General features: G+C 41.6%; 1 protein-coding gene and 1 long non-coding RNA gene across 4 annotated transcripts; one reads left to right on the top strand and one right to left on the bottom strand.

Moving 5' to 3' along the window:
• Positions 1 to 22,495: 22,495 nt before the first annotated feature.
• Positions 22,496 to 50,086, bottom strand: GNL3L (G protein nucleolar 3 like). 2 transcript variants are annotated; one of them, XM_055563108.1, is made up of 16 exons: positions 49,909 to 50,086; positions 47,547 to 47,614; positions 40,471 to 40,511; positions 39,449 to 39,556; positions 38,205 to 38,321; positions 37,394 to 37,477; positions 37,096 to 37,231; positions 36,080 to 36,183; positions 34,212 to 34,356; positions 31,682 to 31,769; positions 31,018 to 31,192; positions 30,794 to 30,936; positions 30,014 to 30,150; positions 27,758 to 27,885; positions 24,381 to 24,600; positions 22,496 to 22,805 (listed from the first exon to the last, which is right to left on the bottom strand). In XM_055563108.1, exons 2-16 carry the CDS (start codon positions 47,563 to 47,565, stop codon positions 22,723 to 22,725), a joined length of 1,728 nt encoding a protein of 575 aa, XP_055419083.1. In that variant the 5' UTR covers positions 47,566 to 47,614; positions 49,909 to 50,086; the 3' UTR covers positions 22,496 to 22,722. The 2 variants fall into 2 exon arrangements, with proteins under 2 accessions (XP_055419083.1, XP_055419084.1); XM_055563109.1 differs by having other exon boundaries at positions 49,799 to 49,951.
• LOC129638578 (uncharacterized) lies at positions 49,910 to 69,047 on the top strand. Of its 2 annotated transcripts, none has more exons than XR_008707920.1 (5): positions 49,910 to 50,121; positions 51,083 to 51,179; positions 62,987 to 63,122; positions 67,849 to 67,894; positions 68,407 to 69,047. It is a non-coding gene; the product is annotated as an uncharacterized LOC129638578 (long non-coding RNA). The 2 variants fall into 2 exon arrangements; XR_008707919.1 differs by lacking the exon at positions 49,910 to 50,121 and adding an exon at positions 50,130 to 50,200.
• The last annotated feature ends 3,042 nt before the right edge of the window (positions 69,048 to 72,089 follow it).

Genomic DNA, 72,089 nt, shown 5'->3' with positions numbered 1-72,089 from the left:
ATACTCAAATCAATCAATGTGATACACCATATTAACAAATTGAAAAATGAAAATCATATGATAATCTCAATGGATGTAGAAAAAGCTTAGACGAAATTCAGCACACAGTTATGATTAAAAAAAAAAAAACTCTTCAAAAAATGAACATAAGAGGAACCTACCTCAACATAATAAAGGCCATATATGATAAACCCACAACAAACATCATTCACAATGGTGAAAACCTGAAAGCATTTCCTCTAAGACAAAGAACAAGACAAGGGTGCCCACTCTTGCCATTATCATTCAACATAGTTTTGGGAGACCAAACTGTGGCAATCAGAGAAGAAAAAGAAATAAAAGGAATCCAGATTGAAAAAGAAGAAATACAGCTATCACTGTTTGGAGTGAAAGTGAAAGTCACTCAGTCATGTCTGACTCTTTGTGACCCCATGGATTTTTCCAGGCCAGAATACTGAAGTGGGTAGCCACTCCTTCTTTGCCGCTGAGTCACCAGGGAAGTCAAAACACTGGAGTACATATATCTTTTCCAATTATAATTTTCACAGTGTATATGTCCAGTAGTGGGATTGTTTGGTCATATGATAGAGAGCTAAGCAGTGAATTCAGTAAAGACCTAAGCAGACATTTCTCCAAAGAAGACATATAGATGGCTAATAAACACATGAAAAGATGCTCAACATTGCTCGTTATTAGAGAAATGCCACTCAAAACTACAATGAGATATCTCTTCACACAGGTCAGAATGGCCATCATCAAAAAATCTACAAACAATTAATGCTTGAGAGGGTGTGGAGGAAAGGGAACCCTCTTGCACTGTTGGAGGGAATGTAAATTGATACAGCCACTATGAAAGACAGTATGGAGGTTACTTATGAAACTAGGAATAAAACTATTATATGACCAAACAATCCCAATACTGGACATATACCATGAGAAAACTATAATTGAAAAAGAAATATGGAGGAGAACAAGATGGTGGAGCAATAGGTGGACCTGGAGTACATCTCTCTGCATGGATACATCAGGAATACACCTTGAGACACAGAAGTGCATGCAGAACACCAGCTGAGAGGAGACAGGAGTACCTGACCACCAGAAAAGAATATATAGAACCAAGCAAAATTCGGTAGGATGAAGGAACTAGGGGGAAAAACAAGAGTGTTAGTAGGACTGAACCTGCCCTCAGCAGATGGGGGAACTGAATCAGGGGTCTGATCCCCACAGCGGGGCAATTGAGTCACAGGAGAAACACTTAAGGCTGAGAGTGAAACAGCTGATCTGTGGCAGCCTAAATGGAATGAGAATCAGACAGTCCTTGCCAAAACCATACATACCCTGGACAAGAACACTGGTCTCCTGGAAGGTGCAGAGGCTGGGAGCTGGAGTTTAGGGATTTTGGAGCAATCCCAGGGTGACGGCTGCTGTTGACTGCGGAGAGTCGAATTGAGAGGATGTGAAGGAAGAGATCTTGGTGGGAAATGCCTGGGGAGGAAAGCCGGGGAGCCATGGAAGCAAGGTGATACTGCTGAGTCACGCTTAGGGGGTGAAGCCATCATCATAGCCTCTCTCTTCCCAGGTGCCAGCATCAGCAGCTGAACAATAGACAGGCTGACCCATCAAACACCTGACGCACTGAACTACAGAGTAGAACCCCACTCAGGGTGCTCCTTTAAGTATCTGACGTGCAGATCTACAGAGTAGGACCCCAGCCAGGGGGGTCCCTCTATGTGCGTGAGGCACCAAACAACAGAGAAGGACTCCAGGCAAGGGAGTCCTCTAAGTGCCTGAACAGGTGGAGCTTTGGAGAAAGACTGGCCAAAGAGGCCTTCTAATCGCCAGCTACAAGAGGCTCAAAAAAAGACTCTGATAGGGCCATAACTCATGCAGCTGAAGCAGTCCGTGTCCCTGCACACTTGGCGCCACCAGGGTTCCCGCAAACCAAGCAGCTGTGCCACCTTCACACTCAACCCTCACTGGGGCAGAGCTGCGACAGGCAAAAGAAAAAGCCTTGTGTCTATGCATGCAGGGTCGCTTCAGTTGTGTACAACTCTTTGCGACCCTGTAGACTGTGGCCTGCCAGGCTTCTCTGTCAGAGACGGGGTTCTCCAGGCAAGAATACTGGAGCCTATTGGCCAATACTGGTTGCCATGCCCTTCTAGAGCACTATATTTCCTGCTGCCCTAGCTGCCAACCTCCCTGAGTACCTGGTGCCTCCAGAACCCCTGCGACCCAAGCATCTGTACCACCTCTACATCTGGCCCTCACAGGGGCAAACCCAAGCCCTCCAGGACAGTCTCAGGAACTAAACCCCAGTGGATGACCCACATGTGGAGGTGGAAATAAAACTACAATTGAAACCCAGTGGCAGTGTGGCTAAGGAAGAAGATCCAAAACCTTCCCACCAGTTGTACAAGCTGCAGATTAAATCCACATGATCAACTAAGCAGACTCTGTGATGATGGAATATATAAAAGGCCATTGAGAGCTCCCACAAAAGAAATCACACTAGCTCTGATAGCTGTGGACATTGAAGGCAAGAACACAGAGTGGGACCAGATTAGAATCTGAGCTGCCCCCACAGCAGGTCCAGAGATGAGCACAGTGTTGGAGGGCATCCTAGGGAAGTAAGGTGGACCGTGACTCCCAGTGAGGGAAAGGACTCTGAGAGCAGTGACTCAATAAAAATACTTATTATTCTTATTTTTTGACTTGCTCTGTAGGTTCTTTCGGAGAAGGCGATGGTGCCCCACTCCAGTACTCTTGCCTGGCAAATCCCATGGATGGAGGAGCCAGGTAGGCCACAGTCCATGGGGTCGCTAAGAGTCAGACACGACTGAGCAACTTCACTTTCACTTTTCACTTTCATGCACTGGAGAAGGAAATGGCAACCCACTCCAGTGTTCTTGCCTGGAGAATCCCAGGGACGGGGGAGCCTGGTGGGCTGCCGTCTATGGGGTCACAGAGTCAGACATGACTGAAGTGACTTAGCAGCAGCAGCAGCAGTAGGTTCTTTCGGATTTTTTCCCCTTTTTTATCCTCCCCCCTCCCCGACCCCGATTGTAGTTGTCGATTTTATTGGCAGTAAGAAATCCAATTAAGCTTTTGAGCTTTTTTTTCCCTCAGTCACATTTTTTATTGTTGCCATAAACCTCTGCCACTCCATTGGGCTTTTGCAGTTCTGTGGAGTTTTCCCCTTTTTTATGCTTTTCTCTTTTTTTAATTTTAATTTTTTAAACCTGTTATTATTTTTTATACATTTATTCCTTTTTTTGCTTTTCCTACTGTTCTTTTCCCCTTTCAGTTAATCTTTAATGTATATAAATCTTCTTTATCTATGTCTATTTAACTTTGCATATCTATTCTTCCTTTCTTTTCTTTCTCTCCTTTCCTCTCAACATATTTGTTAGTTTTATTTTCATTGCTTTATTCCCCAATTGGCACCTTGCTTTAGTTTTGTTTTCCAGTTTGTGCTTTAATTACTTTTGTTCCAGTAGATATAAATTTTGATATCCTTTGTTCTCCAGGTCAATCTATTGTACCTTATATTTGTCGAACTGTTTTGATTTTGATTATGCGTGGATATGTATATATGTATATTCAGTCACACTTTCTATTGTTGTTATAAACCTCTGCCTCTACACTAGGCTTTTGCAGTTCTGTGGAGTTTTTCTTTTTTCCCCTTTTTTCTTTCTTCTTCCTTTTTTTTTCCTTTTCTTTTTTATATTTTTAATTTTTTTAACCTATTATATTTTTTTTACATTTATTCTTCTGTTTGCTTTTCCTACTGATCTTTTCCTCTTGCAGTAAATCTTTAATGTATATAAATCTTCTTCATCTACCTCTATTTAACCTTGCATATCTATTCTTTCTTTCCTATCCTCTCAACATGTTTGTTAGTTTTCTTTTAATTGCTATATTCCCCACTTGGGACCTTGCTTTAGTTTTGTTTTCCAGTTTGTGCTTAAGTTATTTTTGTTTGTAACTAGTAAATATAATTTTTGATTTCCTTTGTTCACTGGGTCAGTCGACTGTACTTTGTTTTTGTTGGATTGTTTTCACTTTATTCACGGGTGTATATGTATATGTGTATATTCCATTATTTTAATTATTATTTGCCTGATTTTGTAACTGATTTGTCTGGGGTTCATCTTTGGTTTCTTGTTTTTGGATATTTGTTTAATCTCACTTAATGCTATAACAAACCACTTGTGGAATCTTCATTCCCGACCAGAGATCAAGCTGTGAGTTTTTGGAGGAGCACTGACTCCAAGACCCTAGACTACCAGAGAACTAACCCTAGGGAGTATCAAATATTGAAAACTCACACAAAGGAAACCACTTGAATACAAGACCCTGCATCACCCAACCACCCTGTGCACCCTGTGCAGGATGCTTCATCTAAATAACAAACAAAACAAAAATACAAACCCAAGTATCAGCAGACAGGATTACCACCTCACTCAGCCTTGCCCATCAGAGGAAAAACAAACAAACAAACAAAAAACTCAGCACACTGGGAAAACTGGTAAACCACTTGTAAAAGAATGAAACTGAACACTTTCTATCACCATACACAAAAATAAACTCAAAATGGATTAAAGATCTAAACATAAGACCAGAAACTGTAAAATTCCTAGAGGAAAACATAGGCAAAACACACTCTGAGATAAATGACAGCAGGATCCTCTATGACTCACCTCCCAGAGTAATGGAAATAAAAGCAAAAATAAACAAATAGGACCTAATTAATCTTAAAAGCTTTAGCACAACGAAGGAAACTATAAGCAAGTTGAAAAGACAGCCTTCAGAATGGGAGAAAATAATAGCAAACGAAGCAACTGACAAAGAATTAATCTCAAAAATATACAAGCAGCTCCTGCAGCTCAATTCCAGAAAAACAAACGACCCAATCAAAAAATGGGCCAAAGAACTAAACAGACATTTCTCCAAAGAAGACATACAGATGGCTAACAAACACTTGAAAAGATGCTCAACATCAATCATTATCTGAGAAATGCAAATCAAAACCACAATGAGGTACCATCTCACGCCGGTCAGAATGGCTGCTATCAAAAAGCCTACAAACAATACATGCTGGAGAGGGTGTGGAGAAAAGGGAACCCTCTTACACTGTTGGTGGGAATGCAAACTAGTACAGCCACTATGGAGAACAGTGTTGAGATTCCTTTAAAAACTGGAAATAGAACTGCCATATGACCCAGCAATCCCACTGCTGGGCATACACACTGAGGAAACCAGAATTGAAAGAGACACATGTACCCCAATGTTCATCACAGCACTGTTTATAATAGCCAAGACATGGAAGCAACCTTGATGTCCTTCAGCAGACGAATGGATAAGAAAGCTGTGGTACATATACACAATGGAATATTACTCAGCCGTTAAAAAGAATGCATTTGAATCAGTTCTAATGAGGTGGATGAAACTGATCATACAGAGCAAAGTAAGTCAGAAAGAAAAACACCAATACAGTATATTAACACATATATATGGAATTTAGAAAGATGGTAATGATGACCCTATATGCGAGGCATCAAAAGAGACACAGATGTATAGAACAGTCTTTTGGACTCTGTGGGAGAAGGCGAGGGTGGGATGATTTGAGAGAATAACATTGAAACATGTATATTTTCATATGTGAAACAGATCGCCAGCCCAGATTCGATGCATGAAACAGGGTGCTCAGGGCTGGTGCACTGGGATGATCCTGACACAATAACTTAAAAAATGAAAAGGCAGAGAAATACTGCATAAATAAAGGAACAAACTAGAAACACAGAAGTATAAATAAATGAAGAGGAAATAGGCAAAGTCCCTGAAAAAGAATTCAGAATAATGATAGTAAGGATGATCAAAAACCTTGAAAACAGAATGGAAAAAATGCAAGAATCAATTAACAAAGACCTAGAAGAGTTAAAGAATAAACATACAGAGACAAAGAACACAAAGGCTGAAATTAAAAACACTCTAGAAGGAATCAATATAGAATATCTGCAGAGAAAGAACAAATCAGTGAGCTGGAAGATTAAATGGTGGAAATAACTTCTCAAGAGCACAATAAAGTAGAAAGACTGAGAAGAGCTGAGGACAGTCTCAGAGACCTCTAGGACCATATAAAATGCACCAACATTCGAATTATAGGGGTCCCAGAAGAAGAAGATAAAAACAAAGGGTATGAGAAAATTTTTGAAGAGATTATAGTTGAAAATTTCCCCAACATAGAAAAGGGAATAGTTAATGAAGTCCAAGAGGTGCAAAGAGTCCCATACAGGATAAACCCAAGGTGAAACATGCAAAGACACTACTGATTAAACTAACAAAGACTAAACACAAAGAAAGCATATTAAAAGCAGCAAGTAATACACAAAAGAAACCCCATATGCTTAACAGCTGACCTTTCAGCAGAAACTCTGCAGGCCAGAAGGGAGTGGTAGGATATATTTAAAATACTGAAAGGGAAAATTCTAAAACCAAGATTACTGTACCCAGCAAGAATCTCATTCAAAATTGATCGAGAAATAAAAAGCTTTTCAGACAAGCAAAAGTTAAGAGAATTCATTACCACCAAACCAGCTTTACAACAAATGTTAAAGGGACTTATATAGTCAAGAAATACAAGAGATGGAAAAGATCTACAAGATCAACCCCAAACAATCAAGAAAATACAATAGGAACATATATATCAATAATTACTTTAAATGTAAATGGATTAAATGCTGCAACCAAAACACACAGACTGGCTGAATGGATACAAAAATAAGACCCATATATATGCTACCTACAAGAAACCCACTTCAGACCTAAAGACACATGTAGACTGAAAGTGAGAGGAAGGAAAAATATATTACATGCAAGTGGGAAGCAAAACAGATCTGTAATAGCAATCCTCATATCAGACAAAATAGACCTTAAAATAAAGATTACAAGAGATAAGGAAGGATACTAGATAATGATCAAGGGATCAATCCAAGAGGAAGACATAACAAGTGTAAATATCCAACATAGGAGCACCTCAATACATAAGACAAACACTAACAGACATAAAAGGAGAAATTGACAATAACACAATAATAATAGGAGAATGTAAAACCCCACTCACACCAATGGACAGATCATCAAAATAGAAAATAAATAAGAAAACACACATCTTAAATGATTGTTAGATGAGATGGATCTCATTAATATCTTCAGGACATTGCATCCAAATGCAGAAGAATACACCTTCTCAAGTGTACATGGAACATTCTCCAGGATAGACCACATCTTGGGTCACAAATCAAATCTCAGTAAATTTAAGAAAATTGAAACTGTATCAAGCATCTTCTCCAACCACAATGCTATGAGAATAAATATCAATTACAACGAAAAAAGTGTAAGAAACACAAGCACATGGAGATTAAACAACATGCTTCTAAATAACCAACAGGTTCCTGAAGAAATCAAAAGGGAAATAAAAAAATTTCTAGACACAAATGACAATGAAAACACAACAACTCAAAACCTATGGGATGCAGCAAAAGCAGTTCTAAGAGGGAAGTTTATAGCAATACAATCATACTTTAAGAAACAAGAAAAACATCGAATATACAAACTATCTTTACATCTAAAACAACTGAAAAAAGAAGAACAAAAACACTCCAAAATTAGAAGAAGGAAAGAAATCATAAAATTCGAGCAGAAATAAATGAAAAAATAATAGTAACGATTAATACAAATAAAAGCTGGTTCTTTGAGAAGATAAACAAAATTGACAAACCTTTACCCAGACTCATCAAGAAAAAAAGAGAAGAATCAAGTCAACAAAATTAGAAATGAAAAAGGGAGGTTACACCAGACAATGCAGAAAAACAAAGGATTATAAGAGACTATTATGAACAACTATATGGCAATAAAATGGATAACCTGGAAGAAATGGACAGATTCTTAGAAAAATTAAATCTTTCAAAACTGAACCAGGAAGAAATAGAAATTATGATCAACCCAATTACAAGCACTGACACTAAAGCTGAGATCAAAAATCCCCCAAAAAAAACAAAAGCCCAGGACCAGATGGCTTCACAGGAGAATTCTATCAAACATTTAAGGAAGAGCTAATGCCTATTCTTCTAAAACTCTTTCTAAAAATTCCAGAGGAAGGAACAGTTCCAAACTCATTCTACAAGGCCACCATCACCTGATACCAAAACCAGACAGAGACAACACAAAAAAGAAAACTACAGGCCAATATTACTGATGAACATAGATGCAAAAATCCTCAACAAAATTTTAGCAAACAGAATTCAGCAACACATCAAAAACATGATCAAGTTTGGTTTATTCCAGGGATGCAAAGATTCCTCAATATATGAAAATCAATCAATGTGACACAGCATATTAACAAATTGAAAGATAAAAACCATATAATAATCTCAATAGATGCAGGAAAATCCTTTGACAAAATTCAGCACCCATTTATGGTTAAAACTCTTATTAAATGGGCATAGAAGGAACCTACCTCAACATAGTAAAGGCAGTATATGATAAGACTACAGCAAACATTATTCTCAGTGGTGAAAACTGAAAGCATTCCCCCTAAGATCAGGAACAAGACAAGGGTGTCCACTTTCACCACTATCATTCAACATAGTTCTGGAAGTCCTAGCTACAGCAATTAGAGAAGAAAAAGAAATAAAAGGAAGCCAGATTGGAAAAGAAGAAATAAAGCTGCCACCGCTTGCGGATGACATGATACTGTACATAGAAAACCCTAAAGATAGTATCAGAAAATAACTAGAGCTAATCAGTGAATTTAGCAAAGCTGCAGGATACAAAATCAAGACACAGAAATCACTTGCATTTCTACATACTAACAAGGAAAAATCAGAAAGAGAAATTAAGGAATCAATCCCATGCACCATTGTAACAAAAAGAATTAAATATTTAGGAACAAACTTACCTAAAAAAAGAATTAAATATTTAGGAACAAACTTACCTAAGGAGACAAAAGTATTGTACACAGAAAAGTATAAGACACTAATGAAAGAAATAAAGGATGACATATTCCATGTTCCTGGGTAGGAAGAATCAATATTGTGAAAATGATTATAGTACCAAATGCAATCTACAGATTCATTGCGATCCCTATCGAATTACCAATGGCATTTTTCATAGAACTAGAACAAAAAATTTCACAGTTCATAAGGAAACACAAAAGACCCTGAATAGCCAAAGGAGTCTTGAGAAAGAAGAATGCAGCTGGAAGAATCAACCTTCCTGACTTCAGATTATACTACAAAGCTACAGTCATCAAGACAGTATGGTACTGGCACAAAAGCAGAAATATAGACCCATGGAACAAGATAGAGAGCCCAGAAATAAACCCAGGCACCTATAGGTACCTTATTTTTGACAAAGGAGGGAAGAATATACAATGGGGCAAAAAACAGCCTCTTCAATAAATGATGCTGAGAAAATTGGATAGCTACATGTAAAAGAATGTAATTAGAACACTTCCTAACACCATACACAAAGAGAAACTCAAAATGGATTAAAGACCTAAATGTAAGACCAGAAAATATAAAACTCTTAGAGGAAGACATAGGCAGAACACTCAATGACATAAGTCAAAGCAAGATACTCTGACTCACCTCCTAGAGTAATGGAAATAAAAACAAAAGTATATAAGTGAGACTTGATTAAACTTAAATCTTTTGCACAGCAAAGGAAACCATAAGCAAGGTGAAAAGACAAACCTCAAAATGGGAGAAAATAATAGCAAATGATTAATTTGCTACAAAGTAGAAAATAACAAAGGATTAAATTCCAATGTATACAAGCAGCTCATACAACTCAATACCAGAAAAACAAACAAGCCAATCAAAAGGTGGGAGAAAGACCTCAGCAGACATTTCTCCAAAGAAGACATATAGTTGGCTAACACATGAAAAGATGCTCAGCATTGCTCATTATTAGAGAAATGCAAATCAAAACTATAATGAGATATCACCTCACACTGGTCAGAACGACCCTCATCAAAAAGTCTACAAACAATAAATGCTGGAGAGGGTGTGAAGAAAAGGAAACACTCTTGCACTGTTGGTGGGAATGGAAATTGACACAGCTACTATGGAAGACAGTATGTAGATTCTTTTAAAAAACTAGGGAAAAAACCACCATATGGCCCAACAATCCCACTCCTAGGCATATACCCTGAGGAAACCAAAATCGAAAGAGACATATGCATCCCATTGTTCATTGCAGCACTATTTACAATAGCTAGAACATGGAAGCAACCTAGATTTCCATCGACAGATGAATGGATAAAGAAATCATGGTATTACTGAACGGAATATTACTCAGCCATAAAAAGGAACACATTTGAGTCAGTTCTAATGAGGTAGGTAGAACCTAGAACCTATTATACAGAGCGAAGTGAGTCAGAAAGGGAAAGATAAATACCATATTCAGAATCTAGAAAAATGGTACTGAAGAATTTATTTACATGGCAACAATGGAGAAAAAGATATAGAGAATAGACATATGGACATGGGGAGAGAGGAGGAAAAGGTGCGATGTATGGAAAGAGTAACATGGAAACTTAAACTACCATATATAAAATAGATAGCCAAGAGGAATTTGCTGTATGGCTCAGGAAACTCAAACAGGGGCTCTGTATCAACCTAGAGGAGTGGAATGGGGAGGGAGATGGGAGGGAGGTTCAAAAGGGAAGGGATATATGTATACCTGTGGTTGATTCATGTTGAGGTTTGACAGAAAACAGCAAAATTCTGTAAAGGAATTATCTTTCAATAAAAAATAAATTAATTATTTTTTAAAAATAGAAAAAGATATATGTACCCCAGTGTTCAGGCTTCCCTGGTGACTTAGTGGTAAAGAATCCACCTGCAATGCAGAAGCTGCAGAACACCTGGGTTTGATCCCTAGGTCGGGAAGATCCCCTAGTGCATGGCAACCCACTCCAGTATTCTTGCCTGGAGAATCCCATGGACAGCGGAACATGGTGGGCCACACTCTTTGGGTCGCAAAGTGTTAGACATGACTGAAGTGACCTAGCATGCACACATCCACCCCAATGTTCAATTCAGCACTATTTACAATAGCTAGGACATGGAAGCAACCTAGATGTCCATCAACAGATGAATGGATAAAGAAGCTATAGTGTATATATACAATGGACTATTACTCAGCCATTAAAAGGAACCCTTTTGAGTCATTGCTAATATAGTGAATGAACCTAAAGCCTATTATACAGAGTAAAATAAGTCAGAAAGAGAGAAATAAATATTGTATATTAACACGTTATAATGCATTAATTAATACATTATTGCATATACGGGGCTTCCCCAGTGGCTCAGCTGGTAAAGAACCCACCAGTCAACTCAGAAGATTGAAGAGATGCAGGTTGAATCCCTGGGTTGGAAAGAGGCCCTGAATAAGGAAATGGCAACCCACTCCAGTATTCTTACTGGAGAAATCCCATGGACAGTGGAGCCTGGCAGGCTACAGTCCATAGGATCGCAAAGATTTGGACACAAGTGAGCAACTGAACAACAATCAAAAGTGGGTAGAAGACCTAAACAGACATTTCTCCAAAGAAGACATGCAAATGGCTAATAAACACATGAAAATATGCTCAACATTGCTCATTATTCAGTTCAGTTCAGTTCAGTTCAGTCGCTCAGTCGTGTCTGACTCTTCCCGACCCCATGAATCGCACCACGCTAGGCCTCCCTGTCCATCACCAACTCCCAGAGCTCACTCAGACTCACGTCCATCGAGTCAGTGATGCCATCCAGCCATCTCATCCTCTGTCGTCCCCTTCTCCTCCTGTCCCCAATCCCTCCCAGCATCAGAGTCTTTTCCAATGAGTCAACTCTTCTCATGAGGTGGTCAAAGTACTGGAGTTTCAGCTTTAGCATCATTCCCTCCAAAGAAATCCCAGGGCTGATCTCCTTCAGAATGGACTGGTTGGATCTCCTTGCAGTCCAAGGGACTCTCAAGAGTCTTCTCCAACACCACAGTTCAAAAGCATCAATTCCTCGGCGCTCAGCCTTCTTCACAGTCCAACTCTGACATCCATACATGACCACAGGAAAAACCATAGCCTTGACTAGACAGATCTTTGTTGGCCAAGTAATGTCTCTGCTTTTGAAGTATGGAGATTCCTTTAAAAACTAGGAATAAAACCACCATATATGACCCAGCAATCCCACTCCTAGGCATACACCCCAAGGAAACCAAAATTGAGAATGGCCAATGTACCCCAATGCTCATTGCAGCACTATTTGCAATAGCTATATCATGGAAGCACCCTAGATGTCCACTGACAGATGAAGGGAAAAAGAAGTTGTGGTACATATATACAATGGAATACTGCTGCTCCTGCTGTTGCTGCTGCTGCTGCTGCTAAGCCACTTCAGTCGTGTCTGACTCTGTGCGACCCCATAGACGGCAGCCCACCAGGCTCCCCCATCCCTGGGATTCTCCAGGCAAGAATACTGGAGTGGGTTGCCATGTCCTTCTCCAATGCATGAAAGTGAAAAGTGAAAGTGAAGTTGCTTAGTCGTGTCCGACCCTCAGCGACCCCATGGACTGCAGCCTACCAGGCTCCTCCGTCCATGGGATTTTCCAGGCAAGAGTACTGGAGTGGGGTGCCATCGCCTTCTCTGACAATGGAATACTACTCAGCATAAAAAGGAATGCATTTCATTCCTTTTTATGTTCTAATGAGTTCTAATGAGGTGGATGAATGAACCTAGAGCATATTATACAGAGTGAAGTAATTCAGAAAGAGAAAAACAAGTACTGTGTATTAATGTATACATATATGGAATCTAGAAAGATGGTAGTGATGAACCTATTTTCTGGGAACCAATGGAAAGGCAGACATAGAGAAAAAACTTGTGGACACAAGTTGGGGAAGGAGAGTGGGGGACAAATGGAGAGAGTGGTATGGAACTATATACACTATCATATAGATAGCAGAATAGATAGCCAGTGGGAATTTGCTATATGATTCAGGGAACTCAAACCAGGCCTCTCTGACAACCTAGAAGGGTGGCATGGGGTGGGAGGTGGGCTGCTGCTGCTAAATCGCTTCAGTCATGTCCGACTCTGTGCGACCCCATAGATGGCAGCCCATCAGGCTCCCCCGTCCCTGGGATTCTCCAGGCAAGAACACTGGAGTGGGTTGCCATTGCCTTCTCCAATGCATGAAAGTGAAAAGTGAAAGTGAAGTCGCTCAGTCGTATCCGACTCCCAGTGACCCCATGGACTGCAGCCCACCAGGCTCCTCCGTCCATGGGATTTTCCAGGCAAGAGTATTGGAGTGGGGTGCCATTGCCTTCTCCGGGGAGGTGGGAGCAAGGTTCAAAAGGGAGGGGATATATGTGTACCTTTGGCTGATTCATGTTGGTGTATGACAGAAACCAGCATAATATTGTGAAGCAATCCTTCAATTAAAAGTAAATTAATTTTAAAAATCAGTTGCCTTTGTATACACTAATAATATATTATTTGAAAGTTCAGTTCAGTTCAGTCACTCAGTCATGTCCGAACCTTTGCAACCACATGGACTGCAGCACACCAGGCCTCCCTGTCCATCACCAACTCCCAGAGTTTACTAAAACTCATGTCTATTGAGTCGGTGATGCCATCCAACCATCTCATCCTCTGTTGTCCCCTTCTCCTTCTGCCTTAAATCTTTGCCAGCATCAGGGTCTTTTCCCGTGAGTCAGTTCTTCGCATCAGGGGGCCAAAGTATTGGAGTTTCAGCTTCAGCATCAGTCCTTCCAATGAATATTCAGGACTGATTTCCTTTAGGATTGACTAGTTGGATCTCCTGGCTGTGCAAGGGACTCTCAAGGGTCTTCTTCAACACCACAGTTCAAAAGCATCAATTCTTTGGCACTCAGCTTTCTTTATAGTCCAACTCTCATATCCATATATGACTGCTGGAAAAACCATAGCTTTGACTAAACAGACCTTTGTTGGCAAAGTAATGTCTCTGCTTTTTAATATGCTGTCTAGGTTGGTCATAACTTTTCTTCCAAGGAGTAAGTGTCTTTTAATTTCATCGCTGCAGTCACCATCTGCAGTGATTTTTGGAGCCCCCAAAAATAAAGTCTGTCACTGTTTCCATTGTTTCCCCATCTATTTGCCATGAAGTGATGGAACCAGATGCCATGATCTTAGTTTTCTGAATGTTGAGTTTTAAGCCAACTTTTTCCACTCTCCTCTTTCACTCTCATCAATAGGCTCTTTGGTTTTTCTTCACTTTCTGCCATAAGGGTGGTGCCATCTGCATATCTGAGGTTATTGATAGTTCTGCCGGCAATCTTGATTCCAGTTTGTGTTTCATCCAGCCCAGTATTTCTCATGATGTACTCTGCACAAAAGTTAAATAAGCAAGGTGACAATATACAGACTTGACATACTCCTTTCCCAATTTGGATCCAATCTGTTGTTCCATGTCCAGTTCTAACTGTTGCTTCCTGACCTGCATTCAGATTTCTTAGGAGGCAGGTCAGGTGGTCTGGAATTCCCATCTCTTTAAGAATTTTCCAGTTTGTTGTGATCCACACAGTCAAAGGCTTTGGCATAGTCAATAAAGCAGAAATAGATGTTTTTCTGGAAATTAAAAAAACTATTCTATTTACAAGTTGCATCAAACAGAATTAAATTACCTGGGAATGAACCTAATCAAAAGGTAAAAGAGTCATACTTGGAAAATGAATAAATTGATGAAAGAAATTGAAGATGACAGATGGAAAGATATACATGTTCATGGATTGGAATAATTAATATTGTGAAAATGACCATATTACCAAGATGATCTAAAGATCTGATGCAATCCTTATTGAAGTACCAATAGCATATTTCACTAAACTGGAACAAAGAATCCTAAATTTTCTATGGCATCACAGAAACACATACAAGCTTGAGTACTTAAAACAGTCTGAGAAAGAAGCTGCAAGTAGCACACACCCTGATATCATACTATACTGAAAAGCTACACTAATCAAAACAGTATGTTACTGGCACAAAAACATCACTAATCATCAGGGAAATGCAAATCAAAACCACAATGAAATATCACCTTAAATCTGTCAGAATGATTATTATCAAAAAGACTACAAAACACAAATGTTGGTGAGGATGTGGAGAGAAGTGAACACTCCAGCATTGTTGGTGGGGATGCAAATTGGTGCAGCCAATATGGAAAACAGTATGGAAGTTCCCACAAATTTAAAAATATAATTGTCATAAGATTCAGCAACTCCACTTCAGAGTATTTATCCAATGAAAATGAAGACACTAATTCGAAAAGATATGTGCACTTCAATGTTTACTGCCGCATTATTTGCAATACCCAAGATAGTAAAGCAACCTAAGGGTCCATCAACAGATGAATGAATAAAGAAGATATGGTACTGTATCTCAATAATTAAAAAAAAATTTAATACATTGAATTGGATTCAATTGGATGGAAATGAAAATAAATCATATGAAAATTTGAGGGACAAAGCTAAAGCAGTGTTAACATGAATGGTTCCACATTTGTAATCAACCAATGTAATTCATCACATCAACAGACTGAAAAAGAAATAACATATAATTATATCAACTGATACAGAAAAGCATTTGACAAAATTTCAACATCCATTGATGATATATATAAAATAATAATAATAATAATGCTCAGGTTTCCTTGGTGGCTCAGAGTTAAAGAATCCGCCTGTCAATGCAAGAACCACAGGTTCAATCCCTCATCTGGGAAGATGCCAGGGAGTAACTAAACCTGTATACCAAAACTATTGAGCCTGTGCTCTAGAGCCCAGGAATTTTAACTATTTAGCCCATGTGCCACAACTACTAAAGCCCACACATCCTAGAGCCTGTGCTCTGTAACAAGAGAGGCTTCTGCAATGAGAAGCCCTAGACCTCAACTAGAGAGTAGCCACCACTCACCACAACTAGAGAAAAGCCCACACTGCAATGAAGATCCAGCATGGGCCAAATTAAAAAAATAAATTTAAAAAAATACCCAGGATAATAATGATAGAAATGTTCTTGATTTGACCAACAGCATCTAAAAAAGAAACTACAACTAATATGACACAAAATGGTGAAAGACAATGTTTTCTCCTGAGATATGGAACACAGCAAGAATTCCACTTTCATCACTTCAATTAAACACTATACTGGAAATTCTCACCAGTACAGTGGGAAAACAAAATAAAAATCATATATATTGAAAATGTAGAAATTAAACTGTTAAAATTTGCAGAAGGCAAAGTAATCTACATAGAACAGTCCAAGATATTCGCATCTGAATTCAGAGTTTCAAAGAATAACAAGGAGAGAGAGATAAGAAAGCCTTTCTAAGTGAATAAGGCAAAGAAATAGATCAAAATAATAGAATGGGAAAGACTAGAGATCTCTTCAAGAAAACTAGAGATACCAAGGGAACATTTAATGCAAAGATGGGCACAATAAAGGACAGAAACAGTAAGAACCTAACATAAGCAGAAGATATTAAGAAGAGATGGTAAGAATACACAGAAGAACTATAGAAAAAAGGTCTTAATGACCTAGATAACCATGATGATGTGATCACTCACCTAGAGCCAGACATCCTGGAGTGCGAAGTCAAGTGGGCCTTAGGAAGCACCACTACAAACAAAACTACTGGAGGTTATGGGATTCCAGCTGAGCTATTTCAAATCCTAAAAGATGATGCTGTTAAAGTGCTGCACTTAATATGCCAGCAAATTTGGAAAAATCAGCAGTAGCCACAGGACTGGCAAAGGTCAATTTTCATTCCAAACCCAAATAAAGACAATGCCAAAGGTTGCTCCAGTTACTGCACAATCACACTCATTTCACATGCTAGCAAGGCAATGCTCAAAATCTTTCAAGCTGGGCTTCAATATTATGTGAACCAAGATCTTCCAGATGTACAAGCTGGATTTAGAAAAGGCAGAGGAACCAGAGATCAAATTGCCAACATTTGTCAGATCCTGGAAAAAGCAAGGGAATTCCAAAAAACATCTACTTCTGCTTCATTGACTATGCTAAAGCCTTTGACTGTGTGGATCACAACAAACTGTGGAAAATTCTTAAAGAGATAGGGATACCAGACCCCCTTACATGCCTCCTGAAAAATGTGTATGCAGGTCAAGAAGCAACAGTTAGAACTGGACATGGAACAACTGACTGGATCAAAATTGGGAAAGGAGTATGACCAAGCTGTATATTGTCACCTTGTTTATTTAACTTATATGCAGAGTACATCACATAAAAGCCTGGGTTGGATGAAGCACAAGCTTGAATCAAGATTGCTGGGAGAGGGGACTTCCCTGGTGGTCCAGTGGCTGAGACTCCAAGCTCCCAATGCAGGGGGCCTGGGTTTGATCCCTGGTCAGGGAACTAGATCTCACATGCCACAATTAAGAGTTCACATGCCCCAACTAAGATCCGGTACAGCCAAAAAGTCGGTAAATAAATAAATAAATAAGCAGGCATTACTTTGCTGACAAAGGTCCATAAAGTCAAAGCTATGGTTCTTCCAGTAGTCATATATGGATGTGAGAGTTGGACCATAAGGAAGGCTGAGGGCCAATGAGTTGATGCTTTCAATCTGTGATGCTGAAGAAGACTCTTGAGAGTTCCTTTGACAGCAAGGAGATCAAACCAATCAATCCTAAAGGAAAGGAATTCTGAATATTCATTGGAAGAACTGATGCTGAAGCTGAAGCTCCAATACTTTGTCCACCTGATGCAGAGCTGACTCATTAGAAAACACCCTGATGTTGGGAAAGGTTGAAGGCAGAGGAGAAGGGAACGGCAGAGGACGAGATGGTTGGATGGCATCATCAACTCAGCGGACATGAGTTTGAGCAAACTCTAGGAGATGGTGAAGGACAGGGAGGTCTGGCGTGCTGCAGTCCATTGGGTCACAAAGAGTTGGACATGACTGAGCGACTGAAAAACACTGATGAGAAAGACATCTTTTTTTGGTGTTAGTTCTAGTAGAGGTCTGCATAGAACCGTTCGGTTTCTTCAGCATTAATGGTTGGGGCATAGACTTGGACTGCTGTGATTTTGAATAGTTTGCCTTGGTAACGAATCGAAGTAATTCTGTTGTTTTTGAGATTGCATCTAAGTACTGCAGCTCAGACTCTTGTTGGCTATGAGGGTTACTCCATTTCTTCTAAAGAATTCTTGCCCACAGTAGTAGATATATGGTCATCTGAATTAAATTCACCCATTCCAGTCCATTTTAGTTCACTGATTCCTAAAATGCCATCTCCCGTTTGACCACTTCCAATTTACCTTGATTAATGGACCTAACATTCCAGGTTCCTATGCAGTATTGTTCTTTATAGCATCAGACTTTACTTTCACCACCAGACACATTCACAACTGGACATCGTTCCTGATTGGCTCAGCCTCTTCCTTCCTTCTGGAGCTATTTCTCTGCTCTTCTCCCGTAGCATATTGGACACCTACCAACCTGGAGGGGATTCATCTTTCAGTGTCATATCTTTTTGCCTTTTCATCCTGTTCATAGGGTTCTCAAGGCAAGAATACTAAAGTGGTTTGCCATTCCCTTCTTCAATAGACAATGTCTTGTCAGAACTTTCCACCATGACCCATGTGTCTTGGGTGGCCCTACATAGCATTTGCTCATAATTTATTAAGTTAAACAAAGCTGTTATCCATATGATCATTTTTGTTAGTTTTCTGTGATTGTGGTTTTCATTCTGTCTGCCCTCTGATAGATTAGGATAAGAGGCTTGTGCAAGCTTCCTGATGGGAGAGACTGGCTGTGGAGAAAACTGGGTCTTGCTTTGGTGGGCAAGGCCATGTTCATTAAATCTTTAATCCAACTTTCTGCTGATGGGTGGGACTGTGTTCCCTCCCTGTAGTTTGGCCTTGATGGCAAACCAATGTAGGGGTAATGGTAACCTCCTCCAAAGGGACTTATGCTAGCACTCTGTGCCTCCCAGGACTGCTGCTGTCAGTGCTCCTGACCAGCAGCAGGCCACTGTTGACCCATGCCTCTGCTGGAGACTCCCAAACACTCACAGACAAGTCTTACTCAGTCTCTTGTAGCATCACTGCTCCTTTCCCCTGGGTCCTGGTGTGTGCAAAGGTTTGTTTGTGCCCTCCAAGAATCTCTGTTTCCCTAGTCCTGTGGAAGTTCTGTAATCAAATCCTGCTGACCTTCAAAGTTAGATTCCTTGGGAATTCTCAGTCCCTTTGCTGGGATCCCTAGGTTGGAAAGTCTGTTTTGGGGCCTAGAACTTTCACAACATTGTAAGAACTTCTTTGGTATAATTGTTCTCCAGTTTTTTGTTGTTGTTGTTTTTGTAATCGATCAAACCTGGGATCAACCCAATGTCCCTTCAACTGGGAAATGGATAAGCTAATGATGGTACATTCATGCAATGGAGTATAACTCAGGTAAGGGACTATTAAACCCAACAAGGTAGATGAATCTCGAATGTATTATATTTAGTGAAAGAATCCTGTCTCCAAAGGATCCATATTATACAATTTCATTTATATGACATTCTCCAAAAGATAAAACTATAAGGAGAAAGAACAAATCAGGGTTGCCATGAGTCAGAAGTAGGGAAGTTTTTACTATAAAGTAGCCAGTATGAATTTGACAGGGGAGGGCAAAGGGTAATGGAACAGTTCTGTACCTTAACTGTGTTAGTTACACAACTCTATGCATTTGTCAACACTTATTGAACTGTACACCAGACATTAGTTATTTTATGTAAAATTTTTAACAAAAAATTTTAAAACATAAAGCATAAAAGAGCTTCCCAGGTGACTTAAAGGTAAAGACTCTGCCTACCAATGCAGGAGATGCAGAAAACATGGGTTCAATCCCTGGGTCGGGAATATCCCCTGGAGAAGGAAATGGCCACCCACTCCAGTATTCTTGCCTGGATAATCCCATGAAGAGAGGAGTCTGGCAAGCTACAGTCCATAGAGTCAAAAACAATTGAACACGACTGAGAACACACACACTGTGGCAATGGCATAAAATAAGCCTGCATGCTGTATGATTCTTTTTACATGACATTCATATTAAGGCGAAACCATAGGAGCAGAAAAAAAAAGATCAGTGGATCTGAGGGTGGGGGTAGGGGTTGACTACAAAGGTTTCTGAGAGTTTGGAGGTGATGCAAACTATCACATATCTTGATAGTGATGGTAGTTCACTACTGTATATATTTGTGCAAACTCACAGAACTTACACTATAAAGGGTAAACTTTATTGTATATAAATTATACTATTAAGGCAAGAGGGAAAAGACTCGAGAAACATTTTTAAAAACCTGTGGGGATCTCCCTGGTAGTACAGTGGCTAGAAATCTGCCTAGCAATTCAGGGAACATGGGTTTGATCCCTGGTTAAGATTCCACATGTCACAAGAGCAACTAAGCCTGTGTACCACAACCACTGAGACTGTGTTCTGCAACTACTGAAGCCCACATGCCTAGAGCCTGAGAACCCGGCTTCAGTAGTTGCAGAACAGTCTCAGTGGTTGTGGTACACAGGCTTAGTTGCTCTTGTGACATGTGGAATCTTAACCAGGGATCATTGGCTGCAGTGGGTCTTCATTGCTTTGCTCATGCTTTCTCTAGTTGTGGCCAGTGAGGTGTATTCTTCATTGCAGTGGGTTCTCAGGCTCTAGGCATGTGGGCTTCAGTAGTTGCAGAACAGTCTCAGTGGTTGTGGTACACAGGCTTAGTTGCTCTTGTGACATGTGGAATCTTAACCAGGGATCAATTGTGATATGCTGTAGAAAATCTGGAATCCCAAATTCTTATCCTGACATGAGTACCTTAGTTCTTCTGTTTGACTTGGACCAAATTTTGTTCCCTTGCTGTTTCTTCCTTATCAAGATACCTATTCCTAGTACTTTCTCTCTCAGGAGCACTAGAAAAGATTTATGAAGTTAAATTATGAATTGTCATATGGTTATTAAATGGCCTTAGCTGTCCTAGTACCCAATTTTTCACTGTAGCACTATTATCTTTCAGGAGTTTGCTAAGGTAGTGTGAAGTAAGTTGGCCCCCATTAAAGGATATGTGGAGCAGAATTTTAGCAAGACTCTATTTTTAAAGCCAAAAAAGAGAATGCATTTAAAATTTTGATTAACAGAGGCTAGCACACCATAGGTACTTAATCAATGTTAAGGAGGCAGTACAGTGCAGAGTAAAGGGCCTGGCATAGTTTTGATAGCACCTAGGTTCCAATATACATGTATGTTGTCTTGCCTACTTCCTGACAACTTGGAGCCTACTATCTTTCATGTGGAGAGACTAACCTCTTACTGGAAGAATTGCATTGAATGTTAAGGGAGGTATCAGGGTATAGTGCTCAAGCGGTATGTAATTCTCTCCTCTGGCTGTTCCAGAATGCAGGAGTGGTCTGCACTTCCCTGCCAATCATCCTGCAGCCAAGGGCTCATCAGTCCATTACATGGTTCTAGTCTTAGGATTTGAATAGGTAAATTAGAGGGTGACAGCAAGAGGCAAGGCTAAGCTGTGAATGTGGTTCCAAAGATGAGGATGTGGGAGTTTGGGGCAGACTGCAGTCTAAGACCCATTCCCTTCAAATGTGTCGTCTCTGGTAGACTGCTGGGAACTGAGGTCCTAAGCATGACTCAAACAAGCTCTGGTAAAATAAGATTTGTGTTTCTGTTGCCATAATTTACCCAAGTTCCTTACTGAGGAATGTTGACACTGCCTGGGCCTTTGTCTGATAGGGTAGGCTCCTCCAGAAGAGGTAGCTAACAGGGGTATAATTTTAGAAAACACTGGGAAAGGAGTTGGTAGTTCTTGAGGATGCAGCCTATGAATAAATGACACCAAAACTCTTTTGAATCAAATGCTGGTACTGGGTGAGACATGGTGACACAAGGATGGGGCCCAGCCAGAGTACATCAATCAGTTCCAGGGATTCCAACTCAGTCTGCCCAGAAATGCCCCATAACAAGCACCTACCAATAGGTGCCTTATTTTCCCTGTGTGAACAAACAGTGCTTACCACACCTCAAACCAGCCAGGCTTGTGTGTTGTCTTCTTTCCTCTATCGTATCCCTAGATCCTTCCAGAGTCTCAGAAGGCTCATTACTGTTCCCTTTACTCCCATTGCCACAGCAAGGATCTGGGGACTTGGGTGGGAGGAAGATGTGTGGCCTGCAGCCCATTGCAGGGATGTCTTACTGCTAAGCTCTGTTGTGGACTGGTAGAGAAATCATCACACACACACACAAGGAATCCCCAGATACACAGCAGCCTAGCCTCTAGTTGCAGTCTCCAGGAGGGTTTTGTGAGTGGTGTTTTGATAGCACCTAGGTTCCAATATACATGTATGTTGTCTTGGCAGGCCCTCCAACCAGTCCAGCCTATAAGGTGGGGGATAAATTGTTGGCATAAGGGATCTTCCAATTATTTTTTTTTATTTCTCTTGTAAACAGAGTAGGGATTAAATAAAGGTATTAGGTTTGTCAGCTTGAGACACTTGGGACCTTTTTTTTTTTCCTGGAGAATGAAGGGAAGTAGGTGAGGGGTTTTTTTAATATGCAGGTGCTTCAGGGAGAAGCAAACCATTTCATCTGTTATTTCCATTGGAACTGGAGTTGGAGAGGGAGGTGAGATCAGTGGATCAGTCACCAGCACTGTCATCAGCATTGCCAGAGAGGTCAAGAGCGGACATCATGGAATCAGACAGCTTGCTGGCAAGTTTGTCTGCAGATGGAGAAAAACAGGAAGTCATTTGGTGGTTGGCTTGCCAACAGGAGGTTTGCAGGAGCTAGGCCACATTTATCTTTGTCCACACCAAATTCCCAAACTGGATCTCTAACCGCCCACCGTCAACACTAAACAAAACAACTGGTGGGCTACTGGCAGACCACTACTAAATCTCACACAAAGACCCATTTGTCTACCTGTGAAATGATCACCCCAAAATAGCTTATATCTCAGAGTCACACTACTGAGCTTCAAGTATATTTATCTCTTCCTAGTATCAAAACAGCTCTTTTCTTTTACTGTGTTGAACTTAGCATTCTGCCATCAGCAGTGCTTTGTAAGACCCCCAAAGCTCTTACAGCAAACCGGCAGGATAGCAGTAAGGGCTTTGAACCTGAATGCTCACCTCCAGCCTTCAGCCACACCCTATTATTCCTAGGGATTTTCCTCAAACATAACCTCCTTCAGGAAGCCTTCTCCAATCACCTCTATCCCACCACAACCTTCAGGCTGGGTTAAGTTCCCTCATTTTGTTTTCTATGTCTTCATAGTGATCACTTTGTGTTCCCAATGTCTGTTTTCTTATTTCCTCCTCACTCCAATAAGACCAGCAGTTAAAGAGCAATTAATCTCTGTATTCCCAGGACTCAGTGTAGAATCAGGCCAAGAGCAAATGGTTATGAACATAGTCTAGTTCAAAGAACAGGGCTTATGGGATCAATCAATCCTAGGTTCACGTTTTGGCCCAAATACCTGGAGTATCTGGGACCCAGTTTCCTCACTTACCGAATGAGAATAAGACTTTTGCAATGAGTTAGTGAAAATTAGTATAGCATGAAGACCTAAGTGGACCGGCCACACAATGGACCACCATTAAAATAAAGGGACTTCTTTGGTGAATTGATGGGGAAATATCTATAATATATGTTGAGTGGAAAAATGATGTGGCAAATTGTATGTTCAGGAGACTAACATTTGTCTAAAAAAGAGAACAAGGAATATATAGATATTTGCCTGTATACCTACCCCAGGAATGAGATACAAGAAATTAACTGGTTGCCTCTGGGGGGAAGCCTGGAACTAGGGGACTGGAGGAGACTTTAATGTATATCCTTTTGTATGCTTTGGATTTTGAGTGTTTTATCTATAGATAAAGTAAACATATGTATGTAGCCTGAAAGCTTCTTAACACATAGAAAGAAATGATAAATAAATGGTGGCATTTGATACATAAGACTAGGCCAGTGGTTCTCCAAGTGTGGCCCCCAGAGGAGCAACATCAGCACTGACTAGGAACCAGTTAGAAACACAAATTCTCAGCCCCTGCCAATGGCCAATCTACTCAACTAGAAACTCTGGGGATGTTAAACAGAATCCTGTGTTTTAATAAACCTCCAAGGCAATTCTAAAATAAGCTACTGAAGTTTGAGGACCACTCTACTAGCAGGTGATCCTCCTAACCCATCCCTGCCCCCTAATCCTGGCAGAGGGTTGGACACATGGAGATGCTCATTTAGGAGCCCTTAATTAAGGCCTCAGGTGGAACACAGGAGGGTGGTCAGGTCCTCCCACCTGCACGCTTCTGGATCTTCTTCTTCTTCTTCAGGGCAGATGCCAGAGCCTGGCCCTGCTGCAGGGGGTCTGTCTCCATGATCCTCTGGAGCACTGGGCGGCGGTCCACTGGGCAAACATCCACCATGCTATTGTTTCTAGGGTGAAGGTCCACATTGCGCTTGGCCCATCCCATCTGATGACGGTTTGGATTGGTGCAATACCCAGTAAGATCTCCAATCTGGGGAAAGTGAGGACAACAGTGAGGTCTGAGCCCCCAAAATAACTCCAAAGACTTCTGCAAAGGAGGCAGGGACAGGCTTGCATTAAGAACAGGAGTCTGGAGTTACACAGAACTAAGCTTCAAGTCTGGCTCTACCACAGATTGGCAGGTGCTTAGTTATTCTTTCAGCCACAATTTGCTCATCTGTCAAATAAGGGTGGGCAGTGGGTAGCTTGCCTGGTTTTTACAAGAATAAAATGAAAAAGTAGAACTACTTGTCAATGACAATTGATATTACAATGATTCTTTGTTCAAATGACCTTTTAAGGTCTTACTCAATTTAACAAATATGTTCCAACATCTATCTTGTGCCCAGTTCTGTATGGGGAAATGCTGGAGAAATGATTTGCATGAACACCCATCTTTGGGAAGCAACCAGGCTAAAGAGGAAAAAACTCAACCACACCACAAGTTAGAATATAGTAAGTGCCCACCAAAGATATGCAGCCTAGGTGACAGAAGCTGAGGGCATGGTGGTGGTCAACACACTGCTGATGGAAGGGTCATTCCTGACTGAACACTGGAAAGCACAGAGCATACCTGGGCACCCGAAAGGGTATCTACTGGGCTGGAGTAGAAGGTACACAGGGTCAGTAAAACATAATATTGACAGAAAGCTCACTATGTGCCAGGTACCTTTCTAAGCACATACGTGTATGTGTGTCGTATACATACATATGAATATGTATACATGTACTCACACACACGTACGTATTAACTCATTTAATGCTGGCAACAATGTCTTTGACAAACAAGGTAATTAAGGTCACACAGCTAGGAAGCAGTGGAATAAATCAGAACCCAAGCAATCAGAATTCTGTATGTATGACTACCTACTACACTACAGCGGGGGAAAAGCAAAGCTATAAACCCTACAACTCTGGGGTTGCAGGGGGTGGGCACCATTCATAACACAGCACACCTAATGGTATCTCCCAGAGTTGGACAATGGAGTGGCCCTACTCACGGCCCTGAACCTGAGCCTGGAACTTGTAATACAGAGTAGGGAACTACTGCTGGTCTATGAGGAAAAATGGTATGTTCTGAGTGCCTGTGGACTCAGTAAGAAATACTAGGAGATGGCCTTAAACTTACAACTTTAAACTGATTTTCCTATAAGCACTAGGGGGAGTTTTGAAACTATATGAAAATGGGAATGGGCATAATTCCTACCACTGCCCTAAGGCAGGTCTTATCTCTTACAGAGCACAGGCAAAAATTTCCTTCATAGACTCCCTACCTCTACTTTGGCTCCTTTCTTTCCAACTTGATTCTTACTGCAGTCACTGGAGTGATAGTTCTATTATATAAACTTGACCATGTCACTTCCCTGCTTAAGGAACCCTTCCAGATATTATATAGCCATCAAAAATGAAGGGCAGTTAAGTAATCATATGGAACAATCTACACTATGAATTTGTAAGTGAAATAAAGAATGTGCAGAACAATACAAACAGCATATGACTATTTGGATTAAAATAGATCCACTATCTGCTTTTATGTGTATGTGTGTGAAGATGCAATAGCTCTGAAAGGACACTCAAGTCCAATAGTGATTGCCTCCAAGGAGAGGGCAGGGTGGCTGGAATAGAGAAGCAAGAGAGATTTACTTTTATTGTATACCCTTTACCTTTTTTTGGTGGGAGGGCACCCTGCATGGCTTGTGGGATCTTAGTTCCCCAGGGATTGAATCCAGACCTTGGCAGTGAAAGCAGAGTCCTAACCACTGGACTGCCAGGGAATTTCCTACCTTTTCAGTTTTTTACCATGTACCTAGTCAAAATATCTTAAATAAACAAAATGGGAAAAAATTTAAACCCTTTGCCTTTCCTCCTCCCACGTAAAATAGCCAACTTTCAGTGTTTACCTATTACCCATGGTTTAAACGGAGAAGGCAATGGCACCCCACTCCAGTACTCTTGCTTGGAAAATCCCATGGATGGAGGAGCCTGGTAGGCTGCAGTCCATGGGTCGCTAAGAGTCAGACATGACTGAACGACTTCACTTTCACTTTTCACTTTCATGCATTGGAGAAGGAAATGGCAACCCACTCCAGTGTTCTTGCCTGGAGAATCCCAGGGATGGGGAAGCCTGGTGGGCTGCCATCTATGGGGTCACACAGAGTCGGACACGACTGAAGTGACTTAGCAGCATGGTTTAAAGTCAAACTCGAGGCCTTCAGGGATCTGACACCGATTCACCCTTCCCTGCCTCTACCCTGACTCCAGCTACCTCAGACCACTAGTGATTTCTGCAAAATACCATGCTCTTACCCTTTCAGGTCTTGGCACATGCACAGGCTGAGCCCCCACCCAAGGGCTGCTGCCCCTCCTGCCCAGAGAATTCCTCAAATTTCAAGATGTGGCAGAAGTATCAGAGCCCCGAGGGAAGACTTCCCTGGCTCACAAGTAGTATAGGTTAGGGCCCTTAGATCCATGCTTTCCCATCCTCTGCCCTGAATCCCTGTGTGTCTCTCATCAGTGTAGATATCTATGGCTTAAACCACTAAACTGTGACCTCTCGAAGGGCAGAGACAGGGGGGACTGGCAGATGAAGAGGCTGAAAAAGCCTCCAGAGATCACAGCACAGCATATCAACTTGATCCAGTAGGTGCTGGGGACCCATGAAAGGGCAAGTGACCTTTGGGAGCTGCCATATGAGACATATGTCCAGGTCAAAGACAACTGAAAGATTAGGCTAGGGTTACAGAAATGGTAGGCCAGAAAGACACCGAGAGCATCTATTAAGATTTAGGAGAGAGAAGACACACTTGGTGACTGTGTATAGGATCCAAGATACCAGTTAGTGGGAAGGACAAGTCAGGGATGTCCAGGTTTGTAACTTGAACAGCTGGGTAGATAGATGGGGATCCTGTTCTCTAGGGCTAAAGCTGGGCTGGGAAAGCTGCCTGAGAGCATATCTCCTCCTTGGATGTACCATTGGTTTGCAAAGGATATACCCTGCCTACAGCCAGGGTGCCCACAGGGAGTGAATGAATGACCTGTACCTCCCCACTATTATAGGTGGACCTCGTGGGAGCCAGGTGGAAGGGACTGACCATTTCCCAGAGCCCTTGGGTAGAAGAGAGGGTTGCCATGAAGAAAGAGACAGGTACCTTATACACGGTGGTTTTATTTTCCATGGCATCTGCTATTTTCACCATCGGAGAATGGAGCCACTTGATCTCCATTTCGAGCGGGTCCATGTCACCCAACAACTCATCCGATTCTCCAGTGGCCAAGCCTTTAACACAATCAATACCACTGTCAGGGCCCTGGCTCCTTTCTGCTACCAGCCCCCCAGTCAGGCCTCAGTGGAAAGAATATGTGGACACTGCCCAGGGGAGTAAAGAAGAAAGGCTCTTTTATTCCTGCTGGGAGGCCATATAACAAAGGATTAAAGGTGTGGGTTTTCCACTAGGGTACTTGCCTGCCAGTCATGAAGCCTCAGTTTCCTCATCTGAAAAGCAGAATGCCACAAGCCCTGTAACACAGGGCTGCTGTGAATCACAGCAATGGGTGCCTGAAACGCACTGGCCTGAGACACTGCTCTATAAATGGTAGCTACTGGGATTCCCTCCCCAGGACCAGGCCTCTCTCCCTATTTCACTGGTGCCTTGTCTGGAGCTCGCCTCTACTGCAGACCACAAATGTGCACATTGCCCTGGGACCACACTACCCTCGCACCTCTTCTAAACTTTGCCCCATCTCCTTCCCTGGGCCTCTAATTGCTAATCACTCTTCAAGATTCAACACTAGGGCAACTAGGAAACTCTAATTATTAACCACTCCTTCTTCTCAACTTCCGGGACCTCAATCATTTGCTAAAGTGCATTCTCACTGCCAGAGCCCCACTTGCCCTCACATATAGCCCTAAAAATGTGAGCTCTAATTCCTCCCAAATGCCCACTTGACAGAAAAGTAAAGTTCAGAAAGAGGGCTGACTTGCCCGAAGCCACATGGGGAATATATTCTGAAGCAGGCAAGCCTCTTGTCCTCATTTGTAATCCAAGCACACTATAAGACCCAGAGAAGGAAAGCTAGTGGCCCTCAAGAGAAACAGAGTAACTGGAAGCCAGGCCAGCCAAGACTTTCTCCACTACCCCAGAGTGTCCACAGACAGGCCCAGAGAGCATTGGGCACCTTTCTTGGGTGGGGTAGAAAAGGAAGGAGCTGCAGATGGTAGAATAGCTGAAGAGAATAAACTTCCCAAAGGAGTTTCTGAAAGTCATACCTTTGTACTCCAAAAAATAACCATCTTAATAACAGCTAATATTTACCAAGCATGTGCTATATGCCAGGCACTAGGTTTTACATATTAAATAGTCTTCACAACTATCAGGTATGTGCTATCATCCCATTGTAGGGATGATGTCATTGGTCATAGAGAGGTTAAGAAACTTGTGCAGCACTACACAGCTAACAAAACTCAGATTTTAATCCAGGCAGTTCATTCTTCTAACCACTCAGATACACTGAGCTAGAAGAGTCCTCAACAATAGGACAAGAGAGCTAGTTTGAATGCCACATCTGCCTGTCACTAACCATGTACCATTTAGCAAGTATCACCTTTCTGTGTCTCAGATGCCTCACCCACCAATGGGGACGAGGGTAAAAATGTGGGAATGGACATGCAATATCCATGTCAATGGCTGTGACAAAACCTGGGGCAATGAGAAGGGTTTTCTTTTTTGTTTCCTTTCTTAATTGGAGGATAATTGCTTTACAATGTTGTGATGGTTTCTGCCATACATCAACGTGATTCAGTCATAGGTATATATATGCCCCTCCCTCTTGAACCTCCCTCCCACTTCCCATCCCATCCCACCCCTCTAGATTGTCACAGAGCACCAGATTCAGCTCCCTGTGTCATACAGCAAATTCCCACTGGCTATCTATTTTACATATGGTAATGTATATGTTTCAATGTTACTCTCTCTATTCGTCCCACCCTCTCCTTCCCTCCATTATGTCCACCAGTCTGTTCTCTATGTCTGTGGAGAGAAAGGGTTTTTGAGAGAAATATCTCAGTCCACTCCAGGCCTCAAGAGATGGGGAAAGGAAACTCACGCTTCCTAAACACCTTACCATGTTCCGGGTACTTTGTTGACTTTTTCGTATCTAGTAAGAGCCCACAACCAGCCAACCCCCCACTCCACTCCACCACCACCCTATCTTCCTGTGACCCAAATTATAGTTCTTCACTTTGTGGGAAAAGACATTAAACTTAAAGATGTTTAAAATAGTTCTCCCGAAACCAGACTAGGGCCAGAGCATGGGGAGGTCAAATATGGGACCTGTTGTCAGGTGTGTGTGGCTCCACTAGGACAGGACCAGTTGCTGGGCAGGCCAACCCACTTAACCCTACTTACATTCCATGGTGTCTTCATTGGCTTGCTCGGTATCCTCAATGTCAAAGACCTCAGTCATCTCCTTAACGATCTCAGCACTGAGATGGGTAGGCAGAGTGTGGGTGGAGGGTGGAAGTGTATAGAAGCTGATCTTCCCGCTGCATTGGGAGGTGGGAAGAAACTGATGTTATTAAGACAACAAATGACAAATGAGAACTTTGCTGGTGGTCCAGTGGTTAAGAATCCACCTGCTAATTCAGTGGACACAGGTTTGATCCCTGGTCCAGGAAGATTCCACATGCCACAGGGCAACTAAGCCCATCGCCACACCTGCTGAGCCCCACGCGCTGTAACTACTGAAGCCCATATACTCTAGAACCTGTGCTCCACAATAAAATACTGAAATGAGAAGCCCACACACTGCAACTAGAGAGTAGCCCCCACTCACCACAACTAGAGAAAGCCCACACATAGCAACAAAGACCCAGCATGGCCAAACATAAATAAATGAATAAATAAAATTGTTAATTGTATGTTAAAAAAAGCTAATGACCAGTCAAAGAAAGGATGAGTTTTCAAGTCAGAAACAGTGAGGGTCAACTAGAAAGCCCAGACAGTAACTTCTGAACAAGAGGTTGAATTGCTGGATAATCACTGGGCATGAGTTGCCAAGCAGGATATGACCTGATGCCTTGGCCTTCCCTACCCAGGAAGTCAGGCTGGCCCGCTGCTGCAGTGAAAACAGATGAGCCCCCTTGTGGAGCCTGACTCCCAGAAGGCCTCACCCTTACTCCTACTCACCTCACCCAGTCAGCCAGGACAGCTTTGGCTGCCTGCTCCTGACTATATATGCCCCCCTTCTTCTTCTTCCCCAAGCGGTGGGCCACTGCAGTCAGAAAGTGCTCAGTGGTCTGAAACCCAGAGACACCATAATAGCTGGAAATCTGGTAAAGAGAGGAAGAAATCATGAGTAAGAAAGAAGGGCCCTTGGAGTAAGGCAGGGCATAAGTGAGAGCCCTGCATACCTCCTCCAGGTTGCAGCGTTGCAGGATGGTCTCCACCGGGGTCACAGGGTCCGCCAGCTTCTGCACGTGAATGCAATTGCGCAGGATAGTGCCCACCTCTGAGTTGGGTCCTGGGACGATGCCCGGAGCATCCAGCAGCCTGATGAACTTGTCCAGGTAGACCTCCTGCATGAACCTGGGTCAGGAGAGGGGAGATGAGAGAGGACGTAGGACAGTGATGAGCCCAGATGTGTCTGGCATCCTCTAAGCCAAGCACCCACTAGAGAGAAGGAGTGTGACAAATGGCACACAGATGAAGGTGGAGAGATGCAGGGTCTGATTCTAATCTGATTCACTTCCACCACCAGGGACTGAGCTGCAGGACCACAGGCAAGCCTCTGACTCTGAGCCTGTTGCTTCATCGAAGAAGCAGAGCTGCTTACTCAGAGCCCAATCTTGCATGATTGTCAGGAGGCTTCAAGGAGCTGTGGGTGGGGGGGACACCCAGCTGGGTGCCTGGCCCAAACCCAGGGTGTGCCAGGTAAATGAGGGCTATTAATGAAACTCTCATGCCTACGGCAGAATCAGAAACTGGTCCAACATAAGGGACAGGGGTTGAAGGCACGGGAGTTGGGAAATGGTAGGGTGAATGATCTGTGAAGTAGGGGAGCAAGCAGGTACTTACTTGGTGACCCCAGGAACGGCTCCCACACTACACGCACGGCTGCGCTTCAGACTATTGATCAGGCTGCTCTTCCCAACATTGGGAAGGCCTACAAAGGAGCAGCAGATAGCTCATGGCAGGAAGGGTCCTCAGAACTATTTGGGACAGCCTGTGTGTGGGAGGCCCAGGCAGGGGCAGTGTGACCAGGCCACTGGAAGCCAAAAACAGAGCCTGGCCTTCTGCCTTCCTGTCCAAAGGCCCTGACCAAGCCCCTCCATGGTCTTTCTATCCCTTTCCTCTACATGTGAGCACCCTGGCTAGATGTGTTCCTCTCACTAGATGTAACACTCACCTCCCACTTACAACCAGCTTGGGAAAGGTGCTGGATGCAAGGCCTCTGTGACACAATCCAATGGATGGTGGGCACTGGGAAGTGTCATAAAACAGAACCATCCATCCTGGTGTATAATTCACCTGGCAGGGGGTAGGGAGTGGGAGGTGGGGCTCCTTTCTGAGATGTCAGTCTTTGAGGAGCTTTCTGTCTGTGGTGTGTTTTTCTGTTTGGGCATCTGTAAGCACCTCTCGGTCTATGGATGTCCTTGTCTATTTCTTACTCACTGGGTCTCTCATTCCCACCATTCTCTTTCTCTGTGTGCTAGAACTTACATGTGTACTATTTATTCCCTGATAGATGTGCCTGTGTATATATCCCTTGTGTATAGAAGTCTCTGTGTATCTTTTCTTGGCTGTTCTCATTCTAAATACCATTGCTTTTCCTATTTCTGTCTTTCACTCTGCGTAGCTAAGCAACTCTTTCTCTGCCAGTTTGTCTCACTTTCTCTCATTATGGCCATTGTCCTTTCTCTCAAATTCTCCCCACCCCATCAATTCTGCCTCTTTGTTAATTCCCTCTATGCCAACTCCTCTCAGCTCTTTCTGTACCTGGTCCTTCTCTCAGTGGGCTCGTCTCTCTACATGAAGCACTGTGTCTCTTATTCTCTGTGTCTCCCTAGTCCTCTCTCTGCCTCTATTTCTCTATATATACATATATATCTGTCTCATCATAGATGTGTGTCTGTGTCTCTGACATGATTGTGTCTGAGGGTCAAATGCATCTGGGCACACGTGTATCTCTATGGCTCTGTTTGCTTGGAGGGGAGTTGGCTAGGTATGTGGGAAGGGCTTGGTCTGCATGTATTTTGGCTCTGGATCTGTATGTGTCTTCATATGTGTGGATCTGTACATGTGTCTGTGGATCCACATGTGTGTATAGGTCTGGGTGTACATTCTTCAGTGTCTGTCTGCATCTTTGTTCCTGCTTCTTTCTATGTGCATCTCCCTCTGAATCTCTTTATCCCTGAGTTTGACTCACTCATTCTTTCCTTGGGTATACATATCTCCCTCCCTACTCACATGAGAGGGTCTCTAACCCTCTCATGTCTCTCTCTGCAGGTCTCTGCACCTATTTTTGTGATCATATCTCCCTCTGTCTGCATGCCTCTGTCATTCAACTCTGTCTTCCTTCTCCACTCCCCACCAATCCCACCATTTGGTTTTCCAGATATTTTTCTGTATCTATTCAGGTATTTTACCTTTTCCTGTTTCCAGCTCTTTCTCCAATGGTTTCTTCTCTTGGCTTCATTTCTTTTCCCTGCTGGTCTATCTCTGCCTCTCTCAACTTCCCGGCTCCTTTCCCAACAGCTTTGCTTCAACACCCTGGGCTCCAGGTTTGAGCCTCAGCTCTGTTTTGTCTCACACCGGAGTGAACACTACAAGTCCCTTTCCTTTCTCTGAGCCCTAGTGTTCTTATTTATGAAAGGGAGATGTTCACCCCTCTCTCCCACAGCTCTGGTGGGATGCATGCATATGTGCTCAGTCATGTCTAACTCTTTGCAACCCCATGGAATGCAGCCCACCAAGCTCCTCTGTCCATGGGATCTTCCAGGAAAGAATACTGGATGAGGCAACCATCCCCTTCCCCAGAGTGGTAGGATGACATGGGTCAACTCTAAGCCCAGCCCCACACATTTAGTCCATGGTTTTAATACTCCAACTACAGTGGTGATTCTGAGTATGCCTCCCCATGTCCACCAATCCAAATTACAAATCACAAGAGCCTTCCTGGGACTTCCTTGGTGGCACAGTGGGTAAGAATCTGCCTGCCAATGCAGGGGACAGGGGTTCAATCCCTGATCCAGGAAGATTCCACATGCCTCAGGGCAACTCAGCCCATGCGAGCTGTAACTACTGAAGCCTGTGCACCCTAGAGCCCATGCTCTACAATAAGAGAACCCACCATAATGAGAAACCCAAGCACTTCAACTAGTGAGTAGCCCCCACTTGCCACAATGAGAGAAAGCCCATACAGCAACAAAAACCCAGTGCTGCCAAAATAAATAAATACCTTAAAAAAAAAAAAGAAGGACCCTTCCTGAACAGCTCCTCTCCTCCCTAGCCAAAAGTAACATGAAGTTCCCAGAATCCTTTCCCCCAGTGAAGCCCCTGCACAAGGAAGAAGCCCGGGCCCCATAACCTCCCCCCGAGGCCTTACCCACAACACCCACACGGATATGGGTGCGCACTTCACCAAGGCGGCAATAGTTCCCCAGAACCCTCATGAGGTTTTCAGCTCCAAAGCAGGCTTTGCTTTTCAGCAGTGACTCGGAGGCTTGATCCACTGGCACACTGCAGCGATTCTGGAAAATGAGGGATATTACAGAAAAAGGCATCAGATGAGAGATGTGGTCTGAGTGCAGATTTCCAAATTTTAGGACTGCCTCCCTGTTATCACTGAAATCCCCAGCATGAAGCAAAGGGCTTCTTACACAGGCCCTGAATGAACAAGTGCCGTTTCTCTGCTTCTACAAGGCCTATTTCTTCCAGTTTTTCCATCTCCAGGCTTCTGTCTCAGTCTCTGCCTAGACACACATTGCTTGCCTCCCTCAGCAGGAGCAGGACAGCCTCCTCGCCTCTAAGCAGGCCAGGTTTGAGTTCCAACTCTGCTTCTCACAGGTATGTGGCCAGCAAATTCTGATTCCATTCTCTGGGCTTCAGTGAACCCTGTCTACACGATGAGAACATTTGCCTCCCTGTCCAGAGAAAGAAGAGACACTGTTCGGCCCACATAGAGCCTACCTTCCCTTGATTCCTCACACAGGACAAGGCCATTTCAGCCTCCATCTCTTTATTCCTGATGCCACCTCCTCTGCCCAGAATGCCCTTTCATCTCTTCCTCTGTCCTTACTTACCTACCATAGTACTGCAAAATAGAAATTGACTTAAATATCCATTAATAAGAAATAGATTAAGGAGCTATATCCTTAAAGTGGAATACAGATCAAAGAAAAACCTGTTATAAAAGGATGCATATCACATTTTTGATATCTAAAAGGCAAAAAATTATAAAGGAACTACCATGTTTCTCCCAGATGCACAGAGATTAAAATGTTTAATGATATCAAATATTGGCAAGGGTGGAGGGAATTAGGCCCTCTCACACATTCATCTGTCCCAGTAGTGGGAAGATAAATTGGTACAGCCATTTGGGTGGGGGGTAGAGGAGGGAGGTGGGGCTGGGGAGCAATTTTTCAGTATCTAGGAAAATCTAAAATGCAAAATACCTATGACCCAGCCACTCTACCTCTCAGTACCCAACCTACACAAACACTTGCTGACTAGCCAAGAAGACTGCTTATAATGATTAAAAAAATTGAAAACTATTTTTATTTAGTGTAAAAAAGGTAGAACTCTATAGAAAGATCTTCAAGGGAAAAAAAGTACATCGTAGGATAACATATATGATACACCCAAGCACTATTTTCTCTATATACAAATCCACATATAATATAAAGCACAGAAAAACATCTGGAAGGATACACCAAACTAACAATGGTGGTTAATCTGGTATATGGATAAAGGAGATTGGGATTAGGGTAACAGTGAAAGGATATTCAAGTCTCATCTATACAGTTGACCTTTGAACAACATAGGTTTGAATGGTGCAGGTCCACTTACATGCAAATTTTTTTCACTAATAAATACTATGGTACTACATGATTTGCAGTTGGGTAAATCTATAAATGCAGAACCGCAGATACTGAGGTTCAACTGTAAGTTATACACGGATTTTCCACTGTGCAGAAGGGGGATGTCCCTAATCCCTGTGTAGTTCAAGGGTCAATTGTAATTGTTTTTACTTTTTCTACTTTATTTTTTAATAAGTAAGTTTTACACTTCGTACAAAATGGAAAAAAAATGTCCCCCAGGACCCACTTTCTCTCCCTAGAAGCAACAAATGTTTCTGTACACTTTAATTTAGTCTGACATTGTAAACATATTTCTATGTTAATAATATAATTAGAAAAGAGTGTAGCCCCAGGCTACTGTGTAAGAGGCTAGATGTTTCTGGCCCCAGCTTACCAGGTTTTTGACCTGATGCTGGGTACTGGCCTTGAAAGCCACAGTTGGCAGCTCATTCCGAAGGTATTCTAGCCACTTCTCCACAACCTCCTTAGGGACCAGGTCTAGGAAAAATTGGAACAGATAAGACTGGTAAGAACATCACCTCATGGCTCACTCCAAAGATGCAGCCACCCACAACCCAGGCTTGGCCCACTTTCTGCCAACAGATATCTCCCTAGCCTGCCAGTTCCTGTCCAGTCCCCAGGTTAGTCAGAAAGGACAGTCTAGTCTAGGGGACAAGTTGGCCCTCTCTAAGTAGACCTGTTTCCTCAAGGACAATGGGTAACCAGCTATATTCCTAGATGCCTTCCTTCCAGACCTGGGGCCTGGTACCAGAGGCCTCCCAAAGACTATTTTCCATTTCCTCCCTGGATTATTCTAGGTTGGGCCAAATGTCAAAAATAACCTTGAAAAGAATGGCTACCATTTATGAAGTACTGACCATGTATGTACCAAGCACTTTATCATTAATTCTCACAATGATCCTATGAGATTGGGACAATCACAGCCCATTTTACACCTAGAAAAATGGAAGCTCTCCGGTGACATGACTTGTCCAAGATTCCAGAGAAAATAGACATCAAAACTGAGATGAAACCCAGACCAGAGTGACCCCTGAGCGCATCCATGTGCTCTTATGCCCCACCATCTGGGATCCAGCATGAGGGAGAAGAGGAACTCTCTAGCACTGGCCAGGCACAAATAAAGCTCAAAATGCCAAAAACAGGGAAATGAAAGGCAGAGAGGCTTTAACTCCATTCTCAACTTCTGTTATACTGTGTGGTGTGTGTGTATGTTTCAACAAGTGACTTTACCTCTCAAATCCCTAGCTTTAAAAACTCAAACAAGAATTCCTACCTTGCACAACTATTATGAATACCACTGAGTTGTTGTGTCTCAGGGCCTAGTCCAAGCTTGTCTTTTAACAAGGCTTGGCCCTTGCCCTGCCTTACCCAATCCTGTCCAACACCTACCAATCTTGTTCAAGACCAGGACCAGCTTCTTGTTCCCTTTTGCCTGTAGGACAGTCTCCTCCATTTGGAAGCAGCGGCAGCCCAATGGGTCCCTGGAATCCAGGACTTCCAGAATCACATCAGAGTATTCCACCACCTGCAGGGCAGGGAAGAGGGTAAGAAGGCAAGGAAAGAACTGGGCAGGAATCAAAAGGCCCATGAAAGAAGAGGTCTTCCTCTTAGGAAAAACAGAAAGAGAGAGGAGACATGACTGGATTGGTGCCCTCCCTAAAGGGCCTTAAGAAATGGGCCCCCATACCTTATGGAACTCCTTGTAATAAGCCTTCCTTGTAGCCTCATCATCCAGTTGAGGAAACATATTTAATTCTTGCAAAACTTCCTCCTAGAAGAAAAAAAAGAGGATGGTCCAGGGGAGGAGAGTGAGAGCCATCTTTGGCAACCATGGGAGGCTGGGAGAGTCATGTGAGGCTGGGAGAGTCATGTGAGTCCCAGCCCACCATGAGCAACAAAATCAAGAAGAGGAAAGGACAGACCTACATGGTCCATGTGTGTGCCTATTTCTAAGTTTGTGTCTGAGTACCAACTAGAGGACCAGGTATGCACCTGAGTGTATGAGGGAGGAATTTAAGAGGGAGGTGTAAGTGAAAAAACAATCTATGGGGAACATGCGATGGAGAAAGCAAAATGTGTACTTTATACTAGAAAAGAAACTTTGAACTGGAAAGTGTATATTCTGTGAGATGAAATTATATGTCAGAAATGCAGTAAGAAGTCGTAGAAAGAAGTCGACTCCTCTCTTAACTTTCACTTCACACTCTCAATCTTTCTCTCCCCCTGTCTCCCAGTCCTCTCCACTCCCAATCCCCAGTCTGTGTTTCAGCTTGGGAGAAAGGACCTAACCAGGGCTCTCCAATCACAGATATAGCTCTTCACCTCCTTCTTACCCTCCCTCCATGTCCCTACCATTTCCCATCCTCTCTGAACTGGTTCCCTACTCCCCCTCCAAAAATCTCACACCCTTCCTCTTTCCTTTTCACAGAGCAATGGCAAAAGATGCTTTTGAGCAAGCCCACACCAGCCCTACTGAGGAGCAAAGACTGCTCTCTCACCTTGTGCTCAAACTCCTCTTGGCGTCTCAGGACATCCTGGCAGTAGCTTTCAATGGTCCTACGTCGGTGTCGCTCTTGCTCCCGGGCAGCCTGCTGCTTCTCCCTCATCTCCCCAACCTAACAAGTGACCATACAAAAGGGCTGAAGCTGATGAGGTCTGCAATCTAAGGGAGGGATGGAAGATCAAGAGTAATAGGGAGCAGGTGACAGAGAAAGAAAACAGTGTGACTTGGCACAAGTGGTAGGAGCAGGGATACAGGGAGGGAAGAGACGTGACAGCAAGAGATAAAGAGATAAGGGGTTTGAGGGAAAGAAAGACAAAGAGATGAAGGAGGGGAAAGCATGGCAGACACTAATATAAGGAAAATATATAAAGCTGAGAGAGATCATGTCCCAAGCAGTGGGAACCGCTTAAGACCAGAGAGGGGGGAAAAAAAATAGGCCCTGGGACAACAGAGGATGAGATGGTTGGATGGCATCACCGACTCGATGGACATGAGCTTGAGCAAGCTCCAGGAGTTGGTGATGGACAGGGAAGCCTGGCATACTGCAGTCCATGGGGTCGCAAAGAGTCAGACATGACTGAGTGACTGAACTGAACTGACTGGGATATTCCATCCTATAAAGAACAGCAAAAGAAACTAGAGAAAAGGAAGAAGGACATCCAGGAGAAATGACAGGAAAACCAAAGTGACAGTGTTTCAAAAAAAAAAAAGCCTGCATATGTAAAACAGATAGCCAATGGGAATTTGCTGTATGTCTCAGGAACTCAAACCAGGGCTCTAGAGGGGTTGGATGGGGAGGAAGGTGGGAGGGAAGTTCAAGAGAGAGGGGACATATGTGTACCTATGGCTAATTCATGCTGATGTGTGGCAGAAACCAACACAATACTGTAAAGCAATTATCCTTCAATTACAAATAATTTTTTTAAAAAAGCATGGTCTCAAATGCTGAGAATTGAAAAAGATGAGGGAAGAAAGCAATCCATGAGTCTGATGTCAGAGAACATGCTGGTGAGACTGGCAGGGTCATTCCAGTGGAGCAGTGAGACCAAAAACCAGACAGCCATGAACTGGGAGGTGAGCAAATGGAGACACTAAATCAAGTATCAAAGCAACTGCCCTTTCTTTCCTTTCCACAAACAGCCTCAACAACCCTAACAATTCTGTCCTTTGCCTTTCAACATTTCCATGGACCTGGCAGTCAAGTGAGGCCCTCTCTCTCCCCCAAGGGAAAGGGCTTACCCTCTTCTTCTTTAACTCAGCCTCTCGACTGGCGTGATCATTGGAGTGGAAAAACTGGGGAGAGTAGGCCACTTTGGTGGCTGCTTTCTTCCCATTCTGCTTTGCAGGCTGGTTACCAAACAAGAGAGAAAAAAATGAAGAGTTAATGAACCCATAGAAATCACCCTTTGTGGGGGGAGGGGTGGTTTAAAGCTGCTCATAAGTAGATTTGTGGGAGGAAAGAGGAGAGAAGCAAACAAAAAGGCTCTGTTCCCAGAAGTCTGTCCATATGACCAGAGAGACCCTTCTTCCCCTAGCTAGGCAGGGACTAAGTAAAGAATACCAGGAAAGGTGGGGGGTGGGCAGTAAGTAGAAAGGTTTCCCAAGTAGAGGCCAAGGGAATACTATTAGCTCTCCAAGTGAAGCCCTTGGAACAGCAGTAGCATCATCTGGGCACTTCTCAGACGCTGAGACAGACACACTAAATCAAAAACTCAAGCAATCTGTGTTTTAACCAACACTCCAGGTGATTCTGGAGGGCTAAAGTTTGAGAACTTTAACCATGCTAAAATTTAAGAACTGCTGCTCTGATGCAAGTCCTATTTGTCCACAACTTTCCCAGTGGGACCAGAAGATTCAGGAGCTGGGCCAAAGACTGTTTGAGTCCTGCCTCTCCATGAGCAATAGAGACTTGGGAATTAAGACTCAAGTCCCAGCTGAGCTACCTTGAACCTAGGAACTTTCTCATTGAGGGTCAGTTTCTTCATCTAAAAAAAATGAGATTATGACAATCCCTATCAAGGTAAACTAAGCACAAAGCAGTATATGGCTTGTGGTGGGAACTTAATAAATGTTGCCGCTTCTCTGCTGAAGCCACCCAAATGGCTTTTGGGAAAGCCAAATCTGCTGATTCCAATGTGGTGCTCTATTTGGAGTCACCCAATATCTACTTGGTTTTGTGGGCCTCTTCTGGGGTGGGCAACCTGTTCCCAACCTTGTCCCCAACAATGGGTATACCTTACCTGAGAGTGGTACCAACTTACCTTCTTGCAGCCTTTGGAACCTTTACCTGGCTTTTTATTTTCTAAAAAAGAAAAAAAAAAAAAAAAAGCCATCATCCACCTACCCAACATTCTTTGAGCCTTAATGGAGGTAGGCAACACTGGGAATCTAAGGAAGCCTCAGACTCCATGTCTCTCTAGGCACACAAGACAGACATAGAGCTGGCAGCTACAGTGTCAGAAGAGGTACTGGATACAATGTTTCAGTGAATACCTGAAACATTATATCCAGTGCAAACTGAAACAATTCTTAAGGGAATCCTGTGAAGAGAACAATAGGAACATGCACTTATAACTTTTCTCTTACAACTTCTAGCTGAGGCAGCTCAACAATTTTGGCACCAGACTGAAGTGGGGGGCTGGCAGCATGAGAAGGTGATCTGAGGAGTCCCACCCAGCTAAACCAGAGTAGATGCCCTCAGCCCTTGGAGAGAGAACTGTCCTTTCCTGCTGACCCTGTTCATGCCATTGCCTCCCAAGGGAATTACACTACTCAGCCAAACTGCAGCCTCCCTTTGATTTAAGAAGCAGAGAGCTCACCTTCTACAATCACACCTTAACAAAGCCTAGGAAAGTAAAAGTCCTCTCCCCACTTCAATGAGAAGTCCCTTCTGTCACCTCCTTCACAACTGGCCTCTCAGAAAGAATGACGTCCCATAATTCTCACCATTTGCAAAGAGGCTAAAGGAATTCCTACAGGAAGAGGTTCTAGAAGGTCAGGATATACAAACAAATATAGGAGCAGCTTGAGATTATCAGACAGAGGACAGGCTCCCCAATCACATCAGGTGGTTCACATCAAAGCAGTGTTACTGTAGGAAACAGAGGATTTAAATACTACTTATTCTTAAGGAGATTCAAGAAGATACTTCAAAGGAACTGTATAAGAAAAAGATTCCCAAAACCTGATATTGAATAAAAATTCAATGTTGTGAAAAAACAGAAGGAATAACACTAACAACCAAATTAATAAGCTAGAAGGCCAAGGGAAAAACTTCTTTAAAACAGAACAAAAATACAAAGAAAAGTATAAAATAGAAAATGGAGAATGGACTCAAGAGAGCTAGTATCTAAATTAAGAAGAGTTTCAGAAGAGAAAAGATACAAATGGAGAAGCAATTATTTTTTAAAATACTAGATAAACATTTTCCAAATTGAAAACAGGATTCAGGCGCATCAAGATTAACAAAAAAAGACATATGGCTCAGAGGTTAAAGCATCTGCCTGCAATGCGGGAGATCTGGGTTTGATCCCTGGGTCGGGACGATCCCCTGGAGAAGGAAATGGCAACCCACTCCAGTATTCTTGCCTGGAGAATCCCATGGATGGAAGAGCCTGGTGGGCTACAGTCCACGGGGTCGCAAAGAGTCAGACACGACTGAGCGACTTCATGAGTCATGAGATGATGCCCTGGACATATACTGATGAAATTTTTGAGCCCCAAAGACAAAGAGAAAATCTTGTAAACTTCCAATTAGAAGGCATTCCCAGCAAAGGAGAACAGACAGCCTTCTCAAAGCCACAATTCTGAACACTTAAGACGGAAGAATAATCATTACAAAGTAATGAGACAAGGGACAGTATTGCAAGTTAAACTTCTACAACTGACCAATAAGATCACTCTTATGTGAAGGTAAAGGAAATTTTCAGATGTGGAAAGATTACCACCTGCATTCACCTTCTGGTAAAATGACTTGAGGAAGTATATCAGCAAAAATAAGCATAAAACCATGCTAAAGGTCTCACTTTGGAAGAGTAGGATAAAAATAGTTATTATTTAACTTTGATAAAGTGATACAGAAATTTAGTTACATGATAAAGTGATGCAGAAATTTAGTTACACTTGATTTAAATATGAATGCAATTACCAACATAATTTTAAGTACTGGTGGAAGATTTAACTTGTTAAACTTTTTAGAAGTAATAAGGGAATAAGAAGAAACAAACAAAAAATATAAAATAAGATGGTAGAAATCAGACCAAACATATTAGTTATCATAATGAAAGTAAATGGACTGAATTTCCCTGTAACAAAAAAATCAGATCCCAAGTCTTTTCTTCCACAATATTCACGTTGCAATGAAAAGAATGTGAGGCTTGGAATTAACCAGGTCTGGCCATTTTACTCAACAATTTTCATCAACCTAACTTCCCTGGAAAATGAGCACCACGATGAAAGAAAATACCTCACTTAGAGAGAGGAAAAAACATCTGCTTCAGAGAGAAGGAGGGGGAGGAGAAACAGGGAAGAAGGTAGGGGTGCATTCACCACTCACAACACTGCAACACCCAGGAGCCCCTGTTATTGTTCTTTAATAGCTTCAGAGAGAAAACAGCTACCATTTTTTAGCCAGCCAGAGCTAGGTTTCTGTTCTGGTTCAATAACTACCTACCTATATGACCTTGAAGAATTTTCTTAAATCTAAGCACCAATATCGCCATCTATCAACTCGCACTGATATTCAGCAGCAGAAGGTAGGGGAGATGCTTCATGGTACAGCTCTCCATATCCTGGGCTAGAGATACCCTGGACCCAAATGGTAATGATAATGATTAAATCTAGGAAGGTTACTCAGAAGCCCTAGAAAGAGTGTTCAAATACAATTTCAACTGTTGTATATTTTTGAATGGCTATTAAAAAGGAGAGTGTGTTTTATTATTTGAAAGAAAAATAGTCTCAGACATTCCTCTCAACTATCTTCAAGCACATTTGTTCAACCTCCCAGAGACTTCCAAAACACTGATGCCACTTGGTTCTTCATTCAGTGGCCACCCCATTTCCCTCCCTGTGCAGCTTGCACAGTCTGCCATTATGATGGATTACATAGCTGTGCAACCAATCACTGATGGCTGTAAATCTTTTAAATGTCTTTAACAGGTAATACAGTCATACAGTTCCAAAATAAAACCATGTCAGATGTAGAAAACAAACTTACAGTCACCAGTGCAGGAAAGTGGGGGGATAAACTTGGAGATTGGGACTGACATATACACACTACTATAAAAAATGGGGTTTCTCTGGTGGCTCAGACAGTAAAGAATCTACCTGCAATGCAGGAGACCCAGTTTTGATCCCCGAGTCGGGAAGATCCCCTGGAAAAAGAAATGGCAACTCACTCAAGTATTTTTGCCTGGGAAATCCTGTGGACAGAGGAGCCTGGCGGGCTACAGTCTATGGGGTCGCAAGAGTTGGACATGACTGAGCTACTCAACAACAGTAATAACAGTATAGCACAAGGAACTGTACTCAATACTCTGTAATGGCCTATATCAGAAATGAATCTAAAAAAGAGTGGATATATGTATAACTAATTCACTTTGCTATACACCTGAAACTAACACATTGTAAATCAACTATACTCCAATAAAAATTATTAAAAATAAATAAAAATATGTATTCTCAGAGGTCTCCCTCCCACACTTGTCCCTAGTCCCTGCAGTCCTCTCACCACAAGAAACCACTTTATTAGTTTGTCACACATCATTCAGTTTCTTTGTGCAAATACGAATATATATTCTTATTTTCCCATTTTCTCCCAAGGAAGGTAATATACTATGTATTCCTGTCGGTAACTTGCTTTTTTCACTTAACAAATCCTGGAGATATTTCCATCTAACTGTTTTTCCATACTACTTCATTCTTTCAATTGCCAGGGTTCCTTTGTATGCATATACTCTATTTAACCAGCTAATTATTGTCTTTTTCATCACTACCAATAATTGTTACTAATAAAAATTAATTTAAAAAAATAGAAATTCTATTATTATCTTGTATTTGATGTTCTTACAATATAAACTAATTTTGTTCACTTTTCTTGTGTTGCTTGAAGAAATGATTATTTGTTTTTGGTACTGACATAACCAAAGCCTGACTCTTGATGAAATTTTTATCATTATATAAAGTGAATTTTTTTTTTTAACCAAGCCCTACATAGGCAGGGCCACCATTCACACAGAATACAAGGTCACTGGGTTGCACAGTTTTCATCCAGTCTATCCAGTGTGCTATCCACATGCTGTTTTCTCTTCGGGCTATGGCAGGATAAAGGCAGGGGAGCACAAAATCTGTCCTACCACCCTTGCCTTATCTCTTATAAGGAAGAGTCCATGTATCACATTTGTCTTCTCCTTCTAGACTATAAACATCATGGTGGAAGGAGAGGGAATTGAGTTAGCATTACTGAGACATTCTAGTGCCTGACACACAGTAAGTGTCCAATAGCTATGCCTGGTCATGCTGCACCCTTGGGACAAAAACATAAACCAGGTGTCAGTGAGAAGTTAACAGCATGGTAGAAGAGACAGGGGCTTCCCTGGTGGCTCAGTGGTAAAGAATCCGCCTGCAATACAGGAGCCACAGGAGACAAGGGTTCGATCCCTGAGTCTGGAAGATCCCCTGGAGGAGGGCCTGACAACCCACTCCAATATTCTTGCCTGGAGAATCCCATGGACAGAGGAGCCTGGTGGGCTATAGTCCATGGGATCGCAAAGGGTTGGACATGACTGAAATGACTTAGCAGCAGCAGAAGAGACAGACCTAATCTACAGAGTTAATAGCCCTGGTTCTTATGGGTGCACAGACAAGTGGAAACCAAGGGAGGACGTTAACAGCAGCAATTTCCAGAGGAAGTGATGTATAAGTTAAAATCTGAAAAACAGGCAAGAGTTATTCCATTAAAGGATGAGAAGGAAAAGGAGTCCTGAAGGCAGAAACAACAGCAATTTATCCACACTGTCTGTTTCACAGTAAGAAAAATCCATAGCTCAAGAGATGTCAGACAACAATTCAGTGGCAGAACACTGTATGCATGCTCTGAAGGGTTAAATTCCAAAGAGAAATGAAGGCTGAATCTTTTAAGCCAATACTTAATAGAGTGCTTATTATGTGCCAGGCACTCTTCTAAGTGTTCTTCCTATTTTAATGCATTAAATTCTCACAAAAAAGATCTTCACGACCCAGGTAACAACTCAGATAATCACGATGGTATGATCACTCACCTAGAGCCAGACATACTAGAATGCAAAGTCAAGTGGGCCTTAGGAAGCATCACTACGAACAAAGATAGTGGAGGTGATGGAATTGCAGTTGAGCTATTTCAAATCCTAAAAGATGATGCTGTGCAAGTGCTGCACTCAATATGTCAGCAAATCTGGAAAACTCAGCAGTGGCCATAGGACTGAAAAAGGTCAGTTTTCATTCCAATATCAAAGAAAGGCAATGCCAAAGAATGCTCAAACTACTGCACAATTGCACTCATCTCACAGGCTAATAAAGTAATGCTCAAAATTCTCCAAGCCAGGCTTCAACAGTACATTAACCAAGAACTTCCAGATGTTCAAGCTGGATTTAGAAAAGGCAGAGGAACCAGAGATCAAATTGCAAACATCCACTGGATGATTAAAAAAGCAAGAGAGTTCCAGAAAAACAACTACCTCTGTTTTATTGACTATGCCAAAGCCTTTGACTGTGTGGACCACAACAAACTCTGGAAAATTCTTAAAGAGATGGAATACCAGACCACCTGACCTGCCTCTTGAGAAACATGTATGCAGGTCAAGAGGCAACAGTTAGAACTGGACAGGGAACAACAGACTGGTTCCAAATAGGAAAAGGAGTACGTCAAGGCTGCATATTGTCACCCTGCTTATTGAACTTGTATGCAGAGTACATCATGGGAAACACTGGGCTGGAGGAAGCACAGGCTAGAATCAAGATTTCCGGGAGAAATTATCAATAACCTCAGATAGACAGATGACACCACCCTTATGGCAGAAAGTGAAGAAGAACTAAAGAGCCTCTTGATAAAAGTGAAAGAGGAGAGTGAAAAAGTTGGCTTAAAGCTCAACATTCAGAAAACTAAGATCATGGCATCTGGTCCCATTGCTTCATGGCAAATAGATGGGGAAACAGCAAAAACAGTGACAGACTTTATTTTGGGGGGCTCCCAAATCACTGCAGATGGTGACTGAGCCATGAAATTAAAAGATGCTTGCTCCTTGGAAGAAAAGTTATGACCAACTAGACAGCATATTAAAAAGCAGAGACATCACTTTGTCAACAAAGGTCCGTCTAGTCAAAGCTATGGTTTTTCCAACAGTCATGTATGGATGTGAGAGTTGGACTATAAAGAAAGCTGAGCACTGAAGAACTGATGCTTTTGAACTGTGGTGTTGGAAAAGACTCTTGAGAGTCCCTTGGACTGCAAGGAGATCCAACCAGTCCATCCTGGGGGAGATCAGTCCTGGGTGTTCATTGGAAGGACTGATGCTGAAGCTGAAACTCCAATACTTTGGCCACCTGATATGAAGAACTGACTCATTTGAAAAGACTCTGATGCTGGGAAAGATCAAAGGCGGGAGGAGAAGGGTACGACAGAGGATGAGATGGTTGGATGGCATCACTGACTCAATGGACATGAGTTTGAGTAAACTCTGGGAGTTGGTGATAGACAGGGAGGCCTGGCGTGCTGCAGTCCATGGGGTCACAAAGAGTCGGACATGAATGAGCAAATGAACTGAACTGAAATCCTCACAACACTATTTGGCAAATACTATTTATTTTTATTTCGTTATTAAGTAGGAACTATTATTATTCTCCTCTTCCCCCACCCCACTCCCATCCATTTTGTAGATAAGGAGAATGAAGTTAAGTAACTTGCCCAAGGCCACACACATGTAAGTGGAAGAACTGAGATTCAAACTCAGTCTGGCTCCAGAGTCCATGCTCTTAACCACTGGCACAATCTATGATACCAACTTATAGGTACAATTTATAATAAAGAAAAATGTTAAGCTGTGTTAGGGTTACAGGCAGTGTAATATGGTATTTACCACTATTCACCCACAGTCTCTTGATCAAGTCACTTAACCTTGCTGAGCCTTGGTTTCCTTATGTGTAAAATGGGTATGGGGGATAACATGAGGGAAAACAACAATAATACCATACATAAAAGACAGACTGAATGATCTGGCTTATACTGGGCAATTTTTTAAAGCTGCCTTGAAATACTGTATTTATTAAAGCTTAGGACTGGGAAGGAGCAGTAAAAGAAACTCACTGTGTCTAAGTTTCATCATGATGATTAACTTGAAAGCAGGTAGATTCAAATCTGCAGGCTTTTGTTTCCTGTCGGAATGGGAGAAGAACCAATTTGAAGACAGAGAGGGGAATCACAATGCCACAAGCTCCCTTCTAAGCCCTCTGAAGGCAAAATAAAATGTTAAAGAACATGACAAGGAAGCCCTAACAATTAGAGGAATTTAAGTGAAGGGGTTATACTGGAACTGGTGTCTGGTATGGCTGAATATGATTATTAATAATATTATAGGAATATAGGTGTAAACCTCTCTTCCTGGGTGGAGTCAGTGCCTCAATGCATCAGATGGGATCCTGGGTCCTCAATCCTCCACACTGTAGTGTTATATACCTTAGGTAAGGGACTAGCTCTAAACTTCTCTACTCTAAGGGGAGAGGGGTATGCAAGGACAATCTGTTTCTACATACAGTATTTACTGCATCTCTTTTCCCCAAATAGGGAGTTCTATGTCTCATCTATTCTGGAACTGAGGTGAGGGAGGAGACATATCCTAGGGGACAAGGGACCTCTGAATAGAGCTTTTTTTATGTATCTCTATGTGGACTGAGATCAGTGCAAAATCTTGGGGGAGAGGGGGAAAAAATCTGTGCCTGTATATATGGCTAGGGTCTGTTCCTTGGCAGATTCCTTGATTGCAGGGAAAGCAGGATGCCTTTTGTCACTCTACTCCAGGATACAGAGGAACTGGAAAAATTGGCACAGTGGCTGTGTGCATCTCTGCTGCATGGAAGAGGAGCACAGGTCTGTACATTTGTGTGTGTGTAGGGGGGGTGTCTTGAGTCTCTTTACCCTAGGGAGGGCCATGGGATGGGACTGATATGCCTACCTCCACTACAAGATGACATTAGTTCATTAGTCCCATGCTAACAAAAGGGGAAATTATTCAGCTTTCCATGAACAGGGCCTGCACCTTGCCTGCAGTGGGCTATTCTAGACCTTTCCAGGGAGGTTGGGAGGGGCATCATCTGCTTATCTTGCAAACCTATTGAAGTCAGCAGTGTGGTTAACACTGAAGGAAAAGGACCTCTGGTTCTCTACATGGGGAGGGGGAGATGGTTTCCTATGGGTTGTTTTTTTTTTCCCTGGATGGAGAGAAAAAGGTCTGAGCTCCTCTACCTTGGATAAGGGGGAGCCCATATGCACTGCACTATGGGGTGATCAGTGATGTCACTGCTTCTCAATATTGCAAGGCACCTTTCTGCTCCTTTGGGGTCTCTCCTTTCCTACAGTTGGTGATTCTAAATCCTTGGAAGGGCAGGGGAGAAGGAATGATCTGCGTCTACCTGAAAAGAAGAATAAATCTGAGTCCCTCTTCCCCAGGGGACCCAGAAGAGGCAGTTCTCTCTCTTCATTGGTTAAGGCCTGCTGCTGTTTGCTGCAGGGCATTTTTGGTGGGTCAAGCCTTAACAAATTCAGTAAGCCAGCGCCCGGGAAGAAGGTGATCAGGCCTGACTTTCCTCAATGGGGACTCACTCTAGCCTAGAAGGGGTATATCTGCGTGGTTCTCTGTGGGCTGAGGCTTGTGCCTCGAAACACTTAGGGAGGGGTGGTCTAGCACTTCTGCAGGAATTAGTTACACAGGGACAAGGTAGGGAGGTCTCTAGGTCTTGACGCTAAGGGAAAGAGGTTCACTCGACTGTTTTATTAGCTCTTCTGTTCTAGTGGTCGGGCGGGGGTGGGGGTAAATACATCAAAGCCTCTGTCATAAGGGAAAAGGTGCGCCGAAGTGTACCTGCCAGTAGAAATCTGCGTGGTTCAGCCTCGTGAGAAGGGAAGATATATCTCTTTACAGGGGAGTGTCGATGTCGCCACACCTTTGGGGTGTCCACGCCCATCTACACTGGGAAAGTGCGGAATGGAGCCTAACTACCCTAAAGGAGGACGGCAATCCACGCTTCTCCACACAAGCGGGGTCTGTAACTCTCCATAAAGGGTATCCAGGGGTCTACTGGAGAAGGGAATAGCAACCCACTCCAGTATTCTTGCCTGGAAAATTCCATGGACAGAGGAACCTGGCAGGCTACAGTCCATGGGATTGCAAAGAGTCGGACACGACTGAGCGACTAACACACACACAGGGGTCTACGCCTATCTAGATTAGGTGGTCCGTGCCCCTCTACTCGCAAGAATGAGTTTGGGCGTATGTCCACGTGCCGAGCAATCCCTGTCTCTCATCCAGGCCCTTCTACCCTGAAAGGAACCTGACTCTTTACCTCTCTGCTCCGGGGCTGAGGGTGCCTCTGGTTTCACCGCAAACAGTTGATCCTTTCCGCGCGGCCGGCTAGGTGAGCTCTCGTCACAAAAAAAGAGAGTAGTTTCTTACCTCCACTTCCGGCGGAGCTCTGAGAAGACAGCACAACACTGTTGGCCCAGGGGCTGCGCTCGCGCCGCTAGTCTTCGACTTCCGGATCCCGGTCTCGCCGAGCCGGTTCAGTACTTTGAGCGTCCCCGAAGGTGGAGCTTCGGATTGACCGTTCGCGCCCGCCCGGCCCTTCCCCGCGGCCCCGCTGGCCCCGCCTCCCGGCTGCGCAGTAAGGTAAGGTTATAGCTGAGGGGGAGGTGGTGAAGAGGGAGGGGCAGCGGTTCATCGGCTGGTGTGGCCATATAACCTACTTGTAAGTCAAGTTCTTGTCTGCGGGCCTCTGCCTGGGCCTAAATATGTGTGTTCTCGAATCTTAGTGACCAAGGTTTCTCCAGGGCCGCATCAGACAAGGGTGGGGGGGTCGGTGTCTTTGTCTACAATGGAAGATGGCGACGGGCAGAGTGTGAGAAAATGGCTGCCTGAGTCACATGTTTTGCAGCGTATACCCACCTGAAATGACTACTCCCAGCAACCATCCCGGCGTGCAGGGTCCCAGACAAACCCTGAGGGACCCACTCGGAGCTCTTTCTGCATTAGCAAAGATCCACGGCCAGGCCCAGGAACCCGGACAACTGGAAGTCTCTCCCACCCATTTGCTTTCTTCTCCTCCTCCCTCCTTCCCTCAGGTTCCGGAGCGGCATCTGCTGGAGGGAATGGATTTATCTTTCGAGTAGGGGCAAGTGAGGGTTTCTTAAGAAACCATCTCGGGGAACTCCTGACCTGGCTGGAGAATAAAGTCTCCCCATAAAAAAATAATTATGTCTGAAAATGTCTTCTTCCTGATAATTTAGTTCCAGTGACGGCTCTTCCTCTAGCCTAAACTTTGGGGTGAGGCCAAGCTTCTCTATCCCAAGGATATGTTCCTGGACACCCTCTGCCTATTCCTACCCCTTACATACACAGGACTCACTGCCACTACATCCATGGAAGGCATCTAAACTCTTTTCCCTAGAGAAACACAACTCTGGACCCCAAACCAGCCCTGGCCACCTTCACTTTCCCCTTTGCATTAGCAAATTCTTTAAGACTTAATTCTTGTCGCTTCTTTGAACTTTCCCAACTTGGTTAAAAACTCAGAGCACCTTGTTGCATTTATCTCAGTACGGTAATCATTGATGTTGCTGTATCTCCACAGGAGAGCAAATTCCCTGAGACTAGCGGCCTATATCTTTGAGCCCTCTGCAAGACCCAGCACAAGACAAGGCAGTCTTCAGCAAATATTTGTTAAATGGGTAAGTTTACAGGCCTACACCACAGATCAATGGGAAATGGACATTTTAGTAGATAGCACTGGAAAATTTGGCTTACCATAACAAGAAAAAGTTAACTGGATCCCTATTTATTTCCACATGAGATGGTAGAGAATATCTTTGTGACCTAGGACGGTGGAAGGACTTTTTATACTAAGTCCTAAATGCACAAACCATGGGGAAAAACTGTATGAAGTCTTTGATAGGAATGAAAATTGGTACTACTACTTTAGAAAATAAGTAATCAGAAAAAAATAAAAGAATTAATCCAAATAGTTGAAGATGGCCCTGGAACCCAGCAATTCTATTAGAGATGTGCACATATATACATTAAGTCCTAGAGAAATTCTTACACATATACACAAGGAGGCATGTGCAAGAATATTCATTGCAAAATAAAAAAATTTAAAGCAGTAAAAAAAAAGAGTATTCATTGCAGAACTGTTAGTAATAGGGAAAAAAACTGAACAATCTAAAAGTTCACCAAGAGGAGAATAAGTAAATAGTTGTACAGCCACACAATAGAGTACTATATACAGCAGTGAAAAAAATCGAAGCAGAATTGGGTATACCAATCCACATAAATCTCAAAAACATAATGCCGTGATAAAATGCAAGTTGTGAAAGGATACATGAAGTGTGAGACCATTTATATGGATTTTTTAAGCTAGAAAACCCAGGAGGCAGCATCTCGGTAGCCCTGAGATTACCTCTGGGGAAGAAAACGAGGGAACGACATAAGAGAGAAATTGACAGGGACTTAGCAACTGTTTCTCTAATATTTTATCTGAGTACTAGGTACGTGGGTGTGTGTTGTGTTATTCTTCATACTTATTTGTATGCCTGAAGTAGTTCATATTTTTTAAGAAAGACTGTATCTGTAACAAAATTAATGGTGTCTAAATGGTTCTCAAATTTGACCAGCAGCAGAATCACTTGGGAAAGCTTATTAAAATACCAATTGGTGGGCCCCACACCCAGAATTGTGTTTTAGTTAAGTCTGTAGTAGAGCCCAGGAATTTACATTTCTAACAAGTTCTCAATGATGATGATAATGATGTAGCTGCTTCTGCAAACCCAGGTACCACATTTTGAGAACTGACAGGGAAAATGAAGTTATCAATCAATTTAGTTTTCTTCATTGTACTTTTCTGTGTTTTCCACGTATTCAATGAGTATATGTTACTTTAGGGAGAGGTTTTGTTGTTTTTTACATTCTTTTTCATCTCTACTTCCCACTCTTATTTCCCTCATGTAGACAACCATTTGAAAGTCTTTTATGCATATCTTTTTCTTTATATGTGTTCTTGCAAAATGCATATTGTTTTACATGCATATATTTCCCCCAAATTTTCATTTTTTCATTTTTAAAAATTCAGAACTGTTGAAAAAGTAGTGCAATGAAAGAGTATACTCTTAATATTTTGCCAGATTTGCTCTACTTTTCTTTATATGTGTATGTGTACATTTTCTTGCAGGCAGTATAACACCTCCTCACCCCTAAAAACTTCAGCACATATCTTATAGAATAAGGACATTTTCCTACATAATTGCAGTACCATTATCACACCTAAGAAAACTTACCAATTCCATAATATCATAAATGATACCCTATATTCAGATTTTCCAGTTAAGCCCAAAATGTTCTTCAGTTCAGTTCAGTCACTCAGTCGTGTCCAACTCTTTGTGACCCCATGGACTGCAGCATGCCAGGCCTCGCTGTCCATCACCAACTCCTGGAGCCTACTCAAACTCATGTCCATCACGTCAGTGATGCCATCCAACCATCTCATCCTCTTGTCATACCCTTCTCCTCCTGCCTTCAATTTTTCCCAGCATCAGGGTCTTTTCAAATAAGTCAGTTCTTCACATCAGGTGGCCAAAATATTGGAGTTTCAGCTTCAGCATCAGTTTCCAATGAATATTGAGGACTGATTTCCTTTAGGATTGACTGGTTGGATCTCCTTGCAGTTCAAGGGACTCTCAAGAATCTTCTCCAACACCACAGTTCAAAAGCATCAATTCTTCTGCGCTCAGCATTCATAGTCCAACTCTCACATCCATACATGAGTAAACAGACCTTTGTTGGTAAAGTAATGTCTCTGCTTTTTCATATGCTGTCTAGGATGGTCATAGCTTTTCTTCCAAGGAGCAAGCATCTTTTAATTTCATGGCTGCAGTCACCATCTGCAGTGATTTTGAAGCCCAAAAAAATAAAGTCTCTCACTGTTTCCATTGTTTCCCCATCTATTTGCCATAAAGTGATGGGACCAGATGGCATGATCTTAGTTTCCTGAATGTTGAGCTTTAAGCCAACTTTTCACTCTCCTTTTTCTCTTTCATCAAGAGGCTCTTTAGTTCTTTGCTTTCTGCCATAAGGGTGGTATCATTTGCATATCTGAGGTTATTGATATTTTTCCTGGCAATCTTGATCCCAGCTTGTGCTTCATCCAGCCCAGCATTTCCCGTGATGAACTCTGCATATAAGTTAAATAAGCAAGGTGACGATATACAGCCTTAATGTACTCCTTTCCGGATTTGGAACTAGTCTGTTTTTCCATGTCCAGTTCTAACTGTTGCTTCCTCATCTGCATACAGATTTCTCAGGAGGCAGGTCAAGTGGTCTGGAATTCCCATCTCTTTAAGAATTTTCCCGAGTTTGTTGTGGTCCACACAGTCAAAGGCTTTGGCATAGTCAATAAAGCAGAGGTAGTTGTTTTTCTGGAACTCTCTTGCTTTTTTGATCATCCAGTGGATGTTGGCAATTTGATCTCTGGTTCCTCTGCCTTTTCTACATCCAGCTTGAACATCTGAAAGTTCTTGGTTCACATACTGTTGAAGTCTGGCTTGGAGAATTTTGAGCATTACTTTGCTAGTGTGTGAAATGAATGCAATTTTGCAGTAGTTTGAACATTCTTTGGCATTGCCTTTCTTTGAGATTGGAATGAAAACTGACCTTTTCCAGTCCTGTAGCCACTGCTGAGTTTTCCAGATTCATGGCATATTGAGTGCAGCACTTCCACAGCATCATCTTTTAGGATTTGAAATAGCTTATCTGGAATTTTATCACCTCCACTAGCTTTGTTTGTAGTGATGCTTCCTAAGGCCCACTTGACTTTGTATTCCAGTATGTCTGGCTCTAGGTGAGTGATCACATCATCATGGTTATCTGGGACATGAAGATCTTTTTTGTATAGTTCTTCTGTGTATTCTTGCCACCTCTTCTTTTTTTAAAATTAATTTATTTTAATTGGAGGCTAATTACTTTACATTATTGTAGTGGTTTTTGCCATACATTGACATTAATCAGCCATGGGTGTACATGTGTTCCCCATTCTTAACCCCCCTCCCACCTCCCTCCCCATCTGATCCCTCAGGGTCATCCCAGTGCACCAGCCCTGAGCATTCTGTCTCATGCATCGAACCTGGATTGGCGATCTATTTCACATATGATAATAATATACATGTTTCAATGCTGTTCTCTCAAATCATCCCACCCTCGCCTTCTCCCATAGAGTCCAGAAGTCTGTTCTTTACATCTGTGTCTCTTTTGCTGTCTTGCATATAGGGTCATCGTTACCATCTTTCTAAATTCCGTATATATGCATTAATATACTGTATTGGTGTTTTTCTGTCTGACTTACTTCACCCTGTATAATAGGCTCCAGTTTCATCCACCTCATTAGAACTGATTCAAATGCATTCTTTTTAATAGCTGAGTAATATTCCATTGTGTATATGTACCACAGCTTTCTTATCCATTCATCTGCCAATGGACATCTCTCCTTGCTATTCTTTGGAACTCTGCATTCAAATGGGTATATCTTTCCATTTCTCCTTTGCCTTTCGCTTCTCTTCTTTTCTCAGCTATTTGTAAGGCCTCATCAAACAACCATTTTGCCTTTTTGCATTTGTTTTTCTTGGGAATGGTCTTGATTGCTGCCTCCTGTACAGTGTCCCAAACCTCTGTCCATAGTTCTTCAGGCAGTCCATCTGTTAGATCTAAGCCCTTGATTAGATCTATTTGTCCCTTCCACTGTATAATCATAAGGGATTTGATTTAGGTCATACATGAATGGTTTAGTGGTTTTCCCTACTTTGTTCAATTTAAGTCTGAATTTGGCAATAAGGAGTTCTTGATCTCAGCCACAGTCAGCTCCTGGTCTTGTTTTTGCTAACTTTATAGAGCTTCTCCATCTCTGATTTTTTTGATCCCAGTATCTAATCAAGGTTTGTGCATTACATTTGGTTATTGTAACACTTTAGCCTCTTTTAATCTGGAATAGTACCCCTATATTTTGTGTGCATGTGATATTACACTGATAACTTTTCAAAAGTTCAGGCCAGTTTCTTATAGAGTGTCCCACAGAATATCTGGAATCACCTCTTTCCACATGATTAGATTCAGGTTAAATAATTTCAGCAATAACAGTACAAGCTGCTGCTGCTGCTAAGTCACTTCAGTCGTGTCCGACTCTGTGCGACCCCATAGACGGCAGCTCACCGGGCTCCCCCGTCCCTGGGATTCTCCAGGCAAGAACACTGGAGTGGGTTGCCATTTCCTTCTCCAATGCATGAAAGTGAAAAGTGAAAGTGAAGTCGCTCAGTCGTGTCCAACCCTCAGCAATCCCATGGACTGCAGCCTTCCAGGCTTCTCCTTCCATGGGATTTTCCAGGCAAGAGTACTAGAGTGGGGTGCCATTGCCTTCTCCAACAACAGTACATACAGTGTGTCATTTACTTCATATTGTATCTTCTCAGGAGCACATAACATCAGGTTGTCCCACTGTGGAGAATGCTTTCTGTCTGTGTATTTTTGTTTTATATAAATGGCATTTCATTCTGTTTCTTACTTTTTTCCATTCATCTTTTTGTTTTGAAAGTATCCATATTGCTGTATGTACATTAATGCAATTAGAAACTGTTCATGCTAACCACTGCTCATGCTAATACAATTAGAAACTGAAACTGCTCATGCTTCCCTCTGGAGAAGGCAACGGCACCCCACTCCAGTACTCTTGCCTGGAAAATCCCATGGATGGAGGAGCCTGGTGGACTGCAATCCATGGGGTCACAAAGAGTCGGACACGACTGGGCAACTTCACTTTCACTTTTCACTTTCATGCATTGGAGAAGGAAATGGCAACCCACTCCAGTGTTCTTGCCTGGAGAATCCCAGGGATGGGGGAGCCCGGCGGGCTGCCGTCTATGGGGTCGCACAGAGTCCGACACAACTGAAGCGACTTAACAGCAGCAGCAGCATGCTTCCCTCATAGCTCAGTTGGTAAAGAATCTGCCTGTAATTCAGGAGACTCCGGTTCAATCCCTGGATCGAGAAGATCCCCTGGAGAAGGAAATGGCAACCCACTCCAGTATACTTTCTTGGAGAATCTCATGAACAGAGGAGCCTGGCAGACTACAGTCCATGGGGTTGAAAGAGTTGGACTTGACTTTGAAACTAAACCACTGCTGCTAAGTCACTTCAGTCCTGTCTGACTCTGTGCGACCCCACAGACGCAGCCCACCAGGCTCCCCCGGTCCCTGGGATTCTCCAGGCAAGAACACTGGAGTGGGTTGCCATTTCCTTCTCCAGTGCATGAAAGTGAAAAGTGAAAGTGAAGTCGCCCAGTCGTGTCCGACTCTTCGCGAACCCATGGACTGCAGCCTACCAGGCTGCTCCATCCATGGGATTTTCCAGGCAAGAGTACTGGAGTGGGGTGCCACTGCCTTCTCCACACCACCATGCTAACCACAGTGTGCCTTCACCACATTTTTCTTGAATATTACCCCAGTGATGGACAGCAAGATTGCTTCCAGCTCCATGACACCATAAATAATACTGTGTTGCACATCCTTGTACATGTCTCCTTATTGGCCTGTATAAGAATTTCTTTTGAAATATATACTCAGGAACAGAATGATGGCATCATAGTGTGCATATACTTAGTTTAACTAAGAATACCAATACTACTAAATGGTTCTTGGGATGGCTGCACCAGTCCAATTTTACCATCAGTGTACAAAGATTCCTGGACCCCTCCATCCTCGCTGACACTTGACATTTTCCAGCTTTCTAGTTTTTGCTGGTCTAATAGGTGTAAAGTAATATCTTACCTTGTTTTAGTTTACATTTCTCTGATTAATAATTAATTTGGGGGTGGCTACTGTTGAGCACCTTGTGGGATCTTAGTTTCTGGCCAGGGATTGAACCTGCACCCTCAGCAGTGAAAGTAGAGAGAATCCTCACCACTATACCACTAGGGAATTCCCACTAATTAGTTTTTGAGCATTTCTTTAGATGTATGTTAAATACCTCTTCTGTAAATTGCCTGCTTGTATTGTTGGCCCATTTTTCTATTAGGGTTCCTTTCTTTCCTATTGATCTGCTAGAGTTCCATATATAGTCTAGCTATTAGTCCCCTGTCAGTTCAGGGGACTAATATTCTTTCCTTGTTTTAACTTTGCCCATAATAGCCATCTTTGAACAGAAACTGTTCATTTTACTGTAATCAAATTCATCACACTTTTGCTTTATGGTTTTGGGTTTGGAGGGGTACTTAAAAAGTAGTCCCCCCCTCCTAGGTTACAAAGATATTCTCCTGTTTTTTTTCTATTAACTTTATAGTTTTACCTTTCATGGTTTTAATGCATTTAGAATCCATCTCATATGTGGTGATAGGTAGGTATGCAATTTTATTTTTTCCACATAGCAACATTTCCCACCACCAAATACTAAGCAGTCCTTCCTTTTTCACTGATTTGCCATACCACCTTTTTCATATATTATGAAATGTACACAAATAGATTGTTTCTGTTCTTGTACTAATGCCACCTTGTTTTTAATATTTTATAATGTATCTTAAATCTGATAGGGCAAGTCCCTCCTCTTTAGTCTTCTTTTGGGTTGTCTTAACTATCCACATAAATTTTAAAAAGAGTTTATTGAGCTCCTCAAAAAATCAACTGTAATTTTTATTAGGATTGCACTAAATTTATAGATTAATTTAGGGGAGTTGACACCATCAAAATATTTACTCGTCCCATCCAAGAGTATGGAATGTTCTCATTTGTTCAGTTCACCTTTTAGCTGTGCTCTTTATTAAGAGTTTAAAGTTTTTTCTTTAGAATTGTTATGTATTTTACTAATTTAATTTCTAGTAGCTTTATCCCCTGGTTTTTGTTACTACTGTGAATATTTTAATTTCTTTTTGAATAGATAATGCACATGCATTTTGAAAGCAAACTTATATAAAAATTATAATTTGAGGATTGTCACTTAACCTTTCTCCATTCTTCCCAGTTGCCACCATACACACTGCCCGTAGTTACCAGTGTTTTTAAATTCTTCTGGTGTTTCTTTATGCACTTACAAACAAGTATAAATGTATATCCTGTTCCATCTCCCTCTTCTTACACAAAAGTTAACATACTATATATATATATATATATATATAGTTATACATGTTGCTTTTTTCACTTGATACATCCTGCAGGTCCTTACATATCAGAGCATTAGAAAGTTTCCAGTACATAGACACTATATGGAAGTGCAAAGATAGAGTAGTTCCTCAAACTGTTACATTATGTGGATGTATAATAGACTGGTTCCAAATAGGAAAAGGAGTACGTCAAGGCTGTATATTGTCACCCTGCTTATTTTACTTATATGCAGAGTACATCAGGAGAAGCGCTGGGCTGGATGAAGCACAAGCTGGAATCAAGATTGCCAGGAGAAATATCAGTAACCTCAGATATGCAGATGACACCACCCTTATGGCAGAAAGTGAAGAGGAACTAAAAAGCTTCTTGATGAGAGTGAAAGAGGAAAGTGAAAAAGTTGGATTAAAGCTCAACAGAGCTTTAAAGTGATGAGCTTTAATTTAAAGCTCATCACTTCAGAAAACGAAGTGATGGGACCAGAAAACATTCATGGCATCTGGTCCCATCACTTCATGAGAAATAGATGGGTAAACAGTGGAAACAGTGGCTGACTTTATTTTGGGGGGCTCCAAAATCACTGCAGATGGTGATTGTAGCCATGAAATTAAAAGACGCTTACTCCTTGGAAGGAAAGTTATGACCAACCTAGATAGCATATTCAAAAGCAGAGACATTACTTTGCCAACAAAGGTCCGTCTAGTCAAGGCTATGATTTTTCCAGTGGTCATGTATGGATGTGAGAGTTGGACTATGAAGAAAGCTGAGCACCGACGAATTGATGCTTTTGAACTGTGGTGTTGGAGAAGACTCTTGAGAGTTCCTTGGACTGCAAGGAGATCCAACCAGTCCATTCTAAAGGAGATCAGCCCTGGGTGTTCTTTGGAAGGAATGATGCTAAAGCTGAAACTCCAGTACTTTGGCCACCTCATGCAAAAAGTTGACTCATTGGAAAAGACTGATGCTGGGAGGGATTGGGGGCAGGAGGAAAAGGGGACGACAGAGGATAAGATGGCTGGATGGCATCACCGACTCGATGGACGTGAGTTTGGGTGAACTCCAGGAGATGGTGATGGACAGGGAGGCCTGGCATGCTGCAATTCATGGGGTCGCAAAGAGTCAGACACGACTGAGCGACTGAACTGAACTGAACTGAACTGATAATAGTTAATTTAATGACTGCAGTACCCTACTTATAGATGTTCAGGGTATTTTCAGTCCTTTGGTATTACAAATGGTGCCATGATGAATAGACATTTTATATGTATACAGATATATATCCATAGAATTAGCTGTAAGAATCACATTTGTAACTTTGCCAAAATTTCCCTCCATAGGTGTACCATTTTGCACTTACCATTCATATATGAGTTTATGTTTCACCACAACCTCATTCAGAAGTGTATATTATTAAAAATTTTCAAGTTTTTGAAAATGTGATAGGTTAGAAATGGTATCTCACTGTAGTTTTAATTTATATTTCTCTTATAATGAGTGACATTGAGCATCTTTTCATATGTTTAAGGGTCATTTTTGTCTTTTTCTGTGAGTTGCCTGTTTATATGCTCTGTTTTTTTCTGTTGGGTTATTCACCTTTCCTCAATTTCTACAAGCTTATTAAATTAAAGAGGTTAGACTTTTGTGAATGATATCAGTTGTCAATATTATTTTCCCTGTTTGTTGTTCTTTTGATTTTTCCATTGTATTTTTTCCAAGCAAATTTTACTTTATTTTTATGTAAACAAATTCATCCACGTTTTATTTTATGGATTCTAGATTTTGATTTATACTTCTGAGATAGATTGGATTAATGACTCCAATTTTTCATGTGTCTCCATACCCTTTGGTAGTACCCTCCCATACTGACTGAGTTTGGCTACAGTTTACTTCAACCAACAGAATAGTAGTAAACTTGATATAAGCAGAGACCTGAGAAAGCTGCTGCTACGAGAACATACCCAGGCTAGCCTACTACAGTGAGGGACATTTAGAAATGAGCCTGGGCCTCCAAGCCAAGGCATCCTATAGCAACCAACCTCTAGCCAAGCCACCAACTTAGTGCAAACACATGAACTAGCAGTGACATCAACAGAGCCTGACCCAGAGCACAGAACCTCTCAGCTGACCATAAACTGTGTCTAAGTTTGGGTATCTAAATATTCATTTTGGTTTTTTACAGAGAATTATTGTGGCAATAGTCCCCCATCATTATTCTTCCTTTTCAGAGATATCCTGGTTGTGCTTGTTTGTTATTTTTCCATTTGAACTCTAAATCAGCTTGTCTAAGACAGTTTCAGAGAAAGAAAAAATGGTATTTTTAGTTAGCTTATACTAAATTTAGAAATTAACTTTATATCTTTATAATTTTTAGTCTTCTTAAGAAAATGGGGTGCCTTTGTATTTGTCCCTGCCTGTTCTGTTTGTTCAGAGTGTTATAAATGTTTTCTCTTGAAGCTTTTAAACATTTCTTGACAAGTTTGTTTCTAGGTAGACTGAATGTTTGTGTTTGCCCCCATCCTCCGAATTTATATGTTGAAACCTAAGGTGATACTGTTTGGAGGTAGGACCTTTAGCAGGTGATTAGATCATGAGATTGGAGCCCTCATGAATGAGATTAGTGCCCTTATAAAAGAGACCCAAGAGAACTCCCTTGCCACTCTTGCCATGTGAGGACACAGTGAGAAGATGGCTGTCTATGTACCAGGAAGCAGGCCCTCACCAGACATAAAAATCTATGAGTGCCTTCATCTTGGACTTCCCAGCCTCCAGAACTGTGAATAATAAGTTTTGGTTGGCTTATAGTCTGAGTCTGTGGTGTTTTGTCTTAGCAACCCCAACAGACCAAGACAATATTTTGTCTTTTTGCTGTTATGATAAATGGACTTCTCTTCTGTACATTGTCTAAACTGAATGATTTCTATAATTTATTTTATATTCTGCTACCTTGCTGAGTTCTCTGTTTGTAATTGTTTTCTATTGACTTGCTTGGGTTTTCTGACTATACAGTCTTATCTATAAGTAATGACAGCTTTACTTCCTCCATTCCAATTGTAATTTCTTTCTCTTTTCTACTCACAGTGCTTCTGCTACCTTAACTATAATGTTAATTTGTAGTGGAGAGAGTAGATACCCTTGTGATTTTAGCATATAAACACTGCTAGTGTTTCCCAGTTAAGTGCTGGATTTGGGGAGATGTATATAAATACATATACATACATATACAAATATAAATACATATACATACACATAATTATGTTAAGGGGGAAACCATATATTTCTCTTCTGCTGAATTCCTTTAATAAAGAATGGGTATTGAATTGTGTCACATGGTTCTCTGGGATCTCTGAAAATGATGATATAATTTTTCTCCTTAGATTCACCATGTTAGATTATATTAATGATTTGAATGATATTGAATTAACTCTACATATGATTGGAATAAACTCTATATAATCATGGATTCTGTTTGCTAATATTTTATTTAGGATTTTGTATTAATATACATAAGTAAAAATTGCTCTTTATCATTTTCTTTTTCTTGTGGAATCTTTGTTAGATCTTGGTATCAATATTATACTCACTTCATAAAAGGAATTTGAAAGTGTTCCACTTTTGTCTAGGCTCAGAAAAATAAGAACAGCATCAAATCATCTGCTTTTCAGTGTTAGTAGACTTCCCCTGTGAAATCATAATGGCCCAGTGCTTTTGGAGGAAAGTAGCTTTTCATAACTTTTTCTGTTTCTTCCATGGAAATTGGTCTATATGAACTTTGCTTTTTTAGAGTTTTGGTAAATTATGTTTTCCTAGGATGTTTTCCATCCCTTCAAGGTCTTTAAAATGATTTGAATAGAGTTGTATGAGTAATCCTTTAAAAAATGTGTAAAATGTCCTTGTACTGTGGTTATGTCCAACTTTTCATTTCCTGGTTTGTATTTGTGCTTTCTTCTTTTCTTGATTATTATTTATGACTTATATATTTCTTTTTCACAGAATTAGTTAATCTGTTTATGTATTACTTCTACTGTTGTTGTTCAGTTGCTAAGTCATGTTCAGCTCTTTGCAACCCCATAGACTGCAGCACACCAGGCTTCCCTGTCTTTCATTACATCCCAGAGTTTGCTCAAATTCATGTCTATTGAGTCAGTAATGCTATCTAATCATCTCATCCTGTGCTGCCCTCTTCTCCTTTTGCCTTCATTCTTTCCCAGCATCAGGGTCTTTTCCAATGAGTCAGTTCTTTGCATCAGGTGGCCAAAGTATTGGAGTTTCAGCTTCAGCATCAGTCCTTCCAATGAATATTCAGGATTGATTTCCTTTAGGATTGACTGGTTTGTTCTCCTTGCAATCCACAGAACTCTCAAGAGTCTTCTCCAGCACCAAAATTCAAAAGCATCAATTCTTCAGCATTCAGTGGTCAAACTCCCACATCCATACGTGACTACATGACTACTGGAAAAACCATAGCTTTGACTATGTGGACCTTTGTTGGTAAAGTGATGTCTTTGCTTTATATATTTATTTATTTATTTGGCTGCACCGGGTCTTAGTTGTGTCACATAGGATCTTTACTTACGGCATGTGGGATCTAGTTCCCTGCCCAGGGATCGAACCCAGCACTGGGAGCGTGGAATCTTAGCCATGGGACCAACAGGGAAGTCCCAAAGTCTTTGCTTTTTAATATGCCATCTAAGTTTCTCATAGCTTTCCTTCAAGGAACAAGTGTCTTTTAATTTCATGGCTATAATCACTGTCTGCAGTGATTTTGGAGCCCAAGAAAATAAAATCTGTCACTGCTTCCACTTTTTCCCCTTCTATTTGCCATGAAGTGATGGGACCAGATGCCATCACTGATGGCATCACCAGATGCCAACACAGATTTTTGAGTGTTGAGTTTTAATCCAGCTTTTTTCATTCCCCTCTTCCATCCTAATCATGAGGCTCTTTAGTTCCTCTTCACTCTCTGCATTAGAGTGGTATCATCTGAATATCTGAGGTTGTTGACATTTTTCCCAGCTATCTTGCAGCTTGTGATTCATCCAGCCCAGTATTTCACACGATGTACTCTACACAGAAGTTAAATAGCATGAAAATATATAGCCTGGTCATACTCCTTTCCCAATTTTGAACCAGTCCATTGTTTTACATAAGGTTCTAAGTATTGCTTCTTGACCCACGTACAGGTTTCTCAGGGGACAGGCAAGGTGGTCTGGTACTCCCGTCTCTAAGAATTTTCCACAGTTGGTTGGGTGTCTCTTGTGTTTTTGGAAAAGGGTGTTTGCTATGACCAGAGTGTTTTCTTGACAAAACTCTGTTAGCCTTTGCCCTGCTTCATTTTGTACTCCAAGGCCAAACTTGCTTGCTACTCTGGGTATCTCTTGACTTCCTCCTTTTTGCATTCCAACCCCCTGTGATGAAAAGGGCATCTTTTTTGGTGTTAGTTGTAGGTGCTGTAGGGCTTCATGAAAGTGGTCAACTTCAGCCTTTTTGGCTTTAGCGGTTGGGGCATAGGCTTGGATTACTGTGATGCTTAATGGTTTGCCTTGGAAACAAACCAAGATCATTCTGTCATTTTTGAGATTGCCCCTTAGTACTGCATTTTGGACTCTTGTTGACTATGACGGCTACTCCATTTCTTCTAAGGGATTCTTACCCATAGTAGTAGATATAATGGTCATCTGAATTAAATTCACCCGTTCCTATCCACTTTAGTTCACTGATTCCTAAGATGTCAGTGTTCACTCTTGCCATCTTTGTCTTTGTCTGACCACTACCAATTTACCTTGATTCATGGACCTAACATTCCAGGTTCCTATTCAGTATTATTCTTTACAGCATCAGACTTTACTTTCACCACCAGACACATCCACAACTGAGTGCCACTTCATTCTTTCTGGGGCTATTAGTAATTGCCCTCTGTTCATCTTCAGTAGCATATTGGACACATGCCAACCTGGGGAGCTCATCTTCCGGTGTCATATCTTTTTGCCTTTTCATACTGTTCATGGGATTCTAGTGGCAAGAATACTAGAGTGGTTTGCCATTCCCTCCTCCAGTGGACCACGTTTTGTCATAACTCTCCACTATGACTCATCTGTCTTGGGTGGCCATGCATAGCATGGCTCGTAGCTTCATTGTGTTGACACAAGCCCCTTTGCCACAACAAGGCAGTGATCCATGAAGGAGAGTTCTACTGTTATCTGTTTTCTAACTCCTTTATTTGAACTTTTTTTTGTTAATTCTTTCCTTCTGTTCCCCTTATTTTTTTTCTCTTTCACTGACTTTCTGAGTTGAGTGCTTATTCATTTAATTTTTTCCCTGTTTTTAATACAAATATTTTGAGGCAATGTACTTTTCTGTGACTGCTGCTTTGTCTGTATCCGTAGATTCTGATATGTAATGTTTTCATTATCATTATTGTCCAGAAACTCAGCAGTTTTGGTTTGAGTTTGCCCTTTGACTCAAGAATTGTTTGACAGAGAAGTTTTATATATTTAGATGGAAGATTTTACATTGATTTCTTATTTTATCCAGTTGTGACCAAAGAATTTTATCAATATTAGTTCTACGTTTTGGAATTTACTGAAATTTTCTTCTTGGCCTAATACTGATTTTGTTTATATTTTCTATATTCTTACTGGGCTTTTGTTGATGTTATTTTATTTCATTCATCTGTCTTAGAATGGAAAGGGTGAGTTAAATTTCTCCTATTTTTAGAGTGTTTCAATCTATTATCTATTTCTCCTTGTCTTTCTTAACATTTCAGCTTTGTGAAAGTTGCTGTGTTATTTGATACAAAAATAGTCATAACTTTATATTTTCATTGTTGTCTCAATTAATGTTTTTGTAATAAGCTTTTTATTTTAGAATAATTTTAGTTTTATAGAACCCTTCATCTAGTTGCCCCTCATGTTAATATCTTATATGACTACATTTGTCAAACTAAGAAATTGGCATTTGTATACTGCTATTAACTAAACTCCTGACTTTATTCAGATTTCACCAGTTTGTCCACTCATGTCCTTTTTCTGTTCCAAGGTCCAAACCAAAATCCCACATTGCATTTAGTCATCATATCTCCTCCAAACTGTGGACAGTTCCTCAGTCTTTTCATGACCTTGACAGTCAATTAATGCCTTTCATTTTGAGTTTCTAAATTGTCTGATAATTAATATTGCAACCTCTGCTTCCTTTATTTGCATTTGACTGGTATACCTTTGCCCTTCTTGTATTTTTAACCTTTCTGAATCAATTTGTTCTAGTCGACTTTCCTGAATATAGTACTTGGATTTTGCTCAGTGATCCAATAGAAAAATGTTTTCCTTTAAATATGTAAGCTAAGATCATTTGGACTTCCCTTGTGGCTCAGCTGGTAAGATCATTCATTTATATTGATACAAAAGATGTTTGATTTTAATATTGTCACATTATTTTATTTTATTTTTTAGCTATATTTTTGTATATTAAAAGCATGTTCTAGGCAGTCACAGGTTTACTTCTGTTCATTATAGACTAATTTGTGCTTTCTAGAATTCTATATAAATGGAATCATGATCTATGTACTCTTTATTGTCTGGCTCCTTGTACTCAGTGTATTATTTTTAATTCATCTATATTATTTCTGTATAAATAGTTAATTCCTTTTTATTGTCGAGTAGTGTTCCATCACGGAGAAGGCAATGGCACCCAACTCCAGTACTCTTGCCTGGAAAATCCCATGGATGGAGGAGCCTGGTAGGCTGCAGTCCATGGGGTCTCTAAGAGTCAGACACGACTGAGTGACTTCATTTTCACTTTTCACTTTCATGCATTGGAGAAGGAAATGGCAACCCACTCCAGTATTCTTGCCTGGAGAATCCCAGGGATGGGAGAGCCTGGTGGGCTGCCGTCTGTGGGGTCGCACAGAGTCGGACACGACTGAAGCGACTTAGCAGCAACAGCAGCAGCAGTGTTCCATCATATGGACATAGCACAATTGTTTTATCCATTCATCTGAATAGACATTTAGGTTATTTTTTGTTTGACAAACTTTTTGCAAATATTACAAATTTTAAAAAAGCATATTACTTATTAGTCTGTTTTGATTTTTTTTTCAATTGTCCTGACATTTAGAGAAGTTTATATTTTGGTCTCGTCATTGTTGTTGTTCAGTCACTAAGTCATGGCCCACTCTTTGTGACCCCATGGACTGCAACACACCAAGCTTCCCTGTCCTTCACTATCTCCCAGAGTTTGCTCCAAGTCACGTCCATTGATTTGGTGATGCTGTCCAACCATTTCATCCTCTGTTGCCCCCTTCTCCTCCTGCCCTCAATCTTTCCCAGCATCAGGGTCTCTTCCAATGAGTCATTTCTTTGCATCAGGTGGCTGAAGTATTAGAGCTTCAGTTTCAGCATCAGTCCTTCCAGTGAATGAATATTCAGGGTTGATTTCCTTTTGGATTGAGTGGTTTGATTTCCTTGCAGTCCAAGGGACTCTTAAGAGTCTTCTCCAGCACCAGAGTTTGAAAGCATCAATTCTTCAGCACTCAGCCCTCTTGATGGTTCAACTCTCACATCCATACATGACTACTGGAAAGACTTTGACTATATGCACCTTTGTAGGCAAAGTGATGTTTCTGCTTTTTAATATGCTGTCTAGGTTTGTCATAGCTTTTCTTCCAAGGAGCAAGTATCTTTTCATTTCATGGCTGCAGTCACTGTCCACCATGAATAATTTTAGTCTAGTGATTAATTTTAGGTATCTTTTGTTACTTTCTTCTAATTGTCTATTGCTAGTGTAAAGAAATGTTATTGAGTTGTATAAGTTGATTTATTCTAAATAGCAAGACCTTTAAAAAGTGATTTATTTTAATTTTTGGCTAAGTTGCTGTGTGTGGACTTTTTTGTAGTTGTGGCAAGTGGGGGCTACTCTCTAGTTGTGGGGCGCAGTCTTCTCAGTGCAGTGGCTTCTCTTGTGGAGCACCAGCTCTAGAGCACAGGCTCAGTAGCTATAGTGCACAGGCTTAGTTGCCTATGGCATGTGGAATCTTCCCGCATCAGGGATCAAACCCATGTCCCCTGCATTGGCAGGCAGTTTCTTAACCACTGGACCACCAGGGAAGTCCTGTAAGTTGATTTTGCTGAACTCTTTTTAATTCTAATAGTATGTCAGTTGGATCTGTTGATTTTATCTCTTCTAATCCTTACAATTCTCATTTCTTTTTCTCCCTTAATAGTATTAAGCAAGACTTCCAGTTCTATGTTAAACAGTACTTGGTAAAAGTAAGTATCTAGTATTATTCTTAATCTTCAAGGTAATGCATCTTAAGTTTCTCCATTTACATCATATTTTGCAATATGATGTAGGGTTTTGGTATGTAACCTTCACAAGTTAAGAAATTTACATTCTATTCATATTCTTTTAAAGAGTTTTCACCATAAGTAGGCATGTAACATACTTTTTCTGTGTTAATTGAGATAATCATATGATTATTCTCCTTTAGTCTATTCACATGGTAAATTACATTGATAGATTTTCTGAGGTTGAATGCATTCTCCTTGGATTCTTAAACTCCACTTGAATTGTGATGTATTTTTTAACATTCTGTTTAATTAGATAAGCTAATATTTTGTTTAAGACTTGTACATCTATATTCATAAGTGAAATGAGTCTATGGAGTTTTTTTATTGTCTTTATCTGGTTTTAAAATCAAGATTTCAAGATTTTACTAGACAAATAAAATGAGTTGGGCAACTTTCTCTCCTTTTATGTTTTCTCGAATAACTTGTGTAAGAAGAGAAATAACTCTTGAGAATCCAGCACACTATACCTGTAAATCCATCTGGGCCTGGATTTGGAGGAAGAGGAGATCCTTACCTACCCTTTCAATTTAACTAATGCCTAGTGGCCTTTTCAAGTTTTCTACCTTCTATGCCATTTTTATCATTTTACATTTTCTAGGAAAAAACTTTACCTAGATCTTTCCAGTTATTTGTCTAGTACCTGGCGGTGCCTTCACAAAGAGAGGGGCACAAGAGGAGAAGTATGTCTGTCTTTTGGGGGCAGAGGAAGTTTGACTACCTCTGCATTTTCAGCAGAGCAATGGCTATATGTGATTCTCTGTTGCTTTGGATATTTGTGATTATATAATGAATATGTACACTTTTATAAAGGTGTGTTTTTATACATGATGCTCTGGTTTGTTTCTGTTTATATTAAAATGTCAGGCTGAAAATGAATAATTTTTAAAAATTTTTCTGGGTAATTATTTTTCTGTATCTGTTTGCGTGGGTCCATGAACTGTGATGGCGGTATTTCCATGGGTCTCTAATATCCCTGTGTACATCTGCATCTCTGCCAGCTGGTAATTCATTCTGTGTGTTTTTCCATGTGTTTGAGTATCTGCAACTGTGAGGGTTCATCATTCTATGTGTATCTTTATATCTCTGTACATGCCTGCGGGTGGGGGATTATGTATGCATCTCTGTATTTTACTGTAGAAATATATGCATGCAGTGCACATGCTACGTGGCAAGTTCAGACTCTCCAAGTCTGGAAGAAACATTACAACAGGAAATGCTCTGGATTCCAGCTTCCGGATGGAATTTCACTCAGAAAAATACCCCTTCCTGGTCCTCCCAATAACTGCAGCATTCTTTGTCTTTCTTGAAGAGACTGAGTTAAGGAGGTTTATGCTAACCTTGACCTCAGAGGCAGTGTCTTTCAGGAGGATCTGGCAGAGCCATGAAATTCCACACCCTGCCACTCGCCTCTTGCCAGGCCTACTTCTTCCTCCTAAACCCTTTTATAGCTCCACGTTATCTACCAGACCAATTCTGATCTAAATTGTCCAGAGAGGCCAGAAGAAGACACACGGAAATGAGGAGAAAGAAACAGAATAAGGTTTTTAAAACAAATACATAAATAAAAATAGATGTGGGAACTAGAGGTAGAGAAATGAGAACAGGAGGCTAAGAGACAGAGACCAAGAAATAGGGCCTGAATGGTAGCAACAGATACTAATAAATGATGATAAAGAAACAAGATTGGGGACAGAGAGGTGTATAGACAGATGGAATGGGCAGGGTAGAAAAAGAGGGACTGACAGAAATGAGACTGGAATGTATGGAGTGGGAGAGAGGGGGACAGAGACAGAGGGAAAATGGGGTTAGAAAGGCAGTTACATAAAACATGAGGACAGAAAGAGATGATAACAGCCAGGTAGTGACTGGGAGAGTGACTGAGATTAGATAAAGACAGAAATGGAGATGGTATTGAGGAAGAGGAGGAAGAAGTTGATGAAAGTAAAGTTGATTTACAGTGTTTCAGGTGTACAACAAAGTGATTCAGTTACATGTACATATATGTGTGTGTATGTGTGTGTTTTCAGACTCTTTTCCATTATAGGTTATTACAAGATATTGAATATAGTTCCCTATGCTATACCATAGGTCCTTGTCGTTTAATTTTAGGAGCTAATATTTTTGAGCATTTGTCTGAGGCATAGTTCTACAAACTTTACATGTGTTAGCTCATTTAATGCTCTAGGTAACACTGAAGTAGGTACTGCTGTTTTACAGGTGAGGACACAACTAGGATTGGAGTCCAAACAATCTAACACCAGTGACCATGCTCTCAACTTTGTCAGTGACAGATAGAGACAGACAGGGAACTGGAGACAAGATAGCACACAGATAAAACACACATAGGGATGGAAAGATGGAGGCAAGAGACAGGCACATGAGGAGAGCCACCCAACAAGAAAGATGGTAACAGAGGTAGAAAAGGGGTGATAGCTGAGAGTATCAAAGAGGGGAAAAAGGATAAGACCAACAGAGAGGTATGTGTGTGAGACAGAAACAGAGAATGTAAATGTTAGTTCTGGGGGGAGTTGCTGGGACAGGGGTGAAGTCAGAGATTGGAACAGAAAGGTGAGAATAGAAATAGAGAAAGATAGGTGGGGAACAGAGACAGATGGATGCAGCAATACAAATAGAAAGATGAGAACTGGGAGACAGCCAGAGGTAAGATACATAGGTAGAGTGTGATTGAGACAGGGGCAGACAGAAAAGAGGCCAAGGAGCCAAAGGAAATTTGAAAAAAAAAAAAAAAAAAACAGAAAAGACTGAAATCTTGGAACACAAATTCAGAAATACATGAGGAAGGGTAATGTGGTATTATGTATGTGAGGATGGAGACAGACCAAGAGGAGAGCCTTAAGTTAAATAAGAATAAAATGGAGACAAGTCAACCCCCAACAGAGGCAACAGAGAGAAAGTGAGAGCAGGAGCAAGAAGGGGAGAGATAGAAAGAGAATAGGAGACAGGAAAGAGAAACCACCAGAGAGATGTAAATGGAAAGGCAAGCGAGCAGCATAAGACAGATGGGAGACCTCTGAGAAGTGGAGACAGTGATGGTGAACTGGGGTGACAGTAAAAAATAAAAGAAATAGAGACACAAGATGAAGTAATTTTGATTCAACAACCATTCACAAGTCTCGGATATATCAGGGCTGGCACCGGACTGTGTGGTGCCCAATAGGCTGTGAACTCAGGAAGTCAGGGCCTGGGCCTTTGTTATGCAATAATGTATCCTCCACCCACAATATTCTCCCAATCATGTGCTTATTAAACATTAGGTACTGGGGACTGTGCATGCATTACATGGATTATGTTATCGAATTCTCACAACTCTGATGTAGTAGATAGTATTATCATCCCCAGTTTACAGATGGGGAATCTGAGACTTTGAGTGATGAGTAACTTACCCAGGATCACACAGAGGAGCTAGGACCGATTGGTCCCCTATGTGAACCAATGGTGAGAGTATGTCATGAACAAAGGACTAGAATGAACCCTGTTCTATCTGTGCACCCAAGGTGCAAAAAATCAAATTCCAGTCTGCCTGACTCCAAGGCCTGCATGTTTGTCCACCATGCCACACTACAGTGCAGACTCACTCACAGACTAATGGAAGACTGCTGAACCAAGGTAAGTGTATCCTGACTCCTTACCCTCTGGAGTTCCCTCTATCAAAAAGGATGACCTGGCTACTTCAGAGAGACTGAGAAAAGTCCTGTGAGTGGAAGGAATAAAGCCCTGTGGGAGAACAGCAGCCAGGGAAAAGCAGAGAATGCTTCCTGGAGGAGAATGCCTCAAAGAGACCAAAGAGAGGTTTACATGGTGGTCAACAAAGCTTCAGGGTCCCTTATTTGCACAGGTCTTTTCCAAGGCCCTGCTTAACAATCAGGGAAAAATCAAAGTGTACTGAAGATATGTACTCTTCACTCTACAAAAAAATTCAAATGCCCTGACATCTTACAGTTCATATTTGAAAGAAATTAAACAGAGGTTTTCCCACATTTGATCATAGTCCTAAAAATGTACATTATTGTAAAGCTGAAACTTTTCTAAACTATCAATAGTGAAAAACAGATTTCTATCAACCATGCTATTAAGAAAGACTAATATTTCTAGT

This window comes from Bubalus kerabau, chromosome X (assembly GCF_029407905.1).
Source record: "Bubalus kerabau isolate K-KA32 ecotype Philippines breed swamp buffalo chromosome X, PCC_UOA_SB_1v2, whole genome shotgun sequence".
Lineage (NCBI taxonomy): Eukaryota > Metazoa > Chordata > Mammalia > Artiodactyla > Bovidae > Bubalus > Bubalus kerabau.
Note: the sequence above shows the minus strand (reverse complement) of the source record. Positions and strands in the feature narration are given on the sequence as shown.

Coding starts and splice junctions, on each gene's coding strand:
- GNL3L (XM_055563108.1), bottom strand. Junction 37,478..38,204: donor AAGAGGAGTTTGAGCACAAG/GTGAGAGAGCAG, acceptor TTTTTCTTCTAG/GAGGAAGTTTTGCAAGAATT. Junction 27,886..30,013: donor CAATGAAGACACCATGGAAT/GTAAGTAGGGTT, acceptor ATTGTGTTAAAG/GCTTGGCCACTGGAGAATCG.